This window comes from Synchiropus splendidus, chromosome 11 (assembly GCF_027744825.2).
Source record: "Synchiropus splendidus isolate RoL2022-P1 chromosome 11, RoL_Sspl_1.0, whole genome shotgun sequence".
NCBI classification, from domain to species: Eukaryota; Metazoa; Chordata; class Actinopteri; order Syngnathiformes; family Callionymidae; genus Synchiropus; species Synchiropus splendidus.
Window position 1 is genome coordinate 21,811,766 of NC_071344.1, and position 72,089 is coordinate 21,883,854.

A 72,089-nucleotide genomic window follows, 5' to 3' on the forward strand; every position below is an offset into this window, starting at 1 on the left:
AACATCAGTAGTCAGTTTACCATCAATCAGGACAAAGTCAATTCTTCTATAGGTTTGGTGGACAGAGGAAGAAAAATGAGTTGTCTCTTTCATCTGGGTGGTGTATCCTCCAAGTATCAAGTAAGTTGCATGCTTTCATTAAGTTACTTTGCACAATAGTGGAATCTGACGGTTTGCTCTGACGAGTGGAGGACCTGTCCATACTATGTCAGTAGTACACAATTGAAAAAATCAAATTTAGTTGATGATATATCTGAAATATTATTGAACACACCTCAGAAAAATCCTGGATTGTCAAAGTTTGGAGCATATATGTTGAGTAAAATGACATGTAATGGAATAATTTTTCCAATTACAATGATGGCGCAGCCTTTTGGGTCACTTTGTGTCGATATATGATTTTCCAGTTAGCATGGCTACACCACCTCAGGCTTTACCTGAGAATGTTGATTGGAAAACATGACCTTTCCATTTATGTTGTAACTTCAAAAGGTCCTTATGTACTATTTGAGTTTCCTTTAGATAAATGATATCACTGTGTAAAAATTGTATGAATGAATGAAAACAGATTCAGTTCTTTTTGTTTGGTTGTTTAAACCTTTAACATTCCAGGAACATATATTTATTTTGTTCCTTTGTGGCTGATACAACAACTGGCCTTGTCATGTCAACACAGGTTTCCATGTCAAAGTGTTGATCTCGATCTATGGATGTATTCTATCAGTGCAATTTGAAGCACTAGTTCTTTCACTGGCTTGTGGTGTATTTTAGCAATCATGACACGGGGCTTATTGGACTGTCCATCCAATGTGCAACAAACGCTGTTGGGGAACCCCTTTTTACCTTTTCTGGAATTCCCTATATTTATATGTTCTGCCTTCTCGATCGAGTTTCTAAATCACACAGTTTGGTGTTCGAGCTCCGGTTAACAAACAACTGTTGATCACACCTCTCATGTAATGCAGATCTCACAGCATTGAGAGACGACATCAAGCTGTCAAATCTGTTATCCTCCTTTTTGTTTCCTCCTGCTTCCGTGTGTTTCCTGGTTTGGTTTGTGATTGACTATCTTTGTTCATTGTGCTCTTGTCTCTCTGTTTGGACATTCTGACTTTGCTTTGTTTCTCCCCGTTCGGTAACGCTTTCTGTTGTGATTTTCTTGTTATTAAACATTAAAATATTGTATTTTGACTCGCTCCTGCCTCCTGTGACTTTCACCACTGCACTTGGGTCCCACTCCACGTCTTGACCCGTGACACTAACGTTGGGTCGTGGTGCTCTTCCACACCACATCCGGCACAGCGAGCAACTTTTTCTTGCCTTTAAGTTGTTAGCCTTTTTAGGATGATATAATCAGTTAGAGAAATATATATATCATCTAAATATGCATGAAGTCGAGGGGCACAACCCATGCCATAGCCTGCTCACTAGCACCCCTGAATTATCCAAATTATGAAGATGGTTTGGTTTCCCCCACTGTAGAATCCACTGCACTTTTCGGCAGCAGTGAACGGAATAAACAATTCTTCTGCTTCTGTTGTCATTAGGTGTTTGATTAATGGGTGAAAGGTTATGATGATTGTTAATATTCAGATTTGTGTCTTCATGTATTTCAAAATTTGTATTTATGAAGCCAGAATATATATAATACAGAGAAAACTTATGGTGAAATCTAACTTAAAGGTAAAGCAGAACGCTGTGCACACATATTTGCATTTATTTTATTTTGTCAATGTATGTCATCACTTCAGGTGATTTTGCAAGGTTCCACTGTTTTTGACTACGCAACCACACATATAGTATTTTGTATGACGACATCAGCTATCCTGGAAAAAAGACAATACCAAACAAAAAAACCTGGAATATAATATCTACAATTTCATTGTTAAGATTTATGACTCACCACCCATGTTGTCTTTATTTTTGTCACATTTATATGATTGACTAACAGTCATAAATCTCGCAACCTCCTTCTTTCTAAATACTTAATTTCTAGTTAATCCAGCCTTAACACATGAAAAACACTGTTAGCAAGATGTTTGTAAATGTATTTTATCGTAGAATAATAAATAAATAACGTAACCAGTATTCGGTCATTGATGTCAACATGCTTCCGGTTCAATGTCGATGCCATCCATAGTTACCGCTAAAACTTTAGGATGACACACATAACCCAATGGATAATATGAAAATAATAAAAACTCCATTTGTCACAGGGAGCAAAACTAAACTAAAGCACTTGATTATTTTTAAATATCGCAGTTTCAACTGGAATTAGATGAGAGCTTCACAAACTATTTCATTGAGAGACACGGAACAATCTGGATCAAATTGAAAAACTAAGGATCATATACATAAATCAACAGATAATATGAAATATGAAAGAGTTCATTTCTCGCTAAAAGTGTGACCAAAACTAAACAAATGATCTTAATAACTTTAAAACATCGCATTTCCCTCCGGAATCAGACCTCACATTCGATTTCACTGAGAGAGGCGGAACAATCTGGGTCAAATTGAAAAAACCAAGGATCATATGCATAAACATAAATCTCTCACACACAATGTCACTGGATGCAGACCCTATATCTGCTGTTTGGGACAATGAAGGCGTTAGACAAAATGTGGCTACAGTTATGGAGTTGCAAGATGCCTTCGGCGTCACGCATAGGACACAACAGTAAATTTTCCCAACATCAATATATTACACCATGGAAGTGAGGATGTGTTGCAAGGATTCTCAGTTTATGAGAAGACAAAATATCCTGCGTAGCTTGGTATTTAATTTATTTAAAGGTTGGCCAGTGAAGCACATGTGTTTGTGTTTGGTGAGATTTGGTGAAAAAAAAGAATAAAGGTGACGTCTCCGGCCCAGGGATAGATCAGGTTGCTGAACCCTGGCATTGGACATTGATTTATAGTTGATATTGTTTTTGACAGCTTTTGGGGGTTAGTTATTTTTTTATGAAGCCCTGAAACGATCCGTGTCACGTCAGTCCTGTTCAGTTTTGAGATTTTTCTCATCCATTACACCTCTCCCTGACAGGACTCCAGGGATGATGATAGTAATGTACTCTGGTTTTCTGAAATAATCACAGCAATGGTAAGAACATTCATTTTAATGTATTTTTTTCAGAGTGATCCACAGTCAGTAGTGAAGATGCTGTTTTATTATAGGTCTTAGGTTTGATATGATCACAGTTTAGCCTGTTTCTCCTGTACTGCCATATGATAGTGCAGAAATGTGTGCTCCTGACACAGGTAAGTGGTCAAGAATTCTGGGAAATCTCTCCTCAGGACCACTTCAAGGAACATGCTGGCTGCTGTCTGTAGCATCTGTGCGGCACTGGGGGAAAAAAAAGAGGGATATGAGAACAGATGTTTCAGTCACATCAATACAAAACATCTTTGGTGATCGGAAGCAACATATAACAATGAATTGACAGAATTCAATCTCGACCTCTCACATCCATACACTTTATTCTGACTCACACTCACATATATTTTTAATGTACGCATAATCTTCCATCCAGGTACAGTCAGTCAGTCATGACAGACAGTGAAACGTATATATTTCAGGGATATCCCAGAAACATTTAGCAAAGACGGTCCATCTAGACAACATTCCATTAATTACGTTGCTCAACAGAGCAGTCAAGCCAAGTTTAATATTTAAGACAAGCCTTTTTTTTTGTCTTTCTTTCAAACACTTTTTTTACAAAAGTAAAATGTAAACCAAAAACTGCTGGATCCATATTGTAGATCACTGTGCTTTCCTAACTTAATCATTTAAATTAATTGGACGTTGGTTATTTAGTCCAGCTACAAGTTCCTCTGTTGTGTTGAAGCAAATGTCTCCAATGACGTTGGCTTTCAACTGCTGAATCAATTTGGATACAAAAATTTTGTGATTGAAGATGCTCTTGCAACTTGCACATAAATTGTTTATTCGTATGTCTAATGAGTGCCTTTGGATTTTTTGGGACCATAGTGATGAGGATATAATACAGTACTTATTATTAATCAATAATGCTTTAATTGGTTATGTTACTAACAGTATCTTACAGACAGAGGAGTGAAAGGAAGTGTGCGTGAGGTTAGTATTGTGAAAGAATGGTTGCAAGAAGACGGAGATCCATCCAGTAAACAGGATGCAACAAAGGAAACAAATAAGAGCATCAGCTAGAAACGCCTGTTTGATCTAAATAAACGACAGTGTTTCTGCATCCGAGGGTTTGAGGCCCCGGCTGAGAGTCACCAGAAGTTGACTCCAGAATTGGAGTGTGTGAACAAGGTGTCTCCTGAGGTAGACAATATATCTCCTGAAGTAGACGTTGGTAATTTACCATCGTAGACAATGCGGCTGTGAGGGAGGGCAAGCCAGTTTCTTCTTACGCTGGTGCCAGGCCCTGATAAATGCATAGGGTTGTGTCAGGAACGGCATCTGATGTAAAAACTTGCCAAGCTACAAGATGCAGATCAGACAAATGTATCTCATACCGGATCGGTCAAGGCCCGGGTTAACAACAATCACCATCAGTGCTGTTTACCAGCACGGTGCTGATGGAAGTTTGACTACTGTAGGTCAAAGACAGAAAATGAGATGGGGGAAGCGTGCTAATAGACAGAGGGAGAAAAGGAAAGACAAGAGACTAGGATTAAGTGTAGGGACCCTGAAAGTGGAAATTATGACAGGAAAAGTTAGAGAGTTGGCTGGCATGATGCAGAGGACGAAGGTGGATATTCTATGTGTTCACGAGACCAAGTGGAAAGGTAGCAAGGCTAGAGGCTTAGGAGCAGGGTTTAAACTGTTTTATCATTGTGTAGATGGGAAGAGGAATGCCCTAGAAGTGAAACGAGTGAAGCGAGTATCGGACAGAGTGATCAGTCTCAAGAAATTGAAGGAGTCATCTTCAATGTAGTTATTGCTTATACCCCACAGGTGGGGAGTGACCTTGAGGAGAAGGAGACCTTCAGGAGTTAATTAGAACTGCAGGAGGGTATGCCTATTGGCTGTCGTCAACACTTTGTTGCGGAAGAGAGAGGAGCATTGGACAGGTTGGACAGTAAGAAGGGTGAAAGACATTTGTACAGGTTCACAAGGCAGAGAAATTCAGATGGGAAGGACTTGCAGCAAGTTAGAGTGATCAAGGATAGAGAGGGAAACGTTTTGACAGAAGTCTGTTGGGAAGATGGAAAGATTACTCTGAAGAGTTGATAAATGAGAAAAATGAGAGAGAACAAAGAGTAGGAGTATCCATCGTTGATCAGGACGTGGCAGAGATTATTAAGGCTAATGTGGGAAGGGCATTGAAGAGGATGAAGGGTGCAAAGGCAGTGGGTCCTGATGATATACCTGTGAAGGTGTGAAGTGTTTAGGAAATGTGGCAGTAGACTTTTTGGCTAAAACATTTAACAAGATTCCTGAGGAACGGAGGAGAAGCATGCTGGTGCCAGGGATAATGGGATAAAGTTGTTGAGCCATACAATGAAGTTGTGGGAAAGAGTAGTGAAAATTATACTAAGGGCATAAGTTAGCAAATGTGCGCAACAGTTTGGCTGCATGCCAAAAATGAGCACCACAGATGCAGTGTTTGCTTTGAGGATGTTCATTGAGAAGAATAGAGAAGGTCAGAAGGAGCTTCATTGTGTCTTTGTTGATCTGCAGAAGGCGTATGACAGAGTACCAAGAGAAGAGTTGTGGTATTGTATAAGGAGGTCCGGAGTGCCAGAGAAGTAAGTTCGAGTTGTGCAGGACATGTATACCAGGTGTAAGACAGTGGTGAGGTGTGCTGCAGGTGTAACAGAGAAGTTCAAGGTGGAGGTGGGACTGCACCAAGGCTTTCTTGCTTGGCTAAAAGGTCTAAGAGCAGACCATACCAATCTCCCAGGACAAGGCGCCGTTACCATCACAATAGCAGACATCCAAGAGAAAGTCTCATTTATGAAGAACTGGACAGCACCAGGTCTGGACATGATCCACGCCTACTGGCTAAAGAGGCTGACCTCACTTCATGAGCGCTTAACAGTACAAATGAACCACCTGCTGAGAGATGGGACCACCCCCCAGGATGGCTGACCAAGGGCCGTACAGTCCTGATTCAGAAAGATCCTCAGAAGGGAACAATCTCATCCAACTGTCGGCCAATCACCTGCCTCTCCACAACATGGAAACTCCTGTCAGGCATCATTGCGGCTAAGATAAGTGGGCACATGGATCAATACATGACAGTGACACAGAAGGGCATTGCTAAGGACACCAAGGGAGCAAAACACCAGCTACTGGTCGACAGGTCAGTCGCTCAAGACTGTAGTACCAGACAGACCAACCTGTGCACTTCCTGGATTGATTACAAGAAAACCTATGACTCAATGCCACACTAATGGATCCTGGAATGTCTGAGACTGTACAAGATTAACTAGACTCTGAGGGCCTTCATTGCAAACTCGATGAGGCAATGGAATACCACCCTTGAGGCCAACTTCGAGCCAATTGCACAAGTGTCCATCAAATGTGGCATACACCAAGGAGATGCTCTCTCTCTCCCCACTGCTGTTCTGTATAGGCCTGAACCCCCTCAGCCAAATCATCAACAAGACTGGCTACGGATACTGACTCCGAAATGAGATCACCATTAGTCACCTCCTCAACATGGATGACATCAAGCTGTACGCTAAGAGTGAGCGAGACATCCACTCACTGATCTACACTACCAGGATCTACAGCAGTGACATCGGAATGTCATTCGGGTTGGAGAAGTGCGGTCGAATGGTGATGAAAAGACGGAAGGCCATCCATACGGAAGGAATTACACTCCCAGAAGGCAAAATTGCAGATGTGGAGGAGAGCTACAAATACCTTGGCAGACCACAGGCAAATGGTAACCACGAAGAGGCTACCAGGAAAGCAGCGGCAGCCAAATAGACGAAACATTCAAGTTCCATGACTATGTCAGGAAGATGGCCACCAGAGATGGAGCACTTAGTGAGTGTCTCAGACAATGGAAACTGACAGAGAGGGAGGAACTGGAGGAACCATCATGGGAGGAAAAAACCCTGCATGGGATGTACCATCGACAGATAACCGAAGTGGCTGACATGAACAAATCCTACCAATGGCTAGAGAGGGCTGGACTGAAGGACAGCACAGAGGCACTCATCATGGCGACACAGGAACAGGCCTGGAGCATAGGCCTGGAGCAATAGAGGCTCAGATCTACCACACCAGGCAAGATCCCAGGTGCAGGCTGTGCAAAAAGGGCCCTGAAACGGTCCAGCACCTCACAGCAGGGTGTAAGACGCTGGCAGGAAAAGCATACTTGGAACGCCATAACCAAGTAGGCGGTATAGTTTACAGAAACATCTGTGCAGAGTACAAACTGGAGACCCCCAGGTCAAGATGGGAAACACCTCCCAAGGTGATGGAGAACCGAGACAAGATCCTGTGGGACTTCCAGATACAGACCGATAAGATGGTAATGGCCAACCAACCGGACATTGTGATCATAGATAAGCAGCAGAGGAAAGCCGTTGTGATAGATGTAGCCATCCCGAGCGATGGCAACATTAGGAAAAAGGAGCACGAGAAACCAGAGAAATACCAGGGGCTCAAAGAAGAGCGAGAGAAATCCTGGAAGGTGAAGACAACAGTAGTGCCTGTGGTGATCGGAGCACTCGGGGCAGTGACCCCCACACTGGAGAAGTGGCTCCAACAGATCCCTGGAGAAACATCAGACTTCTAACTCCAGAAGAGTGCAGTCCTAGGACAGTCTGTGGTGCAACTTGGCGTTGGTGGTTGGAGTGAGACATGATGTCCCAGGATTCAGGTCTGGGGAACAGGCGGGATAGACCATAACATTAATGCCTTCATGTTGCAGTCACTGCTGACACACTCCAGCCACATGAGGTCTAGCACTGTCTTGCATTAGGAGGAACCCAGTGCCAACCACACCAGCAAATGGTCACACAAGGGGTCTGAGGATCTCATCTCGGTACCAAATGGGGGTCAGGCTACCTCTGGCGAGCACATGGAGGACTGGGCAGCCCTCCAAAGAAATGCCACCCCACACCATTACTGACCCACTGGCAAACCGGTCATGCTGGAGGCAGCATTGAAAAGTGACCAAACCATCAGAAATGACAAGTGGTCTGTGGTCACCACCTGCAGAATCACTCCTTTAATGTGTGTGTCTTGCCAATTGCCTATAATCTCCACCTGTTGTCTATACCATTAGCACAACAGAATGTGAAATTGATTGTCAATGAGTGTTGCTTCCTAAGTGGACAGTTCGATTTCACAGAAGTGCGGTTGACTTGGAGTTACATTGTGTTGTTTAAGTGTTCACTTTAATCTTTTGAGCAGCGTATATTCTCTCTCATCCAGAGCATTTTGTTAATGCATGTGTGGGAGGGTAGTTCAGTATATATACATTTTAAAAAGGGAAAATTCATTCCTAACCTGTCTGATCCATGCAGTGGGAGGAGTTCCATCATCACTTGCTGGGCAAGCTCTGTAACCAGCTGCCTGCTCACAATCTTGCTCTCACCCTCCAGCTGAGTTCGGTGACGAATCCACTGCCAAACCTGACATGGACAACATGAAGATGCCGCTCATTACAATCATTTCTACATGAGTTTAATTTGCAGTCCACACCTGCAGAATATTTCGGTTAATGCCATCCAAAATACATACAAAAAATATACCGCAGCGTTCAGTGATTAGATACGATTAGATTAGATATCCTTTATCTGTCCTAGAAATTCAATGTGTGACGGCAGCAACAAGCACTAGACACTAAGGAGCTTTTCACACTGCAGATTTTGTCTCGGGTGGCCTGAGTCCAATTCACCCCCTGCTGTGCAGCCTCGCACCTCAAGTGAAGTCCTTTTTTTTTCCAGCTGACGGCGCAACGCACAAAATAGCTGGTTGGTGACCCACAACGAAGCAGATCTCAAGGATGTGGTGATTAGCCTGACAACACTGGGCATTGTAAGCCTCAACCTGTTTACCACCATCGGCTTGACCACTTTATTTCATTGCAACTCAGATATTAACTGATTTCGGATCTCCACCATGGCTGTAACATGTGTAACATGTGAATATGAATGTTATCATGTTTGTTTTACATGAAGATAGAGGAAACAAACGACGCCATACGAACCATCTTGATTTAATCACGCTGTTAGTCATGCTGTACACACAGTTTCTGGCATCTAGTGCCAAGTCGCCTGTGGTGAGAAGATCAGGTGGGATCAAGTTTGCGAACAAAACCCGGTTTGCTTGTGTTTTCATGTCAGACTTTTGAGTCAAACTCACTTTGTCTTGAGACAAAGCCTCTAAGACATCAAATACAACAAAAATACAAAGCTGTCTCATACTGCATATTTGAACAAAGAATGTAAATTAATAGATAACAAATACATAAATGATTGACAATTAACAATGGACATCAGTCAGTCCCATCACATTTTACTGTTGTGCAACCTGTGTCCTGGAGGGGTTGAGACAGGTTGGCCATCATGAATGACAGCTTGGCCACAGTTGTCCTGTCTCCAACCTCCTTCACCAAGTCCAGAGAGCAGCCTTGAACTGAGCTGCCCCTCGTCTGTCCAGCCCCTCTCAGTCTCTGTCCGTAATGCTGCTCGCCCAGAAGACAACTCCATAGAAAATGGCTGAGGCCACCACAGAGTCATAGAATGTCCTCAGGAGCGTTCCCTGCACCCCAAACGACCTCAACCTGTTGATCAGGAACAGCCTTCTTTGCGCTTTTTTTTTTTTTAAAGATCAGCCGTGTTTTTTGTTCAGTCCAGTTTGTTTTTCAGGTGAACATCCTGATACTTGTATGATGTCACCCTCTTGATATCAGTGCCCAGGACGTTCAACAGTGGACAGTGTTGGCACCTGCACGGGTCAACCACCAGCTCCTTGGTTTTATCTGTATTGATCTGCAGGTGGTTTCTCAGGCACCAGTCCACAAAGTCCTGCGTTAGCTCCCTGTACACTTTGTCATCACTGTCTTTAATGAGACCAACAATCGCAGAGTCATCAAAGAACTTCTGCAGGTGGCAGGATGGGGTGTTGTGGGCAAAGTCAGCTGTCTAGAGGGTGAGGAGGAAAGGAGCCAGGACCGTGCTCTACAGTGCCCCCATGTCATAAAGCAACATGTCTGACACACAATCTCTTCTCCAGATTGTGAGATGGTGGTCCGCACTGGCATGTCTAAGCTTGTCCCCAAGCAAAGAGGGCCGGATGGTGTTAGAAGTAACTCAAGGAACACGATCCTCACAGTGCTCCCAGCTGGTGAGAGAGGGCCGTGTGAAGGAGCTACATAATGGCGTCACTCACACTGATGCCAGTCTGGTAGGTGAACTGCGGCGGGTCCATCAAGGAGCCCCCTGGTGGCCGCAGGTGGGTGAGGATGAGTCTCTTCAGAGTCTTCATCAAATGAGATGCCAGCGCAGCTGGCCTGTAGCGGTTTAGCACCTTCGGGTGGGGGCTCTTTTTGGCACTGGAATTAGGCAGGATGTCATCCACAGCTATGTGGGTAATTCCACTCAGAAGGTGGAAGACTGGAACTGATGCATTCGTTACCTTTATCCTCCTCAGCTGGTTCATGAAAGTCTGAGATTGTCATGTCTGCACTTTAATCTGTTTTTGCTTTGTTTGTATTCTCTCCCTCCCCCTGGAACTGCAACCTTATCGTGGTGGGGGAGTTTGTGTACCTTAAATGATCCTAGGAGCTATGTTGTCGGGGGCGTTATGCCCCTGGTAGGGTCTCCCATGGCAAACAGGTCCTAAGTGACGGGTCAGACTGAGAGCAGTTCCAAATCCCCAACAACAACAAGGACTGTGACGTCGCCCGGCATGGCGCAGCCGGGTCCCCACCCTGGAGCCAGGCCTGGGGTTGGGGCTCAAATGCCCATGGGGCCCTGCCGGGCCCAGGCCAAATGAACGACATGGGCCGTCCCTCCTGCGGACCCACCTCCCACTGACGGAGTCATAGGGGTCGGGTGCAAAGAGAACTAGGTGGCAGTCGAGGGCGGGGGACGACCTGGTTCGTGTGGACATTATCTGTGCTCTTGGAACATGGAATGTCACTTCGCTCGGGGGGAAAAGCCTGAGCTTGCTCAGGAGGTTGAGAGGTACCGGCTAGATATAGTCGGGCTCTCCTCCACGCACAGCCTGGGCTCTGGAACCCAACTTCTCGAGAAAGGCTGGACCCTCTACTTTTCTGGAGTTGTCCGTGGGGAGAGGCAGCGGGCTGGCGTAGGCTTGCTCATAGCCCCGCAGCTCTGCAGCTTTGTGTTGGGGTTTACCCCGGTGAACGAGAGGGTCGCGTCCCTATGCCTACGGGTTGGGGACAGGTGTCTCACGGCGTCGCGGCTTACGGGCCATGCTATCCGGCTTTCTTGGAGTCACTGGGAGGGGTACTTGACAGTGCCCCAACCGGGGACTGCATTGTTCTACTGGGAGACTTCAACGCCCATGTAGGCAATGACAGCAAGACTTGGAGGGGCGTGATTGGGAAGAACGGCCTACCTGATCTGAACCTGAGCGGTGTTCTACAACTGGATTTCTGTGCCACCCACAGTTTGTCCATAACGAACACCATGTTTGAGCACAAGGGTGTCCATAAGTGTTCATGGCACCAGGACACCCTTGGCCGGAGGTCTATGATAGACTTTGTGATCGTGTCATCTGACCTTCGGCCACGTGTCTCGGACACTCCGGTGAAAAGAGGGGCAGAGCTGTCAACCGATCACCACCTGGTGGTGAGTGTGATCCGCTGGCAGGGGAGGAAGCCGGTCAGACCGGGCAGGCCCAAACGTATTGTGAGGGTCTGCTGGGAACGCCTGGCGGAACCCGCTGTCAGTGGCGTCTTTAACTCCCACCTCCGGGAGAGTTTCTCCCTGATCCTGAGGTAGGTGACATGGAGTCTGAGTGGTCCATGTTCTCCTCCTCCATTGTCAGTGCAGCTGCACGTAGTTGCGGTCGCAAGGTCTCCGGTGCCTGTCGTGGCGGCAATCCACGAACCCGGTGGTGGACGCCGAAAGTAAGGGATGCCGTCAGGCTGAAGAAGGAGTCCTATCGGGTCTTGATGGCCTGTGGGACTCCTGAGGCAGCAGATGTGTACCGGCAGGCCAAACGCGCCGCTTCCCGTGCAGTCTTGGAGGCAAAAACTCGGGTCTGGGAGGAGTTCGGACAGGCCATGGACGAGGACTATTGGTCAGCCTCGAAGAAATTCTGGCAAACCGTTGGTCGCCTCAGAGGGGGGAAGCAGTGCTTCACCAGTACCGTTTACAGTGCGAGGGGGAGACTGCTGACCTTGACTGGTGATGTTGTCGGGCAGTGGAAAGAATATTTCGAGGGTCTCCTCAATCCCGCCGTCACGTCTTCCATTCAGGAAGCGGGGACAGAGGGCTCAGACGACTCTCTCACCACCCGGGCCAAAGTCACAGAGGTTGTTCGTAAGCTCCTCTGTGGTAGGGCCCCAGGGGTGGATGAGATCCGTCCTGAGTATCTGAAATCCCTGGATGTTGTAGGGCTGTCATGGCTGACACGTCTCTGCAACATTGCGTGGCAGTCAAGGACAGTGCCTCTGGATTGGCAGACCAGGGTGGTGGTCCCCCTGTTTAAGAAGGGGGACCGGAGGGTGTGTTCCAACTACAGGGGGATCACACTCCTCAGCCTCCCTGGAAAGGTCTATTCCAGGGTACTAGAGAGGAGACTTCGGCCAATAGTCGAACCTCAGATCCAGGAGGAACAGTGTGGTTTTCGTCCCGGTCGTGGAACACTGGACCAGCTCTATACCCTCCATCGGGTGCTCGAGGGTTCATGGGAGTTTGCCCAGCCAGTCCACATATTTGTGGATTTGGAGAAGGCGTGTTCCTCGCGATGTCCTGTGGGGGGTGCTACGGGGCCCTCTGCTCGGGGCTGTCTGGTCCCTGTATGACCGGAGCAGGAGCATGGTTCACATTGCCTGCAGTAAATCAGACCTGTTCCCGGTGCGTGTTGGTCTCCGCCAGGGCTGCTCTTTGTCACCGGTTCTGTTCATTACTTTTATGGACAGAATTTCTAGGCGTAGCCAGGGGTCGGAGGGGATCCGGTTCGGGAACCACAGAATTTCATCTCTGCTATTTGCGGATGATGTTGTTCTGCTGGCCTCATGGGACCGGGACCTTCAGCATGCACTGGGGCGGTTTGCAGCTGAGTGTGAAGCGGCCGGGATGGGGATCAGCGCCTCCAAGTCTGAGGCCATGGTTCTCGACCGGAATAAGGTGGTTTGCTCTCTCCAGTCGGTGGAGAGTTCTTGCCCCAAGTGGTGGAGCTTAAGTATCTCGGGGTCTTGTTCTCGAGTGAGGGAAAAGGAGAGCGTGAGATTGATAGACGAGTTGGTGCAGCGGCAGCAGTGATGCGGTCGCTGTATCGGACCGTCGTGGTGAAGAGGGAGCTGAGTCACAAGACGAAGCTCTTGATTTATCGATTGATCTACGCTCCCGCCCTCACCTATGGTCACGAGCTTTGGGTAATGACCGAAAGGATGAGGTAGCGGATAAAAGCGGCTGAGATGAGTTTCCTCCGCAGGGTGGCTGGGCGCACCCTTAGAGATAGGGTGAGGAGTTCGGTCATCTGGGAGGAGCTCGGGGTGGAGCCGCTGCTCCTCCACATCGAGAGGAACCAGCTGACGTGGCTCGAGCATCTGATCCGGATGCCCCCTGGACGCCTCCCTCGGGAGGTGTTCCGGGCATGTCCTACCGGGAGGAGACCCCGGGTAAGACCCAGGACTCGCTGGAGAGATTATGTCTCCCATCTGGCCTGGGAACGCCTCGGGATCCCCCGGGAGGAGCTGGAGGAGGTTTGTGCGGACCGGGAAGTTTGGGCTTCCCTGCTCCGAATGCTGCCTCCATGACCCGACCCCGGATAAGTGGTAGAAGAAGGTGAAGGTGTATTCTCTCTGCGTGCTCGTGCTTTTATTTTGTTACTCTCTCGTTTCCGTTTCCCTTCCACTATCCCACCTTACAGGCAAAACGCAGCTGGCATTCATTCATCTCATCAGTCCTCCCGTGGATATATTCCTCCCATCGCCAGCTACGTTTTGCCAGTTGGTAGATTTTCGACTCTCCACACAGGTAATCCTCTCAAGACTTCCGTGATTGTACTTTTGAACCCTTGACTTTTCAAAATTCCCTCCGCGTTGAATCCATATTCAGTCGCCGCCTTTTTTCTCCGGTTAATCCTCGCTACTTCGTTTACCCGTTACTGTCCAATCCAGCCCACATTGTGAGCCGCTTAAGTCTCACTTTTCAGTTATAAATAGATCAGTTTAAGTTTACTCCTCGCGTGGTGCGAGTGTGAATAGCCACCGCCACCGAGCGCTTTCTGTTTCATTGCCACCTCATCGAGCTTAACTCTGAGTGTCTCTTCTGTTCTCCCAGTTTGTAGGCTTGTGATTTCTAATCAGCCTCTTCTTGTGTTACAGATTCTTCCCCATTCCCTACGTGTTCCTTCCCGGTCCACAGGTAAGCTGTCCATGCGGAATACAATACATTGCAGGACGAGCCGGGGTCGATTTGATTTTGTTGTTGTTATGGTGTTAATAACTTGTGTTGTTTGATTTCTTGTGTCTTCACTTTTTTTGTTTTTGCTGATGCTTTGTGGATGTCTTTGATGTTTATGTGTACCTTTAATGTCTTGCAGTGTCTTTGTTGTCATTGGTTGCTGTGACATGTTGAATTTCCACCCTGTGGGACCAATAATGGAGGTCGAATCAAATCTAATCTCATGTTAGAGCAATCTTCACTTTCAGTATATGAAATAAACTCACACCAGGGATTCCACCAGAATATTTTGAAACTGTGGCAGAGCCAATCAAGAAGTGATAGTGAAACAGAGGGGTTAATGTTACCAATCCAAGTCGTACTCACATAGTCTGCCTCTTCATATGTCCAGCGGGATAGCGAACTTCAGTCATTATGATGTTTCTTTCTGGATTTTTCCGCAAATAACGGCGGAAACTGCCATGTTCAAGTCCACCCCCATGATGCGTCATGTGTTACCTGGTTGTTTTGATGTTTCCACTTCATTTTAATACATTTGATCAGGTGAGCTCTCATCTTTAAAAATATTGTTTTTTTCTGATGGCATGGCTCTCATTTAAACTGTGACATTGCGCCATGCCAGTTTATTATGGCAAAAACCCATGACACTGCTCCAGCTCAATAATGAAAATATGTGAAAGTGAAAATATACATTTGAAGGTGTTGTGCATGAAAGAACTTGAAGCTACTATATTCATCCTTACTCAGACTGACCGACAAAGTTAATGTATCCATCATAATATGGAACTTCATTATGTCCATTATAGGCCGCACATCGCTAAAAAATGGTCTTCAATCAGCGATGTGTGCTGTCCGCTTTGCTGATCGATCCGAAATAAATGAGGACTGTGAAGACCTTAAGTTAAACTTAATTTGAGGTTGGCCCTATTTCGTCAGTTTGGATGAGAGCTCAGCAAGTGATGCACTACTAGCATGTGGGACTGATTTTTCCAAGATGATTGATGTAACACTAACCTGAGATCTTGAAATCTCTGCAGTAGCTGAGTCTTCCACTTTTCCTTGATATATAAAATGCCCTTTACCTGAAAGGGAATGGACATTGAAGTCATCTTGATTTGTGGAACCTGCTCTGTCTGTCGGTGCTTACCAGACAGCCAGGCCTGAATAAAGAGAACTCCAACTGCAATGTTGTATTTCAATCCATCCAGCGTGACTCCTCCCTGCAAGAGACTGACTGTCACTTTGCTGCACAATGGAGATTTCATTTTGGTAGATAATTAAAAACGGGGTCATGTCTCTGGGCAGGTTTACAAGTGGTGCAAACCGAGGAATAAATTAGTACCCATTTTAACATTCCCAGCTTTCCATGGTGGCTCCATGACAGGTCTGCGACTGGTTCTTGACTGCTCCTTTCATGGACCCCTGCAGGCCCCCAGCAGTTATTTAGTCCCCTGGGGTGACATAGTCAGTGGGGAACGCCTCTCAGCAGCCTTAGCTGCAATGCCTTATTTATCCACTGGGAGGCGGCGAGGATTCATTTGGCCCTCCGCGATTTCAATAGTGTAACTGTTCTCCCTCTATACCTGAGACCCAACAACACAACTTTCACTCAACATTTTACAATTGCCATTTGTCAGCCCACTTTGCGTTTTTTTCCTCGGCCATTAAAAATAAATGAATAAACTGCAAATGAATTTTTGTTTATTATTATTATATTTATTAGACAAAATTTAAAGCACAAAAATAGCACTTGTTTAGGCAGCGGGATATGAAGGTCAGTAACAGAGCAACCAGTATTATTCAGCAGTCATCCTACAGCGCCACCTAGCGACTCATCTGTGGCAGCGATGCATTTCTTTCTTGGCTGGCATCGACTGGCCAAACAAAATTTTAAGGTTCTTTTGAAACCACCGACTGTTATTTTATACATTTGGCAATGATTATTACATGATGTTCCCACTGTGTTTTAATACGTTTAATCAGGCGAGCTTTCATCTTTAAAATTTTATTTATTTATTTATTTTTCTGATATAAGCCGTCCCGTTGCGCCACACTAGTTTAACTCAGGACACTGCTCCAGCTGTGCAAATACACATTTGAATGTGATGTGTATTAAAGAACTTGAATCTACAATATTCATCCTTGACCAATAAAGCTCATGTACCTATCATAATATGAAACTTTCTTATGTCCATTAGAGGCCACTGTACTCTGAGATTGCTGATTAAAAAACATTTTTAGCTATGTGTGCTGTCCGCTTTGCTGATCTATCTGTAATAAATGAGGACTGTGTTTCTTTCACACACTACACTGTTGCCTTTTCTCAATGTTTTCATCTGAACAGTGTTAAGTCTTCTCCGATCAGCAGTGCAGCAGTCCATTTCATCCTCCTGAGTGTCATGATCGAAATAATGAAATGAGAAAGTTATGTTTCAGTTGCATCATATTGAACAAAAAACAATGCACAAACGAAAATGTCAGAGACAACAACGTCGGTTTCACGACTATAAGGCGCATATTAACGTCTTAGATTTTTTTCAAAATGTGTGGTGCGCCCTTTCGTCCAGTGCGCCAAATCTGTGTGCGGACGTGTTAGAGACCACCATGAGGCGGACGTGTTTGAGAACAGGGAGCGTTAAAGGGGGACTTGTGGGCGTGAACTGGGCGTGTATTGTTTATAAAACAACAGGTATGTGCTTAATGCAGAACATTGCTGTCTTAACAACCGTGAAAATGGCAAAGAGACACGCATATGAAGCTCAGTTTAAGCTGAAGGCTATCAACTACGCCGAGGAACATGGGAATCGAGCCGCCGCGAGAGAATTTAAAATTAATGAGTCGATGGTTCGCAAGTGGACTGGAATTTTGTTCAATCGTATTAAAAAACAGCAAAAACAATGTATTAATTCATATATTTTTATTGAGGAACAGGAGTTTTTGAAGCATTTTATCTCTAAGGTGATTTCTCCTCTTGGAAACCAGCTCCCCTGCCTTAGAAAACACTCATTCACAGGGAACAGATGAGGATTGTGCGCAAGTATTTAAGTGCCAGTTGATAAAGGTGTGGATATGTTTTCTGATCATTTTTCCACTACTATAACGGGTCTTGTGTTGTGGTTGTGTTCCTTTCAGACCGGTAGCATTGGACTTTAACGATGGAATCCTGTTCTCCTCAACCTCTATATCTTGAGGTTTCCACACACACATATATATATATATATATATATATATATATATATATATATATATATATATATATATATATATATATATATATATATATATATGTATATATATATATATATATATATATATATACACACACACACACACACACACTGTTGTTCTGGTTCTGATTCTGGTTTTCTCTCTGGTTTTGATTGGCTGATGCAAAATCTGTCTAATTCGGTCATCCGACGTTGATACACAGCCCGTCTTACTCATACACAGCTGTCTAATTCATACAAAGTCCGTCTAACTCATACACAGGCCAGACATGAGAATCCCTCACCTTTAGACGAAATTCGCCATTTTGTAACCAAAACAGGTGACCTATGTGAGTCCTGTAGATATGATGTTTGGGGGTGTGTGGGGGGCAGAGGGGTTTCAGACATGGCCATCCCAACATGCTATATTGCGAGTTAATATTTTAATTAGCTGCCACTGAACAACTCTGGTCACGCACACACAAAACACTCCCCACCTTTACCTCTCAGACTCCATTCATCCCGATGTCTGTCATTCTCTGCCATTGTGAGCTATTCCTCTACCACCAATGTAGCTTGTAATGCTTCACGCTGCTGCGCGAGTGACTTATCTGGCGGTGCTATGAGAGGTCTGATAAACTTGACATGGTCAACGTAGCATTTTTTATTCTACACCTGCTCCCGTAGCTGGTGACACTCTGTTATTCGCCTGTATAGTTGCCTTCAACTCAATGAACACAATGAAAAAATACAAGCAGCGTTCACAGTAAAGGAGGAGAGGATGGAGGGGAAGGAGGAAGATGAGAAAAGATGGGTGGAAGAGGAGAGAGGGAGTGAAAGAAAGTAACAGCAGCACTGGCCTTGGTTTTGACATGAGAAGGAGCAGCATTGTCCTAGTGTATCATTCTAACTTCTCCCACACTTCAACTCCCGTCTCCTGATTGTTGTACACTTTCCATTGTCCTTGACACAAAGTTGTTGATATATGTATATAAACACAAGATAGTGGGGTCAATGGCCAAACAGAGGGCCTACGAGGACCTGGATGTGAGGTTAGACTGTAAGGAGGGTGAGACGGATTTGTACAGGATTGCAAGGCAGAGAGATAGAGATGGGAAGGACGTGCAGCAGGTTAGGATGATCAAGGATAGAGACGTGTTTTGTGTGTTGCTGAGATGGAAAGAGTACTTTGAAGTGCTGATGAATGAGGAAAATGAGAGAGGACAAAACGTAGAAGGAGTGATCATCGTAGATCAGGACATGGCAAAGAGTAGTAAGGCTGAAGTAAGAAGGGCATTGAAGAGGATAAAGAGTGGAAAGGCAGTGGGTCCTGATATAACTGTGGAGGTGTGCAAGTGTTCGGGAGAGGTGGCAGTAGACTTTTTGACTAGAACATTTAACAAGGTCTTTGAGACTGGGGGGATTCTTAAGGAATGGGGGAGGAGTGCGCTGATGCCCATCTTCAAAAACAAGAGAAATGTCCAGTGTTGTGGCGACGATAGAGGGATAAAGTTGATGAGCCATACGATGAAGTTGTGAAGTTGTGAAGAGTAGTGGAAAGTAGATTAAGGGCAGAAGTTATCATATGTGAGCAACAGTTTGGCTTCATGACAAAAAAAAGAGCACCAACGATGCAGTGTTTGCTTTGAGGATGTTCATGGAGAAGTAGAGAGAAGGTCAGAAGGAACTCCATTGTGTCTTTGTGGACCTGGAGAAAGTGTATGACAGAGTGCCAAGAGAAGAGTTGTGGTATTCTATGAGGAAGTCTGGAGTGGAAGAGCAGTACGTTCGAGTGGTGCAGGACATGTATACCAGGTGTAAGACAGTGGTGAGGTGTGCTGCGGGTGTAACAGATGAGTTCAAGGTGGATGTGGGCCTGCACCAAGGCTCAGCTCTGAGCCCCTTCATTTTTGCCATGGTGATTGACAGGTTGACAGATGAGGTTAGACAAGACGCTTCTTGGACCATGATGTTTGAAGATGACATTGCGATCAGTGGTGAGAGCAGGGAGCAAGTGGAAGATAAGCTACAGAGGTGGAGGTATGTCTTAGAAAGGATAGGAATGAAGGCGAGCCTCAGTAAGACTGAATACATGTGTGTGAATGAGGGAGACCCAAGTGGACAGGTGAAGTTACAGGATGCAGAGAAAAAGAAGGTGGGGGATTTGAAGTACTGAGGCTCAATTGCCCAGAGCGATGGAGCGTGTGAGAAAGAAGTGTAGAAGTTGGTGCAGGCAGGATGGAATCATTGGAGAAAAGTGCCAGGTTTTATGTGTGACAAAAAGGTGTTGGCAAGGCTGAAAGGGAAAGTGTCCAAAAGGGTGGTGAGGCCAGCAATGTTGTATGGTTTGGAAACAGTGGTACTGAGGAAAATACAGGACTCAGAGCTGTAGGTAGCAGAGATGAGGTTCTCTCTGGGAGTGAGCAGGATGGATAGGATCATGAAACAGTACATCAGAGGGACAGCACATGTCAGGTGTTCAAGAGACAAAGTCAGAGAGGCTAGATTAAAATGGTTTGGACATGTACAGAGGAGTGATAGCCAGTACATTGGCAGGAAGATAACAACAAGTAACAACAAGTTACTCGTAGAAACAGCTGCAAAATTGAACACTTTGCTAGTGTTTTCAGGTCCAGAACACCTGCAGTTACAGTAGGAGAAGTTGTTCTTGAAATCAACTGCTGATGTTACAAAATGGACAGACAGATCACAGATTGCATGTGCAGTGACACCAAAGGCCAAGTCAACTTCCTTCCTAGTGATCTATTTGTAGTAGCCGCAGGTTGTGATGTTTTCAATCACTCCTGAACATCTCTACAGAAAGTTTTTCAGTCGTGCTGTTGACTACGAGTGTGAAGGTCTAGGGGTGAAAATCGTCCACTGAGAAATGGGTCACCCATTGACACTTGCTAGGTCATTAATTGTTCCTGCTGACTGAATGCTATGGTGGCAGAAGCAACAGTGAAGAATGATCAAATTCTAATAAATGTAACACAGTAATTTGAATTGTTTATTATTCACACAACATAAAGATGTGTATTAATACATAACATAACACTGCAACTAGTAGAAAACTTTTTAAAAAAGGTTAAAATTACAATTTAACATGTATAAAGATCAGTGCAGTAACACATAAACAAGTCACACAAGTAACTATCAAAACACAACTGTAGACAAAAGCACACAAAAATTGTAAACAAAACTGATTTTCAAAAATAAATACATAAGTAGCGTAATTATATTTTCTCTGTCATCTTTTCAAACAATTGTTAAAATATTTGCATCTTTGACTTTGTCTCCTCATGGTGCATTTGTTCTCTTTTCAATTAATCCATGAGGAAATCCTAAACAGGATTTTTTTTCTCTTTTTCATGCTGGGGAAGAAGCTATGAGGGTGTTGATGTTACGGCTCATGATGCATACCCGACACAAAGGCAGGTTCAAGTTCCAAATGAACAGATACACAAGAACATTATTAACTGTTTATGTGATGATGCATTCAAGAGGACAACAGCGGAACAGTCAAGCGTTGAAAGCGTGAAGGTGCGCATTGTAAACAGCACAGCACTGGCAGTTTTTGACCCCCGGCCTCCTGTTTCACCAGATGCTTCACCAGCTGAATGGAAATACTCAGTAGTGGAAAATGGAAATACTCAGTAGTGGAAAAAGAAGCTGTTGAAAAGTGGAGGACCTTTCTATGGGGAACATGTTTCACCCTATGTACAGACCACTCGGCCCTGACCACTTGTAAACTGCAATAGGAGTGGGTGCGCAGGAATGCATATTGAATGATGATCTGCCCAAATCCTGTGTTTCACATATGATGTGATGTAACGTGCGGGTACAAAAAAGCAAGCTGCTGACTGCCTATTCAGATTGCCCGTCCCTTCTGAAGAAAATGAAAACCCAGTAATGGAGTCTGAATTAGGAGCTCTGCTTGGGATAGAACTAAAATGTCACTCAGTGTGCATGCCCAGAACATACAGCTCTAAGAGAACAAATAGAAAAAGTATGGCCCAGAACAGCAAAGTCAGAGCTTACACAACTTCAACTGTACTTTCCTGTCAGGAACAAACTCTTGGTCCAAGACTTGACGGAGTACAGAGGCCCCCACGACGAGTGGTCCATGTGGCTCTAAGAAGACAGCTGGTGAATCTGGCACATGAGACCCACAAAAGCATTGTCCAAACGCTGTGTCCAAAAATAGTGTCTAAGGGACTTACTACTGGTGGCCGGGTAGTGTAGAGAAGATTAGCAAGGGTGACATGCCAGAAGAATGATAAAAATGATAAAATATTTGCTTCTCCACTTCACCCAGTTCCCTCGTGTTCCGTGAAAGAACATGGGAATCGACATTGTGGGTTCAGTTGTGGTTCGAGTGTGCAACATAGTCATTGCTGTTACACAGTAACACTGATTGACAACTACACAGAATGTCCGGAAGTAGCTTTTACACATTCCATTAACAGCACAGCGATCACCACATTCCTGTCTACAGTGTTTTCTGGGTTTGGGAATTATATGGGGCTTGTTCATGATAATAAGACACAATTCACATCAAGCAAGTTTACAGAATTCCTGGTAGTGAGAGACATCAGACATTGGAAAGTATCCCTGTACTATCCTCAATTAATTGGTACTGCGTTCTTATAGAAACACTCCTCTCAGCATAAATGGAGCAGAAGGCATCTAATAGCATCAAAAGTTACTGCTCACATATCACGAAATGCCACACAACACCACAGGATTGTCACCATATGAACTCATGATCAACAGAAAGATGTGCATAAAGGTGAATATTGCCCCAGCAAGTAAATCCACCCCACTGTCTAAAAGAGAATCTGTGCAACTGCCGCCTTCTACAAAATGCATCAAGACCTTACATGGATGTGAGGAAGGCTTTCCATGTTAACAGGGCAATCTCAAAATTAAATTGTACACTCCTATAAGCAATAAGGAAGAAAGTGAATGAAAGATCCTATGGGCTGGAAGACGGCCATACGTGGAATGGTTCTTTGGTTCCAGAAGCAGCAAGTGACACTCCAAACTTACATGGGCATAACTTATGTGGGGTGAAGCGCATTCGCCATGCCTTCACCAACCTTAGGATAGGTTATGACAAGCATCGCCAAGAAATAAACAGATAAATGAGTGCACAGTGAGAGAAAAATATATATTTACAATATATTTACCAACACCAAAGGTTTTTTGTGTTCATTGCTTTGAATGTGGTTTCCCAGTATGTATTCTAAAAGTGTCTGTGATTGTGGAATATGTTGCAATTATGGGTCCAGTCGAGTTTTCCTCCTTGCGCCATTGCTCCATTAAGCTGGTTGAGGTTCCCTCCCAGATTCCATGAGATCCTCACATTACACTCCGGAACGGGTGAGATTGTTCCTTTTGCGTGTAAATTTTTATTGTGATTCTCATGTGCTTATATGAACGAAGACTCCATAACTAAAGACACTATTTTTTGTTTACGCGAATCCGTATTTGCTGACTTTTATAATAAGTGATGACATTTAAAAGAGAATCTCGTACAGTAAAGGACAAACCAAGGTCGATATTTATGAACATAAATCGGTGGAGGACGAGCATATGCACACTTTTATCAAGCTGGATTTAATTGTGCATATAGGCACACGATAGTGTGCTTACCTACATAATGTTTGTAACTGAGGCCTCAGATCTGTCTGGCCACTGACTTTTACCACAATAGCCCTGCATCTGCAACAGTCAGCACCAGCGTCCAGCTTCTAGTCATGTCTGCTTCAGAATAAAAGACCATTAGCTGCCCTGGTGAATGTCTAGTTTGAGTTGTTGTGGCCAAAAAGAGATTAGCTAAGGTTGATGAAGATGCAGATTATAATTGTGTATATGGACCAAGTGTGGTTCCTGTGGTCTACTGTGTCTTCACTGACCGATGGAATGGAAAGCAGGTCATCAGCAGTGACCCTGACGTCTGGACGAAGCTGATGAAGCTGGTTGTCACCAAGGGTGTGAAGCTTGAAGAGCTGATGAGGAAGCACATATATATATAAATCACTGTCATTCATTAGTTTAGTGTCCCAGAGTGATGCTGAAGATAGCCTTCCACATTGCAGCTTGACGCTGTAGGCAACATGCCACATACAACATAAAGCATGGTAGTGTGCAGTTGACTCGAAGCAACAGAACCTTCACTTGGTACGTATATAACCTCAAATGATTACTTTGAAGCACAGAGACAAATAAGGTGCCATATTATGAATCGTCATGTTTTAGGAAGTAATTTTGTGTTCCATTAAATATTTTTTTCTCCCATCTATTATGGAGTTTCTGATCGTGAAAGACAGGGGAATCTCAGACGCTTTGGGTAATTTATACATGATGTAGATCTTTAAATGAGGCCTTAGAAAAGAAGAGGTCAGGTATGCAAATATCTCTGCTCATTTTTGAGATGTCAATGTGAGTGGATTCTTGAGTGTGCTTTCATATATCCAGATTTTCTGAATCATCCGCCTAGTTTCAGTACGATACCTATGGAGGTATTGATACACGAGGGCCTTGGTGTGGCTTCATTCAACATGGAAACTATTTCAAATAGTACATAAAACCATGTTGGACCAATCTAAAGATGATGTCAAGGACTCTTTAGCCTGTCAAGATTTTTGCTGTCAAAAATGAGTGCAATCCTCCACTGACACAACTCCAAATGCAGTGAAACATCATTCACTAAGGTTACATATTTTTTGTATTATATGTAAGCATTTTCTGCCAACACAGTCTGAATTAAAATAAATTTAAATAAAAGAATAAGTGATGTGTCTTAAGTCTTTTCTCTAGACACACCTGCAGATAATTACTGCCGCTTACCTTCTGCATGGGTTCGATCAGATTCAAGTCGTACACAATGAAACCGTCCACACCGGCCTGGATCTCTTGCATCTTCTGTCTATACACACACAGCAGCAGGAAATAGAAATGGGATTAATGGGATCATGCCGCGATATCCATACTCATCCAATTTTGTGGTTTATAACACGGTAGACAGGGTGGTGAAGGTAAGCAATCAGGTAAGCTAGGTGACAGATACCTGCCTCACCAACAGCCTTTAAAAATTAGCAGGACAAAGTTGAATTTTAATTATTTTCATCATCAAAGAGTTGTCAGCTATGATAAGTGTGTGTTGTGATTAATGCTACATTTTCAACTATGTTGTTCAGTTCCATAGGACCTACCTGGTGACCATGTCTATTACTGTCTTGTAGGCCTCACTGTAAGGGTCCTGGGGCAGCAATTGGGCAACCATGCCTCCTGTGGCCAGTGCCCCCCTGCGGTGACTAGTCTGCACCAACAGGTCCATGTAGCTACGCAGGAAATGCTTCTGCATATTGACATATTTACTTCTGTCTGGCAGCAGGAAAGCTGGATTGTTACCTGGACAACAGTTTCTCACATCAGAAAAGCAGAATTTTCATATGCTGTTTTCAGCACCTGGACAGGCCCCGGGAATAATGCAACCATCCAGCATTTAAAAAAACAACAACACAAAAAAGAACAGAGGAATCATTTTCGGAAGTCAAAAGATGAGGGTCTTCACAGACTGTAAATTGCCAAACCACATTTTCACCTCAAAGTAGGTAAGGTAATATAAGGAATAACACAGATCCACCAATGGTATATTTGAAGGGCAAGAGATTCAGGCTTTAGTACGATTAAGAATTCCCTTCTGTACAATACAGTGGGCTGGACATGGCAGATTCTTAGGAACAAAGTAAAACTACAAAAAGATATCCATTTTCTGTTTTTATTTTGGAAAAATCAACCGATATGTCAGAGTTTTTGTATTTGAATGATGCCTTCGTGTCAAAGTATGGTGATGGGATGAGGCAACCCATCCTCACTCACATGACATATTACATAGACAGAGTGGACTTTTGTGTACTACACTAACGAAAAAGGCAGCCTTCAGCGTAAAATGTTACACAGAGGATTCAGTGCATCAAAAGAATGGTTTCCTTCTCTAGTTTTCAAGGCGGGGTGGCATGGGCAGTCTATTACATGGGGCATGGAGCATCATGCACAAAAAACAAACACATTTTGCTTCAATAGAACTGTCAATCTATCCTGGCGCGGGTGTGGACCGCAGAGTGCAAGAAGTACCACGCTGGGGTTGAGGGAATGTGCAAGGTGAGCACACACAGAGTAGTGGGAGTGCATGGGCATTGTGGGGAGACACTGAAATAGGCTGGGTATCATTTTAAACCCTGTACATGGCTTTCCTCCACAGAGACGATATTGAAAACATCGATGACAAAAATCCTGGAGGCGCTCTCCATATTAGGAAGGTGGATTCAAAGAGAGACACAGGTGGGGCACCATCGTTTGTGGCTGTCTCATTCCTCCATGCTAGATAAGGGCAAAAAGGCCTTGTTGAAGGCTCCCTGACGAACCTTCTCTTTGGTCCAGATAGAGGAGTTTGCCGAGTGTCAGAGATTAGTAGCTAAAGCTGCAAGGGGACTCAAGCGTCACATACAGCCCAGGACGACCTCGACCTAGAAACCCCGATGGCCATGATTATTGCTGGATCACATCGGCCGCATGGCAAGAGTGCGGGGAAACCAAGACTGGCTGGATGAACGACAGAGGTCTTGCTGGAGTTCATGGCTTTCCTAAGAAAAAAATGTTTTTTTTCTGACTCCACTAATTGTTCACTTGTGTCTGCTGAGAGTAGCGAGTCAGTTGCTGAACTGTCAATTGGTCAACTTGAGCACACAGTTGCCCCAAGGTCCATGGAGTGAGCAACCTACACTACGTGAGTCTGTTAAGGGGTCTGCATCTCAGACAAAGGTTGTTGTGACTTTGTCGGTGCCAGGAGCGGCTTCACGCCCTCACCAGATCACTATGCCACCTTGAGGTTTGACCCGCGGAAGACGGTGGCGGCAATCAGCTTGGTCTGCCCTCCACAGGGTAAGAGCTGCTACACATCAGAGAGGGACAGTTGTAGTTCAACCCCGAAGTGTTAAACCTCAGCTTTGGGACCAGCTTCAGGCCAGCAAGCCAAATACGCTGTATGATTGCATCAGCCTGGATGACTGATTCCGCTCCTTCTGATTCTCTCGCTGATTACATCAGAAATGAAGGAAGAAATGTCAGATCAACTTCAAAGTAAACAAATGTTGTAAGGACATTGTAAAGAATACTCTATTGACAGCCCTTGAAAAAAAATATGTATGCCAGACTCACCAAACTTGTTGACAATGGATGCAGAGTAGTCCCAGATTCCACAGTTGAGACCTGCTGAGTGATCCCGGAGCTCATAGAGGATTTCCTCCATTTCAAATGAAGCCAAGATGTTTTCAATCAGGACTGTGGCTTTGATGCTACCCAAAGGAATCACCAGCTATACAAATACATGTTGCCACACAAACACACAATCCCATACACAATACACACATGCCAACACACAAAAAATACTAATTCAGATGCTGCTTTGAATTTGAATTTTTATAAAGTAGAATGTTGTGTTCGTGTTACACCCATATTTCTAAAAGAACACGCACATATAATGTGAAATACTGTGCATGTTTTGTCTTTTTTTGCTATTAAGTGTTGATTGTTAATTTCACTCTGACATGCAAAGTAGTTGTGTGTATGCTAGAAATTTTTGACAACAAGCATAATGGTTAAAGCTAATTCAAGTGTGACGTACGAGATACGCACCTGTAAATACTGAGATTGTTTTGTTAGTCATGACAATTAATTATTTTGTACCTGTCAATAATAATTACATTTATTTTGCTTCAACATCCAGCAATTTTGAACTATACATGCCCTGAATCCAGTCGAGAAGTATCTGACATCTTCTTCTTCTGAGGTGTCTGAAGAAGAAGATGTCAAGATGCCCTTAAACCCGAATATTTAACAGTTTTCCCAATTAATAAAATGGTTTTGGTATCATTTAGCTTGGTTCTACCAGTGGCCAATTATTCACTGCAAGATTGTCTATTGAGTGAGGTCCCTGACTGGCAAAGTATACGGACCGGTAGATGTTTGGCCACAAGGGCTGGTGTTTTTGAGACCATGTCTGTTTCCCAATAAACTAATCACTGAAACATTTAAGCAGCTTAAACCAAATGTAAGTTACTTTACTGTCAAAGTCACACAACCCCCGAGCAGACATTTAAATTTAAGAGCACTGTGACTGTTTATGAGTGAGATTTTCTGTCCCTCTCTGAATTAACTGTTGTCCTCATTTTGATTCTGGAGAGCATCAAGTCAGGAGCTAAATTCTCCACAACCACAGACACTCTGCTGTGATTGGTCAGGATGACCCCTTCCGCCTGCCTCCGTTCATAGCTCAGAATGTCTGGCAAAAGCAATATGTGTGTTGTAACTCAACACAGGCCGACTGGTTTGTAGCCTATATGGCTGCTGTCTTACCGGATGTGGCTAGTCAGGCCAGCACACTACTCTGGAGACCATTGCAATCTACATAAGGTAGTTAAGGGCATACTGGTTACTCTACATCACTAGGTGGTATTCTGTCCAGGTTGTCCTGTGGTATGTTGCGTTGCGTTGTGGCAGCATATCCTCTTCCACTAGCTGGTGGTGCTCCTATAGTCGAAAAGGCTATGCAAGAGGATTCAGTTGCACATGCTCCAGCAGCTTCCCGGTGCTGGATTGGAGACGCCACTGGTGAATTGTGCTGTTAACGTATTCTGAGTCGTTTTCGGATTTACGTTGGTCCCCCTCATACCTTTGTGAAGTTGATGTCCTTCCTGTGGAACCTCCAGAACCATCATGACTGGTGGCTTCTCGAGAGGTAATTAGTCATGCAGTAAGGTCCTCTGGCTCTCTCTTGTATGACGTCAAGTGTTCTCTCTGTCCCCAGGTGAACCATATGTTGGTGCAGTTCTTTGTAAACAAGGGACTGGTAGACTTTGGGAAGGACTAGCTCTTGGTTGACTTCTCTATTGCTGTGACTCCGGTATTCCTCAATGTGCAGAGCCATCCACGATAACCCACCAGCATCAGGGTTGTTTCTTCCAGAATGACATCCAATGGCAAAGTTTGAATTGACCAAACCGACTAGTGTTGTGCAGCATTGTTTGTTGCTGTAGTGAACAAGTCAACATGCTGTGGTCTGTATATACAACAAATGATGGTACATGAAACAAGCAGTCCTGAAACCTTCACACATGGCTTGCTTTAATGCCAAAAGCTCTAATTACCTGGGGTGAAGAAGTTAACTCCCTCCACAGGAGTGAAAGTGCGTGAAATGGTAGCGTTTACTCTCATTTCCCCTTGTTGACGCTGATATAGTACCAAGGCCAATGCGAGAAGTATGCACACCCACAGAGAAAGCACCCATGGGATGATGAAAGCTGTCAACGGGCGACTCTCCTCCTGGGATCCCAGGAATACAAAAATATCTGTCAGGTTGTAGCGTGTCAGGTTGTAGCGTGTAGAGTGTCATCCTTCTTTGTTCCACAAACCATGGTGGTGAAAACGAGCAGGTGTATCAACTGTAACTGTTCCAAATAGGGCCGACGCGAGTGCAGGTATTTGTTCCAACCAGTCAAGAGGACACCTTCTCACCAATCGGCTGTCTTTGGAGACTAATCAGTTGAAACACAACATAAATATGTGTACGATCCATGCCTGGTATACTACGACCACTGTCACGTTCTGCGCTCTGTGCTTTTATTCTTTGTGCTTTTATTTTGTTAACCCCCTGTAGTTTCCTTTTCCTTTGTCCCATCTAGCTTAATGGCAGCGCAGCTGGAGCTCATCCCGTCATCAACTCCTCTGTGGATATCACCTGGCGAGCTCCAGACTGCTGGCTGCTAGATGTTCACTTCGTGTCATTCGGTAAATCTCCCAAGACTTAACCTTCCTTGCTGTTACTCCTGAGCTTTCTAGATTTTTGTGCGTTTTTCACTTCAGCCGCTTTCTTAGTTCTGTTTTCTCCTCCTTGCATCGCTTCTGTTTTCATCTCAATTCTTTAGCCAGACTGCGTGTGAGTGTTCTCACTATTCATTTATCGATTGTGTAGATTTTTCCCTTCGTGTGAGTTTGAGTGTTTCTCCTCCACGTAGCGCTTTTAGTTGATTGGACCTCGTGAGTTTGTATCCGAGCGTGTTTGAGTTCTCCCTGTTTTTGAAGTTTGAATCTAATTCAACTCTCTTTTGTTACAGATTTTTCTCTGTCCAGTACTTACACATACAAAGCGACACTGTCAAAAACATAACATGCGGAGTAAATAATCATGTCTGGCAGAAACTGAACGTTAGGGAATCAAACTGTGTCACTGTGACAATTGGTGATTTCATACTGCAGACTCTGTCCCTGCCTCTGGAAATTCTCCACCGGAGGTTAGCTTCTCACCTCAGGCACTCAGCGTTAGATGCCAGAAACTTTGTGTAAACCGCGACTCCACACAAACATGATAAATGCAGCGCAGTAAAGGGTCTGATCGCTGTCTGGAAGGACAACAACAAAACATCATAAACTACTTCACAAACTTCCTGAACACTGAGGTGTGCAGCTGGGAGCTGCAGGAGACTGGTGTTGTGGAGGACCGTAGTGGACCGGGACACGCCGTGTGTGGGTGTTTGATAACTTGCGTGTTCTTTCTTCATTAGGCTGATAAACACCTGATTTTATTGATGGACATAATTGCTTAAAGAATAATGCTGCACTATACAGTAACTGTTTCACTGCTGTGATCTCGCAGCTGTTTGCATGAGGACAGCGAAGAGGAAAGACGCTGATTTTTTCCAAGTTACTGAAGATAACCAGACTATTCATTGATCATTTATGACCTGTACCTCACTGACTATAATCTTGTCAATTGTCAGTATCTCGCTTACTTTGTTCAACGGGTTGTGAGAGCGGTGTGGATCAATCCGTAATACTCCGTATTACGCAGCTTGTTTCCGCTATTTCGATGTAAATTAAACATGACAAGACTCTTTCATGAGAGAGATGAAGGGGACACCAAAATGTCAAACCTGAATTGATTTATGGATCTATGGCCCCCCGGAGGTAATAAAACCCCCTCCCCCTTTTTTATATCAACAGGAAATTTAAATAATGAACCCTCCCCCTTACTTTATAACAGGAAGAAAAACAACGAAGGGAGGGGGTCGGACAGCTGTATAAACATCACCCTGTGTGTGTATATATATATATATATATATATATATATATATGTGTACCCTTCAGACCGTTGCAAGGAACAAGGAACCGTTGAACACAACCAACTCGCAATATCTGTCCCTACATCGGAGCGTGGATCACCAGTGATCAGCGAGACAGCTGTGACTGTTATTGAGGACCCATGGATGGGTGCTGGGGCTCCCCGTAAATCTGTAATTTACCTACGGCGTACGCAGGCACCGCCGGGGGAATCTTTGCAGGATGAGTGGTCTCTAGAGCCTTATGGACGCGGAGGGAGATGGGGGTACATGTTTAAGTATGAAACAGCTGACATTTATCAGCTGGATGATGACGAAACCTTAAGTACCTATACGGAGATGGCTGTGTTATCGTCTCACGACTGGGGTGTGCTGAGAGAGGTGAAGCCGGAAAATCTTCCAAGTGCTGAAGAAGAAGAACAACAACGTCAGAAGATTGGAGCTGTGTGTAACAAACCTGATCGAATGGAGAGGAAGCCTTCATAGCTATATGGCTGGCTAAAATCTCAGGATCAGGACGATGGTCCTTCAGGGCCATCCATAAAGTATCAACAGGAGTCACGGGTGAAGAAGAAGAAGATTTCGTCCTGGAGTATTTTAATTCTGATTGCGCTGTATTTCGTACTCTGTTAACCATACCGATGGATGCTTAGAGCGAGATGGATGCCCAGTGCTGAAAAAAGGACTGACCTTTTAAACCTGCCCCCTTTGGACCGCCTACTCGCTGATGGCTGCTATAAAGAGGATTTTTTTCCAGAGCGACACCCTGCAGACGTACCCGTTGGAACAAGCGCATCCAAGACAATGATGAGGACCAAAGGTGTTCCGAGACGTATTGCCACTACCTACCTCGGAGCTGCTACAGGCGGCACTGGGTACGGAATGAACAACTCCTTGACGACCCCTCTACTTCCTGTGGTCGAACACGTTGCGGGTGATGGTCATGAGTACGACGGTTCTAACAACGACACGCCGGACGGAGCCTGTCCTTCATTGACCATCAAAGACGACACAGACAACTCTGATGCAACTGAAATGGAAGATGTGGATGATGAAGAGGAACCTGTAGGGAGAGCAACAACCTCCTACCCCAAGAATGAAACTGTCGGCGTGCATCCGCCTGCTTCATCCTCAGCTTCTCAAGACCAAGAACCAGCAGCTAATGATGAAACGGATGGATGGATAAGCGGTTTCTTCCTGATAGCTGCAAAGACAGTTGTATTTCATCTACTAGGTAAAACCATGCGCAGATATTTTACCCAGCCAACTGCAACACAGCTGCCTTGAAGAGATGGAGGATGATTTCTACAGTCTTAACTTCCACCCATTGATGAAGAGACTCTGTAACAAGAACTTTCTTCCTGCTATACAACACTACCCGACCCTGAATGACGTCAAACCGGAGAAAATGAGAATCAAGGCTACGGCTGAGACAGTCTTGCTCCAAATGAGGTCTCCAAAATCAACTGTCTGGAATGCATACATCAAATATGAGCCAGAGGATCCTCTAATTGAACGTCTGGAACCAGCAAGTAGAATCTGGAATAGAACGCCGGTCCTGGTCGATGTCGCAAACACGAGATTCCCTCGTATGTGATACTTTTTTAATTTACGTTTGGATCCTGACATAACCTGTTTAATAAAAAAACATTAAGAAGCATATTCGGATCTCAGCTCATTCATTTCTTGTTTAACATGTTGGTGAAACACATCATTAAAAGAATTTATTACAATCCTCTTCACCCCGGCAGCTATGGAGGTGTGGATCACCTTCGTCGAGTGGTGCAGGTTGAGACTGGAAAACCAGTCAGTTCTAAATCTTTTAAAGAGTTTCTATCAAAACAGGATGCTTACACCTCTCATAAACCAGCCAGAGTAAACTTTCCGAGTATTTGTTCACAGGCCTCTTCAACAATTCCAGGCCGACCTATGCGGCATGCAGGCATTGGCTAGATATAACGACGATCAAAAGTACTTGTTGACCGTTATAGATGTATTTTCAAAGAAGGCCTATGTACGCGTTTTAAAAAGAAAGACTGCGATTGAGACAGTGAAGGCGTTCGAATCAGAGCTGGAGGAGAGCGGGATGCCTGCAAAGCTACAGACGGATGACGGGAAATAATTTTTTAACAAGAGTTTCTGGGCTTTGATGGAAAGGAAGGGTATTAATCATTTTTCAACAGCGAGTGACGTTAAGGCCCCTGTGGTTGAGAGATTTTACCGCACTCTTAAAAATTGGATGTAGAGATATTTTATAGCTAAAAACACACTACGTTACATCAAGGTTTTACAGGATCTAGTCAAGAGTTATAATCACAGCTATCACAGTAGTATGAAAATGACACCGATGGAAGTGACTAAAGAAAATACCATGCAAGTGTTTGACAATCTTTACATTAGACTGTCGAAAGGTCGACAGAACCCAAAACTTAAAGAGGGCGATCATGTTCGGATATCAAAACTGCGAGGTGTATTTGACAAAAAGTATGAGAAGATTTTTACAGACGAGATATTTACGATAACTGAATGTATTCATCACAACCCACCTGTGTATAAATTGAAAGATTTCGATGACAAACCCATCCAGGGGTCATTTTATGATCAAGAATGATAAAAAGTACAACTCGTAAAGGACAAAGTATTTCACGTTGAAAAGATTCTCAAGGAACGTGTCGTTAAAGGAGAGAGACAGGTCTTTGTCCAGTGGAAGAACTGGCCTGAAAAATTCAACAGCTGGGTAAAAGCTTCAGATATAAAAAATATATGACGATCCTTCTTTACACTAGGCGTCATATCACCATGTACGGCTCAAAGAACGCTGGCTTCTATGTGACTTTACCATCAAATGCCAGTGCAAAAGTAGTAAACACCCTCTGTAACAGATGACTTGGGTAAGGATATTCTAAATAGCCTTCCGTCAAAAGCTTGTAGAAATGCTGAATACATTATCCAGAGGATAATGGAGGAGTGATGGTTGGAATATGAATGGCAAATTTATGTATGAAGGAAATGCTGTAAAAGGCTCTCATGTGATTGATATATTCAAGTACCTTTCCCTACCGTATAAGAATAACAAGTTCTTCGTTACCTGAGGGATGGTCCGAGTTTCTCGTCACATTATTAAAGCTAAACATCCCTCTCACCCTGCTGTCCAATCCTGAAGCGAGGGCTCAATATCAGAGACTTAAATCGAATTCTACCTCGTGAAAGAAAAGTATAGCTGAGAGCTGGTCTCCTGACGCAAAGGACCCTAAAGTGACACCTCAACGACGCTTGATGCGTGTAGTGACCAAAGGGAAGAAATTGTCTCTAACACCTCGATGGGTTTCATGAATAATTGCCTTGTACACAATTATTGTCTTTTCATCAATAAAATGTTTTATTGAATTACTCTGAGATTACAGGTTGTTTTTTTTTTAAACACACGCACAAACAAAATAAGATTAGTCACACGTTACAATAGTCTTTAAAACACAGAAGACAACAGTTTTGTTTCCACGGACAGTGTGCACATCTTTTCAGACATTGTTGATGCCCTTTCACAAAGTTGTATACAATGAGGTCATTTTTTAAGGTGTCGTCACTGTATAGACTTAATACTTCTCCCATAGACAACCCTCTAGCACGATGACAGAGGTAGAAGACGCGATGATGACCACATACAAACGATAGAGGTGCTGTAGTTGACTATTGTTGGACTTGATGTCGCCTGAATGTTTCTTGAGAAATACTTTCAGGGTAATGTGCAATGTAGGGCCCCATTCCAAATGAATCAAATAAAGTTGTTCTACCGTCTTCTTCAAGAGTTAAAGCCTGCCAGTGCTCTCCTGGTTTATGTGCCAGATGTGTGTTGACACAATATGCAGGCAGTCTGAGGGGTTGTGGCCATACACCGTAAAATGTGTCGCCCAAGAGACCTCTCAGCAGCCTCTGTAACTGGAGACCATCCATAACTTTTAATAACAGTCCACCAGCACTCTTTTTGCATCAATCTCCAGAATCATAACAAGCATACACAATCAGTGTTACGGTGTTTGGTAAGGGTACTCTGAATCTCATCTCCAGTTTTAAATTCCCATTTGAGACAGGGGAGAGAGCGTTGTTGTCGTCGGCTGGATTGAGATTAAATGCAAACAGTGAATAACCACTGTCAAAACCTTTTTTGGTCAATGCTTAGAGGTAGATCCTTCAAATGTCTTCCTGTAGCTAGAATCATGTTATAAAACTCTCTGACCGCCATACCGTTATTAAACTGAGGTTGAAAAGCTTTAGCGGGGATCTGTCGACCGTCCTGACAGAGGGCTAGATATTCAGTGTTGTAATGATGAAAATTGAACGGGGAGAGATCTCTCCTACCGCTAAATGCCTCATGAAGCACCATCCCTAAAACCACGTATTTAGGTATTGAACCCAGAAATAAATTCTCCTGGGTACATGTTAATGAGTTTTCTGGAATGGAGTATGTTTTTACATTGACTCGTGAGAGTGGGTAGATTTCCTTTTAAGAAACCCGCTGCATGACCTATTCTCACAGCTGGCGAAACAGTGACTTTCTTCACAAACAGAAAGGCGCAGAGGATTTTCAGACCAATGGTGGAGTCGCGGGGTTCGGTCAGGCAGAAGGCATCATTCGCCCTGCTGAGTTTAATTCTTAAATCGACCAAGTTTAATAGCAGTCTCTCACAGAAAAATATGTCGCTGTGGAAAGGACCGAGAAGATGTACTTCTCTGGATCTGCTCGTGAACTCTGCCCGTTTATTAAGGTCTGCGTTGGGACCGTTTACAGTGATGATCGAGTCAACTGACCCAGGTGTGTCTTGGTAAAAAAAACCAGCGGTAAACTGTGTTTTAAGCGTGTCGCCTGAAAAGTTGAGAAGTGTTTCAATCATAGCTCTGTACGGGTGAGTGGAGCTGGATTGTGAAATCATCCGATCTTCCAGAACCACATCGCACTGATCAAAGATTGTGTTTAGAGGGTAATTGATGAGACCGACTGCTGCATCGTTAGCCAGCGGGGTGCCATCGGCGTTAGTAATTCTTGCACGCACGTGTAGAAGGGTGTCGTTTTGGTCTAGATACTTTTCGCCGTCTCCCGGTATAAAAAACTCAATCGGGCCTCCTTCGCTGATAGCGGCTACTGGATCAATTTCAGTGTAAATTTTGTCCTCGATGGAAAGCTGCGTCATCGGCGGCGTGAATAAATCCAGTTCTGCCAATGTGCATTCAGCAGATTTCTGGTGTAGGAGCGCCATGTTACTGTATATAAAGTTTTTTTAAAATATATCAAAGCTCCCTCTGGACTTCCTCTTGGCCCGTTTGCTTCTGTCAACTGACTTCTTTCTTTTTTTGTTTGTACGTTTATTTGAGCTCTGTGTTACACGTCGTCCTGGAGGGCGTCTCTTTGTCCTTCCTGATAAGACGGCTATACCTCCTGACCCTTCCTGTCTCTGTTGATCGCTCATTCCTCTCACGGTACGGGTGAACATATCCGAGGCTATGTTACCCACCGCTGATTTTAGATGGGGTTTCGCTATGGCAATACCTCTTTTCAACAGAGGTGACACAAACCGAAACATTTTTGAGAAGAGGGAACCGATGCCCCGTCCGTACATAACCGGGGCTCCGTAGAAACCAGGTAGATCTCCACCCACCTGTTTTTCATAATATTGTGCAAATCTGTGCGGGTCGTCTCTTAAGCCTGCATGAACCATTGTGTTTGTTTATGACTTGGTCTGTAAAGGCAGGTTATCTCTCTGGTGTTCTGATGATGAATGAATTTCCAGACGATGATGCAAGGGTTATATAATATCCTCTCAAGTAACAGGTCTAAAGTGTAGAGTCACCACCACCTTTCCAAAGGTAAAATTGACTGGTTTGTTAAGATCTGATTTAATTTGTATCTGAATATTTTCAATATGGTTCTTGGCAACCGGTAAATAGTAAGCAGGGTTAAAATGTTGTGTGATTATATCTGAGTAACTACCCTTGATTTCCACCGTTCTTAAAAGCGGTGCATATGCATCCCCTCTAAGCTGAGGTCTTACAACGTTGCTCTAACATCAGAGATGGTAAAACCCCGCTTTTAAATCAACTGGATGGGGCGCTCTGAACTCGCAAAAATTGATCCAATGACCAAGCTCTACACCTAGCATGTAAGCCAAAGGCGAGTTAAAAAGCATTAGGTTCTGCCCGTCTCCTTGAAGATCAATTTTTTGCCGTGCACTGTCAAACAGGAAGCGTATGTCGTTATTGGTTTTTTTAAAGGTTTGCTCCAACTCGGTTGTAATCTGATTAATAGAGCTGTAATATCCACCCTTGAACTTCAGTTTGGAAATATCTGTTCCCGCAGTTTTAAAATGTCGATCAACCCCTCGCGATTCGTCTTTTTTCCTCTGAGCTGAGGCGCTGGCGTCAGGATCCAGAGCCCTAAGTCTCACCATGGCTCTATGAAATTCATCTTTATGCCGCCGCGACGTGTTAGCATCTGAATCTGATCCTCTCAGGGGAACTGTGTTTGTGTTGGAATCAGGTTCTCTAGGGTTCGGTTTCCAGTAAAATGTCGCATCCTCCGGAATATTATGCCATGTGTGAGGGTATGTAATCTCCGTCAAAGCCACCTCCCATTTTCCATTTAAATCGAGATGTTGTGCTAAATCAACGCACATCACATCTCCACATCCGATATTTAAGAGTGCGGTTAAATCTCTCAACCACAGGGGCCTTAACGTCACTCGCTGTTGAAAAATGATTAATACCCTTCCTTTCCATCAGAGCCCGGAAACTCTTGTTAAAAAATTCTTTCCCGTCATCCGTCTGTAGCTTTGCAGGCGTCCCGCTCTCCTCTAGCAATGATTCGAACGCCTTCACTGTCTCAATCGCAGTCTTTCTTTTTAAAACACGTACATAGGCCTTCTTTGAAAATACGTCTATAACGGTCAACAAGTAATTTTGATCGTCGTTATATCTAGCCAATGCCTGCATGTCGCATAGGTCGGCCTGGAATTGTTGAAGAGGGCTGTGAACAGATACTCTGTTTCTCGGAAAGTTTACTCTGGCCGGTTTGTGCGAGGTGTAAGCATCCTGTTTTGATAAAAAAAATCTTTAATAGATTTAGAATTGACTGGTTTTCCAGTCTCAACCTGTACCCCTCGACGAAGGCGATCCACACCTCCATAGCTCCCGGGGTGAAGAGGATTGTAAATAAAGTCTTTTAATGATGTGTTTCACCGACATGTTAAACGAGAAATGAATGAGCTGAGATCCGAATATGCTTCTTAATGTTTTTTTATTAAACAGGTAAAGTCAGGATTCAAATGTAATGTTACACAAAGAGAGTAATAGAGTAAAAAAAAAAAAAAATCACATACGAGGTAATCTTGTGTTTGTGACATCGACCAGGACCGGCGTTCCATTCCAGATTCTATTTGCTGGCTCCTGTTTGATGTATTCATTCCAGACACTTGACTCTGGAGACCTCATTTCGAGCAAGACTGTCTCAGGCGTAGTCTTGATTCTCATTTTCTCCGGTTGTACGTCATTCAGTGTCAAGTAGTGTTGTAGTGTATAACAGGCAGAAAGTTCTTGTTACAGAGTCTCTTCATCAACGGCTGGAAGTTAAGGCTGTAGAAATCATCCTCCATCTCTTCAAGGCTGCTGTGTTGTAGTTTGCTGGGATGGTCTACTTGGCAACCGTAGCAGATTTCCCTCCAATACCTATGCATGGTTTTACCTAGTAGATGAAATACAGCTGTCTTTACAGCTTTCAGGAAGAAACCGCTTATCCATCCATCCGTTTCATCATGAGCTGCTGGTTCTAGGTCTTGAGAAGCTGATGATGAAGCAGCCGGATGCATGCCGACAATTGTGTTCTACCACAGGAAGTAGCGGGGTTGTTGATTCCGTACCCAGTGCCGCCTGTAGCAGCTCCGAGGAAGATAGTGGCAATACGTCTCGGAACACCTTCGGTCCTCATCGTTGTCTTGGACGTGCTTGTTCCAACAGGAACTTTTGCAGGGTGTCGCTCTGGAAAAAAATCCTCTTCATCGCAGCCATCAGCAAGTAGGCGGTCCAAAGGGGGCAGTTCTAAAAGGTCAGTGCTTTTTTTCAGCACTGGGGCATCATTCCATAAGCGGCTATGGTAGAAGAGGCCGTTGATTTTTGGAGAAATCTTCTGAATTTTCTCACTCCAAGCATCCATCGGTATGGTTAACAAAATATGAAATACAGCGCAATCAGAATTAAAATACTCCAGGACGAAATCTTCTTCTTCTTCAACCGTGACTCCTGAAGGACCATCGTCCTGATCCTGACATTTTAGCCAGCCATATAGCTATGAAGGACGACTTCTTCTCCATTCGATCAGGTTTGTTAGACACGGCTCCAACCTTCTGACGTTGTTGTTCTTCTTCCTCTTCAGCGCTGGGAAGATTTTCTGGCTTCACCTCTCTCAGCACACCCCAGTCGTTAGACGATAACACAGCCATCTCCGTGTAGGCGCTCAAGGTTTCGTCATCTTCCAGCTGATAAATGCACAATTCAGCTTCATACTTAAACGTGTACCCCCATCTCCCTCGGCGTCCATAAGGCTCTAGAGACCACTCATCCGGCAAAGATTCCCCCGGCGGTGCCTGCGTACGCTGTCGGTACATTACAGATTTACGGGGAGCCCCAGCACCCATCCATGGGTCCTCAATAACAGTCACAGCTGTCTCGCTGATCACTGGTGATCCACGCTCCAATGTAGAGACAGACATTGTTGAGTTGAGTTGGTTGTGTTTGACGGTTCCTTGTTCCTTGCAACGGTTTGAAGGGTACACATATATATATATCTGTATATCTATCTATATATAGATATATAGATAGATATACACACAGGGTGATGTTTATACAGCTGTCCGACCCCCTCCCTTCGTTATTTTCCTTCCTGTTATAAAACAAGGGGGAGGGGTCATTATTTTAATTTCTAGTTGATATAAAAATGGTGGAGGGGGTTTTATTACTTCCGGAAGGGGGAGGCCTCCGGGAGGCCATAAATCCATAAATCAATTCAGGTTTGACATTTTGGTGTCCCCTTCATCTCTCTTTCATGTATAGTTTTGGCTTTGAAACACCACATTCTGTCTGTCATCAGTTAATATCTGAGGTGATGATGACTCGTAGAGGTAAGAACTGACTAAGAAATAAGGTGGTCGGCAAGCCGATGGTGCTAAATAAGTTGTTGTGCGACTGATGACGACTTCCTTGAAACGTGCTTCATCGTGGGTCACAAACCAGCTATTTTGCGCAGAGCGCCGGCAGCTAAGGAAAAGGACATCGCCTGAGGCACTGTGGTGCGAGGCTGCACAGCAGGGGGCGAATCGAACTCGGGCCACCCGAGACAGCATCCCTAGGGTGAAAATGTCTTAAAACGCAGAACCGTTAGACGACTATAGATAACAACTGTCTCACGTAGAATCAATGGAGCACCATCCCATGAGTTATTGTATAGGCAACACATTCTGACACCCAAGCCATTAATAGAGTGTCTCTTCAAATGACTTTTACATCCCACATTGATGCAGATAGCAGCGTTCAGAATTGCATGTTGACACATTTTGCTTTCAATTGAAGCACCTGCAAACACAGGGACACCTGCTGTCAAATAATCACATAAAAATGCAGAAACTAACGTTGTGCCAAGATGATACACAAGTCATTTTTCTTTTAACAAACATGTTCATTTAAGCTGCTTTAAATGCTTCAGTGATCAACATTTGTGATCTGTGGAAACCGTAAGGGTATAAAAGGCGTGGTTCATCCACCATGGCGGAGTTATTAGTCGTCCTTTTGTAGACGCAAACAGTGTGTTTTGAGTGAGATGAAGACTAACTTATTATAATTTGAATTTGCAAAACACTTTCACGTGATGCAAAGCTACTCTTTTTGACATTTGATTACCGAACATGGCCACTTATAAACTTTTAATAAGCATTGTATCATTCTGATATGATGATATTATGGCTGTGTCCTATTTCTCACCATAACACTTTGTGTTGACACTCGGTTTTGCACCTTCACGTCTAAGTGCAGTGTGTCCAATACTCCTAAGACCAAGGGCACTCGCCGTTCACCACTTGAAATGATCCCTTCAAACCGAGGGGACTCCAGAGCTGACTTAAAACAAAGTGGGAATATGAAGGGTGGATAGATTTCCAGGTTACCAAAGTACTTTATTTAAAAGCAATGTTGAATAGGACAACAGGGACATTTTAACAGACAGTACGTTTTTCTTTCTTCTGAACGAACAACAGTCGGCAAGCATCCAGGCCTATACCTCTAACAGAACTATTTCCGCAACATAGCGGCAAAGCAGGCTTCGACTGCCCATTTCTTCTCTGTTGGTTCACTAAACCAAGTGCGGATGCAATATGTTGCAAAAACATTGGAGCTGGCAAAAACAAAACATGTCCAACACTCGATATGCAGGAAACAAAAAACAGCACGGCAGCCAATGACAAGTTGTCTTTACGCGTGATGTCATGAAGTGTTAATTAATCACTTCAGTTTGTCGGAGGGAACTTCATAGTGCAGGGCATGCGAAACCAAGTGCTTATGTGAAGTGCTAGCGTTAGGGTGAGAAATGGGACACAGCTTGTGACTTCACATTTTGTTTTCTCGCAGTGGTTCACAGAATTCTCAAAAAGATTACGCACATATGCTTAAAAATTTGAGGGAACATTGGTTTCGTATTTGGATGTTGGGTTACATTTTCAGGAGAAGAAACTGGAATTTGCTCACCTTCTGTTCAGCCCATGTAAATATATCATTCCATAATCTGGCTTCCATGTAGCTCTCCACCTTGTGATTACATTTTATCATTAACATTGGTAATGGTTTTGTGTGTTTGGCATGCATGAGGGACACCATACTTTTGACAAGTAGAAAAAAGGGCCACTCTTGTTGTCCAACAGCGTTTTCCCACAATGAAACATGAGCAGTCCAAAATCGAAGAGTGGGCCTGGAGCCTGCTTCCCCTCCACCTTACACACAATATAGCTCCATGAAACATTCTATATGAATTACTAAAGGAACCATAAAGTTGACTAAATCTGAGGATAATATTCAAAAGTCTTAGAGGCATTAAAATATATTTTCCTACCATCATGTTGCTCTCTATCATATTCCAGGCCCGAGGACGAAGCATCAACACTGGGGCTTGAGATATGGGTGGTACATCTGTAAACAAGGCAGCAGCAGTTAGAAGACATGCTTGTCTGTGATGTGTTTCCAGATTGTACTACCAACATTACCTGAAAACATATTGTGAACAGCCTTGTACACATTATGAATGCCCTTTATCTGGTTGTAGAATGTAGGACAGTTCCCGTCATCAAAGTCTACCTGAACAAACAAGAATATATATATATATATATATATATATCTCACATGAAATTTGTTTTTACTGAAGGTAAAAAATGCTTTACCTGGATGCCTTGAGCTGGTGACTTTAGAGCTCTCAGCAAGCGTTCAGTGTCACATGGAGCCAGATCACCAATGTCAACATGCCTTCTCTGCAGCCTTTCTGGGACTGGTAGAACTCTCCAGGTGGTGTCACTTCTAACACTGCTAGGGTCTTTAGAGAAGCTTGGCAGCACCCCTGTGAGGTCTAGATTAACTTTTCGGAATACTCGCATTTGCAGAATCTATGATACGCACACACACACACACACACACACACACACACACACACACACACACACACACACACACACACACACACACACACGCATGCACACAGGTTAATCTTTTTGGAGTGTGCTTATTGAGATGCTTCCCTAGATCCTCATGAGTCATAAGAACTATATATATATATATATATATATATATATATATATATATATATATATATATATATATATATATATTACATAATAATTTTACAGTTTGTTCTCCAGTTCAGGAGTTCCTGGTCCACTGATCAGACTGATGCACAAGACACGTCGCAGCTAGAATGAACAAAAGCAAACCAAAGCAATCTGTTTTCTTTTGTTCAGTGATGTTTTTTTTGCCACACAATGTCCAGGGTTTCCACTACTTTGAATGTAATGTGAAATTGAAAATTCTGATACAAATATTGTCAAGACATTAAAAGAAAAGAGCTTTAGTTTAAATAAGGTGATATAAAAACGTGAATATAGCCACCATCGTGTTTTACAGTGCCATTAACAAACTGATGCAAAATAAACAGTATTTTGGTGTTTAGATGTATGTATGGGTCCATCATTTGATTCAGTAATATACCAAATTCATTCAAATTGAAAAATGTGGCTTCTTGTGGCAAATATTGTTATTATACTGAGATTCAGATTAATTCATGACAAATTCTCCAATTAATTTGATTTTTCTTTAAATCAAATCCCACTCCGAATAGAAGTTTCACAATCTACTTACAATTGCCATTTACAACTACTTAATCATTTTGAGTCTACATACATATTCCAAATAACATATTAATTCAAGTGAGTCAAATTATTATCAGGTTCCTCACAACTCAAAAGCATCGAGTTGTGTTAACTTGATCAGAAGTCTGATATCTAAGTAACATCCGACTTACGACTGGGATCGGTTCCGACCAACCGTTCGTCAGTCAGATTGGACGTAAGTGGAATGCCATTCAAAATAGCCGACGCGAGGGTTATAGGTACTACTGTAGTGGTAGATCATTGTGTGAGAGTGAGATGCTGGGATACTGTGCCGCCTTAACTGCCGGACGTGTTGTCGGGCTGCTAGACATGCCAGACATTGAATAAAAAATACATTAAAAAAAACTTCAAAACAACTTCAAAATCCATTCCATTGATAAAATGAGGGTCTAGTTATGCACAACACAATGGAAATCATAAAAGTGACAGTTCGAAGTTACATTTTATGATTTCAAATTGGTATGGAACATTGTCTTTTTCACCTTGTAAATCAATAACAGATTCAGATTATATTTGTGTTAAACATGTGACATAATAACACTATTTAACAAATGTAAACATTGCATGCAACGCCACATCCTACAGAACTAAGGATTGGTCTTTCTTTAAACTGAAAGACTACGCAACAGCAACAGGACCGATGTTTAAATTTCATTTGTCAACATGTGTTAAAACAAGACACACTTGCTTAGAAGGAGATTTTATTTAGGCTCTGAAGCTTGGGCGCCAGCTTGTTTTGTCCCAAGCCAAGAAGAACTTGCTGCAGGAAGTTTACTGGACATGACAGGCCAAACAACAGAAGAAGGGCATGAGGTAGATTTAGCACAATAAATCCTTCCACAATGAAAGCAGTTGCTACAGACTCAAGGTGGAGTTGAGTGGTTGACCTTGGCATATCATTGTTGGTCAATATCCTAACCGGCACATCTCTCCGAACCTCATCACCATTGGAAACCTGAATAAAAGACAAAACAAGTATTATCGAGTATTAAGTATTAACAGGTATTATCAGTTGCACCATGTAATCATTTACCCTGCAATGCATTCAAAAATGTTGTGACATTAATGTCAGCTTGAGCCCAACTTAGTACTAAACATACAATGGATATAATCATCATTCATCTTTTTTTCTTAATCTCATTAAGATGTCGTAAACAGCAAACTCACTCAATGCTATGTGCACTCATTAGCATTGTAAGTTCAAATACTTACAAATCAGGTGATGAAGAATCTGCTGGAGTCATCCACAAGCAAATGAGGGAGGCCTCGAAGAACCAGTGTCTGTAATGCTGTCACATCGGATTTCTGCAAGTGGTTAATCAAGAACAATATTATGCAACATTCAGAAGATACAAAAAATGTTTAAAATTATTACTCACACGAACTGAGTGGACCTTTTAAGGTTGGAATCAATGGCAGAAAGAGGAATCTAAAAATAATTTTATGATTTCAGTGAAAACTGCCACTATGCTCAACAGGACATAAAGTTGTAATATAAAATATATCTGCAATAACTGCAGTATACTTACACTGGTGTTAATTTGCTGTAGAAAATTGGGCAGCATCTCTCCCGTATTTCTCTTGCTCTTTCACACAGTGAGGACATGAGGAGAAACAAGAGTAAGAATTCATAAGGACATGCTACAGTCTTAAATGGTTGTGTAAGTGAATGAAAAACTATAGGCTCTCAGTAATCACACTGGCAGTGAAACACAACTTTAGGTTAACTTGCTTGCCCAATGACTGATAAATGAACTTCGAGGGCATGAAAAGATTTGAACGTGCACATACAGTCCCTATGCAGACATGGTATTGGCAGTTGCCGAGTGAAGCCTCCATGTATTAGACGACAGTCTTTAAATAACTGTCCTCTCCTGTCTGCCGAAAAAATGCAGTGGTTACAGGTTCAGGCTTCACAAACAGACGTGTGTATATAATAGAAAATAAATAACAATGAATGAATGGAGTGTAAACACAATACATTAAGTGATATATGCACAGCTGTGCTCGGTCTATTTCCCATTGTGAATCAGCTCTTTTTTCACAAGAGTATATTCCATATTGTTGAATTATACAAACAAGTAAATCCTGTCATTGCCCCCTGAGAGACCAGAAATTAACGTCGACTAATTCAGTAGATCATAATAATGTACAGAATGTTGCAAATAGAGGTGGTAGCCGTTTAATGTGAGTTGTAGGAGACCCGTAAACTAACAACTGAATAACAAACGTGCATGTGTTTAAAGAGGAGCCTGGTCTCTGCATCGCATCTATCTGGGCAGGGAAAAAAACAAACAAACAAACTGACCCAAATACATTCTCTTCCAATGATGGAAATTCATAATATGCTAAAGCACTTTGATCGAAAACTTCCACGTTTGTACTGGTAGTGTAACGATTCATTTACCAACGTACCAGGAGGAGGACTGCTATTTTTCCAACATATTAACGTGCCCGATTGCAAAGTGTTTGTGGGATAACATTTAGACAATGTTAGCAAACAGAACCTACCCAACAACAGTTGAGACAGAAACAGTTTGCAGGTAGCCCTTGTTTTATACATACCTTGAGATCCTTGAAACAAACTGTCCATCAATGAAGTTGGGTAACTTTCAGGCTATCGCTGTCTTCCCACTTCACAGTGTCCGGTGTGCCATATGGCCATGAACTCCAAATGCATGCAGACTACCTGCTGCTCATGCCTACATTCTGGCTTCTTCGACTTTGCGAGAGAGTAGGCAAGGACTAGGATATTACTGCACCTTCAGGTGAACCAACATTATTGTGTAGTGTATTTTCCACCACAACATTACACATAACTTGTTTTGAACAAGTAAGGAGTTCAACCAAGTAAACTGAACCCATTTGTTTGAGTAAAGAATGATATTTGCATTTACAATGTAATAAGACTCCATATCAATGGCTTTGTGTGTGATATGTGCCGTGAATTCTGAGTTGAATGAGTACAGCTATAAAAAACAGATGTGCTGCATTGCTCTGGTCTCCCATCATCTGTATAGATCATGGACAAATTCCAATTCTTTCCTTAATCCTCAACCTCCGTCCTCATTTCTTAATTATAACCCTCTACCTTTTTTGTTCCATATAAAAGGGACACCCCTCAGCTGCAGAAATGTTCCCAGACTGTGGGAGGCAGCATTGCGCAAAAGCAGCATACAGTCACACTATATGCACTGAACCATGACGGTCTGAGCGGGCTGCGCTTCATACTTTACACCATTAAAAAGTGTTTTCTATTGCATAGCACCGTCAATTTGAAGTTATCGCGTGACATGCTACTATTTGTCTTCAGTGAATCCTCTGCACTGTAGGAGAATGCGAGTTATGCACCCACTTGTTGGCCACAACGTATGGACTAATGTCAGTTGTGACAGTAGACTACAATAAACAAAAAGAGATTATCCGACAGTACATCGTTGTTGATGGAAAAAGGATGTAACCTTAACATCTGTGGGGACAGAATCAGAATCAGAATAGAATTTATTGCCATGGTCAGTGGGGGTTCCACCAACTAGGAAAGTGCTTCGAAATAAAGTGCTTTTAATGAATGAAATAAAATAAAATAAAATAACAAAGGCTGATCAAAAATTTAACAGTCTGCATCTGCAGAATACGGAGGCAGCAGTGATACGACTTGAAGACTATGGGTTGTCAGTTTTCGCAACCTTTCTGTCCAGTACTTGTTTATGTGATTGACAGCACAGGTCTGCAAACATCACCAAAAAATCGGTCAATTGTGGTATGTTCCAACAAATGTGAGTCACTTGAGATCCTTCCTTGGTTTGCTGACTTACAATACTAAGGCTGTGTCCCATTTGTCATCCTAACTCTTGTTTGTGAGCCTAACACTCAATTTTGAGTGTTACGAGTAAGTGTAGTGTGCCTCAATACTCCCAATGTCGAGGGCATTCGCCGTTCAGGATACCAAAGTACAGTGGTATCTCGGTTCTCAACCACAATCCGTTCCAGATGGCCGTTCGAGAAGCGATTTGTTCAAAATCTGAATGGATTTTTCCCATTACAATTAATGGAAAAAGAAATAATCCGTTCCAAGCCTTAAAATAGGCTTTTGTAGGAGTGAATGTAGAGTGTCTGCTGCAGGTGCGCTGTTCGTATATGCGTGTGGCCACTGCATGTGGGAGGGGTTGCCGAGTGAGTGACGTCTCTCCAGAAGTGAAGAGGCGTCCGGTGCATGTCCAGCTCTGAATGTCCGGTTCTGTGCAGTTAGGCTGTGACAAAGTAATAAACCAACGTTCTGTCCGAGACTCGCCTCAACCCTGTCTGAGCTCAAGCCGACAACAGGACATAAAACCCTGGAGTGCGCGCTCCAGCCTCGGAGGTGTCGAGGACCACCTGCCCTGTGACACTCTACCGCGGTCCAGTGCGGAGACAGGAAAGGTTTTACACCTCAATATGAAGAAAAAACAGTCAGTAAATGTAGCTAGCGGGACACGTCTGCATACAGAGGCTGTGTTATACACAATGACAAAGCGTGTCCTGGGTCAGCTGATTGGTCATTATGTTTTTTCTGGCTTTTTTTCGGGAGCGTTCGAGTTTTGGATTTTTGTCACGAAATTTTTGTTCGAACTCCGATTTGTTCAAATTCCGTGACGTTCGAAAACCGAGGTACCACTGTATTTTTTTATTTAACAATGTTGGATAGGAGAAGAAGGACATTTTAGTAAGGAGGACTACTCTTCCCTTTTTTGTATCATGCGTTGACACGTGACTCAAATGACCTACAGCGTCTTACAACATGAACAATACAACATGTATGCACGACAGTATGTTTTTATTTCTTCTTAACAAACAACATCCACACTAACAATGTCCTCATACCTGTAACAGATCTATCACCGCAACGTAGCAGTAAAGCCGGCAAAAACGTTGGAGTTGGCATTTACAAAACGTCTCCAACACTCGATATGCAGGAAACAAACCACTGCATCCGGCGCATTGCATTGCACTTAGTGATGTATGGCTTGGATGCAGCTGCTTGGCCATGGAAACCTATTCCATGAAGCTCTCTGCGTACTGTACTTTGGCTAATCTGAAGGCCACATGAAGTTTGGAGCTCAGTAGCAATAGACTGTGCAGAAAGTAGGTGACCTCTTTGCACTATATGCCTCAGCATCCGCTGACCCCTCTCCGTTAGTTTACATGACCCACTAATTTGTGGCTGAGTTGCTGTTGTTCCAAAACTCTTCCATTTTCTTGTAATAAAGCTGACAGTTGACTGTGGAAAATTTAGGTGCAAGAAAATTTCACAACAGATTTGTTGCATGGGTGGGATCCTATGACAGGTGCACACTGGAATTCACTGAGCTCCTGAGAGTGGCCCATTCTTTGACAAATGCTTGTCTAGTCTGCATGCCTAGGTGCTTGATTTTTTTTTTAACATTTGTGACCAGATCATGTGATTAGCGCACCTGATTCAGGGATGCCTCAGTTGGAGCTGGTGGATGTTGTCCAGGAGAAGGACGTTTGGCACGACCTTTTGAAGCTGTAGCCCCTGCCACCCAGCAATGGATAAGCGAATAAGGATGGATGGAACACTGAAAGTCTACTTTTTAGGCCATTTTTTTCTGATGGCGTGGCAGCAATGATAGCCATGACTCAGTGCGCTAGAAACTACGTTTAAAAAAAGACCTCTTTTTAAAGATGAAATTTCACATGCTCAAATGTGTTAAAATGAAGTTGAAACATCGAAACAAATGGATAATACATTAGACATCACAGCGCTGGACTTGAACTTGTTGATTACAGAGAACATGTCTTAAATTTTATCTGAAATACTCCTTCGGAGTACAGCAAGAGGGTTGAGTTCAACTGCCATTGTAAACGGCAAGCCCAAGCAGCACAGAGCTACACCACATTAAGATGAGTCTATGCTCAGAAAAAAGATATTTGAAAGGTTTGAGCAGCAAAATGGAACAGACGCATGGACCGAGGTAGACATTTGTCAGTGTTGTTTTTGGCAGCCATTACAGTTTTAATCTTAGTTCTAGTCATTTCAACAAAAACAGTTAGTTTTAACAAAGCAATTACAATTAGTTTTAGTCACACTTCAGTCGTGTCTACTTGTAATAGTCTGTCTTTTAGGCAACAACAACTCATTACCATTTTAGTCAATTATAGTCCTGTGGACTCGCTTTCTCTGGACTGAGTGCTCAGCGCTCATGGACGCTCACTAATTTACTGGCTCTTCTGAAGACTCTGTCGCGCTCAAGGTCGCTTGCCGTATTTATTCTGTCGTTTTTTTGTGTTTGTTAGTTTAGATTCTGTCGCCATCTCTTGTAGCTTTTCCGGGGTGCATTTGTTTTGTCCGGCTCCCTTAGTTGTTAATTGTTAGAGTATTCTTGTTTATTTTTCTGTACCTTTTGATCCTCCTTCTTGAGTAAAAGTTGAGTAGGTTTTTACCTGTCTGTATACTTCTTCTAGTGAGATACATAAAACTGCTGAACTCAATCTCCACTCTCAGTCTGCTGCATGTGGGTCTCCCATTTAAGTTCCTCACAATGTCTCTCTTTGTTAACACTTTTGCATTAGCTGAGATGTCACAACGCACTTTTCTGTTGTTTTTGACCACTCTTCTTCAGTCTTTTATTCACACAGAAAGCTCAGTAATTATTACAATACCGGCACCACCTATTGTTCACTCTCTGCATAGCATCAATCAGTGCCCTACATAAATATCTTTCAAAAATACACACATGCACAGAGCACTATGCACCTCTTTTGGCCATCAAGTGGCACCGCTGCCATGGTCCATGAGTCACTGTAAGTACAGCAGCCATGTGGGTAGTGGGCATGAACAAACAGGGGCGCTTCGTCAGATATCATGGATTACAAGACAGGAATGTCACATCTTTTGAATGTCACACAGGCCATCAACATACATTTTTGTCACGTCTCATCTCGTCAACAAAAACTCAGACATAACGGTTGCATTGCCAGCAATATTGTTGTCATAAAAAAAGAAAAATAGGTTGTTCACAAAACATTTTCACCATCAATGAGGAAAAAGCCTACGGTAAAGCTGAACTCGCCTAAGTTGAACAAGATGCCAATATGATGAGCCATAAAGCAGAATTAGGCGCAAGTACAGGCAGATATAGATACCAGCCACCATGTTTTAAGGTATGAAAAGGAAGTAGCAGCAGTGGGTACTGAAGCTGCAGCCTACAAGGAACAAGAACAACAACCATTATCAACCAAAGGTGGCTGAAGAGTTTCCAAATTTGCAAAGAACTGGTTAGCACTGGTTTACTGCAATTTGACAACAAACCAGACAAGTATTTGGCATGGAAGGCCTCATTCATTAATGCAACTTCAGATTTAAACCTGTCGCCGTAAACCTGAGACAATAAACATTTCATCATAAACCTTTTTTATACAGAAAGTATTTGATCAATGTTACTTTTACATTTGTATTTTGTTAGGCCTGCATCTTTAGGTTACTATTTGTAACTTATGCATTTGTAACTTGCAAAGTGTTGAGTATTGTTTATTGTGTGTGCCTTGTCTGTTTCACCCTGTTGGTAAAGGCTACATAGCAATCGATGTCACACATGTCAATCGATCACTGTCTGTCTGCATTAGTGAATTTGTGTTCATCACTGAGGACAGAACAGGACTCGGTAGTGGCAGATACTCAAAATTGAATGACTTAGACCCCGATCAATACAAATATGATCTGGAGAATAGTGCTAATGAAGCTTCATGAACAAGTGTCCTCATTTAACAGGGCACTCGATAGAGTTATTTGCTTTACAATATTAGGATATGAACAACCATTTCACAATGACATATTTAAACTGAGATTTTTGAAAATCAGTACACTCTTTGATGAAATCTTATCAGCCCATCAATAGTGACTCTACAAAAATACGTGGGGAAAAAATATCCATAATTTATTTCTTGTTGGGAACTTGAAACAAGACACCCTGATTGTTGTACGCATACTTTCACTTGCGGCACAAACAGAAACAAAGGGACTCTTTTATAGGCAACGAGCTTGCCATTGCAGCTTTAACATATAGATATCATCTATAGCTGTTTGTTTTCCATTGAACTCATGGCTATGGCTGAGCTGAAGAGTGTCATTGTGACATCAATGCGATACATTTCCTGATCTAGCTTTGGACAATACTGTATGAACATTGCATTCTCTTAGAAATTGTGTTTATCTCTTGAATTTACAGAGGTAAGATACGCACGCATTTTCGTATTTCATACTGACACAAAGGTCTAGAGTCTAGATCCTTTACACTATTTTAAAGGCCCACTCATACATACGATGACAAAAGGAATGAGTATTTTGATTTGTTGTTCCAAATAAGTACTTATCCCTTACTTATCCCTCTTGTGATTTGCTGGCTTTATTTTGTAAAATATTTGACTGAAGAAAATACACTTGTCAGCACATTCTATGTATGCATCTTCATACTGAACACCTGCGCCTTAGCCATTAAAGCACACATGTATACATGCATATATCCACATTAACTGACCGCAGTCTGGAATGTAAAATCAAAACCTACCTGATCCACCCTCTGGTCAAATGTAGTGATGAGATCATGCAGGAACTGGAGGCAGTCATCCGTGAAGAGGGTCTTGTACCCTTTCTCCAGACTTGGAGGAGAACACTGTACTTCTATGCAGACTGGACTCTGAGGGTAAAGTATAATGGACAAGATTAAAGATTAAGATTAATTCATCTTTTTTTATTGTATAATAATTGTCGACAGTGTTAGCAAGATGAAATGATCCATTTTGGAATAAATTTCTTATAAAAAAAAAAGAAAAAGAAATAAAATGTGCCTACAAAAAAAATGACACTCAGTTTCAGTAAATCCGTTACCCCAATGTCCTGCTCACGAGCTGAGACTTAAGCAGCTTGGTAGAACCATGCTTTAACCAACAAATTCCATTACATAATTTCTCCTCCCATTAAGAAAGCTTCCACACGGAATTATAGGATTGATGAAGAAAGACATGGGGTGAAGCCATGTGGTGGCACTCCATTTACTTTGAATCCTCATTTGTGATACTTGTTGTACATATAGCACCTTAGATGAATATGGTGCCTCAGTGGTGAGCTGTGGCATGAAGGTCGCCGTTGCTTCAAGGCACGGTAACCAGACATGACCATGGTCTTGATGGACACTAGACGTCAGGGAAGTCTTTGAGACCTTGTGTCTACTGGGACTGCTGAAGCAGTCGCAAGTTACTGGTTGGCCCGAAGTGCTGCTGCTTTGGCTGTTGCAATGGCTAAACAGTGGCTTTCAGTCGGCACCAAGGCACTTCCACAAAACAGTCTATTTAAAAAGGGTGTGTTCCAACTATAGAGGAATCACATTCCTCAGCCTCCCTGATAAGGTCTCCCCTAAAGTGCTGGAGAGGAGGGTCCAATTGATTGTTGAACCTTGAGGAACAAGAAGGAACAACGCGGGGTCCGTCCTGGCCGTACAATTATTGACCAACTCTATGCTCTCAACGGTTCTTGAGGGCACCTGGGATGCTTTGCGGACTTGCTTCCTCCTCCAGATCGAGATGCATCAGTTTGAGAGCCTTCATGCCACCTCCACATGAGGATGCATCACAGGCTCTCCTGCACACTCTGTGTCCAGTGAGGGCGCTGGATTGCTACTGAAAAAGGGTGAAATGTTTTAGACGGTCAGAGTCTCCTTATTTGCTATGGAGGCTGCCAGCAGGGGGTAGCACTCTCTACTCAGCGTGGTCAGCCATCTGCCTGGCTTACGTGTTTAGCGGGACAGCCTGCCCTGGAGGGCACTCGGACACACTCTACCTGTAGCATGGCTTCCGCCATAGCCCTGCTGCGTGGTGTGCCGATGGAAGAGATATCTTCCACAGCTTCATGTTCTTCGGTCTCCACCTTTGCGAGAGCTTATCTTGTGGATGTGTCAGCGAACTCCATGGCCCATTCCCTCCTCAGTGGAGCCCCGACCAGGCATCTCGAGGTCTGATTAGGTGCATGCTCTTCAAGTACAATCCTTCGCATTATTACGAATTCCGAGGGAGGTGGATGGTGATATCACAGATCCAATCTTACTCTAGCATCATATCCATCGTTCCCTCACTATATGGTTTGTTTTTTCCCCCCACAACTAATGTCTTACAACCCCTGGTCTGGGAAGAATAAAACAGAATTCCCCTTTTGGACATCTTCCATCATATTAAGCCGCTTAAACCTCTGTTACAGTGTTGACACCTCGCTCACCTTTCTCACAGGTGAACTAGGCTCGCTTCCCGTCCGCCACCTTCATTTGTGGGACTCATGATGGGCAGGACATGGTAAAATAATTCTCCTTTTTGGGGTTTGTTTCATACAGGCCAAAGACACTGTTGTAGAATCTGGTTCCGGTGTCATCTTGAGCCTGCATTTGTTTCCAAGTTTGGTTCACGATCCCTCTCCATCACAAAAGATTGACTGACACAAAAAATGACGGATAACACACAAAAACATGAAGGACCTCACACAGACACAAGTTAACACACCATGACATGCAATCACAGTTCCAAAAAATAGGGAACGTGTAAATAAGACATTACAAAAACTGTTCTTATCTCTGTTCCCTTTCAATCCCTGTATTATGGAAGATGAAATACTGACCAGCAATTTAATTGTGAAGTCATACAAAATAACAGTTTTACAATTGTCCAATAACTATGTGACTACATTAGTGCCACCAGGATAGTGAATGGTTGAATTTAACATTTAAAATATTGAAACATTGAGTTTTTAAAAATGAAATTCTAATGATTTCAGACGGGAGACCCTCATGCAGCAGGGAGGATACAAAAGTCCGGAAGAAGTTCCAACAGATTTTAATAACCAGACAGTCAAGGAGCTCAAAAAAGGACAGGAGACTCAACCACAGTAAGTAAGAGGCAGGCCGGTTAACAGATGAACAAACAAAAACGGCCAACACAAACGGGACGCAGTCATAAGTCCATAATGATACCAAAAGGAGTCTCCAACGGAGAATAAATGATGATCGAGGTCGGGAATTGTCAAAAGTCCAAACTAAAGAGTTCACAATGTAGATTGGGCACGAGCCGGAACTAGAAAATGAGGAATCAAGATCAAAAACCTTCAAAAAAAAACCCTAAAACAACAACACAAAGGGTTTTATATTCTAATTTCAATTATTTAATGTTTTTCTTACTTTTGTAGCCATTTAAATTCAATATAAAAGTGTGTGCATAAAACTGCCATCTAACCAGACAAATCCAATGAAAACTGAGCCACTTGCTCTAACTTTTAACCAATCGTGACTGAGATGTACATGTGATGCAGCTCTAACTTTTCCAACCATTCAGGCCAGATCTCTTCCTGATAATCACATGTGGCAGCAGTGTAAGTAGTACACCAATTCATCATGGCGGACATGAACACAACGGTAAGGGTTCTATAATTTTCACACATTGGTGCAGAGTTTCCACCAAGTAGTTAGGGTTGTTACGGTGTGGGTAGGACAAAAAGTGACCGGTACATCCAGTACTCTCTCACGACTCATTTTAGTGGGCTTGGTCATTAGTGGTGTGAATAATAATATGACAGAATAACTCCGGAATAAAACACAAGTCTCTTATCAGGTGAACGGATGCAAAATTGGTCACCAATGACAGGCAACGTTCACACAGGGTTTCTGCCTCGTATAAACTAGCATGGTGGTGTACCACAGCTTAAATGACAGCTGCTACGCCATCAGTAAAATAATCTCTTTTTAAAGATGATCAAACGTATCGACACAAAGAAAATCGAAACAAAGAGCTAATACATCACACATCATGGCAGGAGACATGAACGTGACAGCTTTCACCATGTTATTCACAGAAAAATCCCTAAAGAAACAACATAATGACTGAAGTTTGTTGCTTACGGAACTCAAGTTGTGCATTCAGGCCAGACATATGAAGAGACGGACCGTGAGAGGAGACAGATTTACTTCTCACTAGCATTTTCATTTTCAGCAATTCAGTAGATGACAAAATGTGTTTCTCTATCGCTTCACTTTCAAAGAATCCTGGCGGAAATCCTTGTGACACAGCAGCTCCGACAGTCCATCACTGAGAGCTCCTCCGTGCTCTCTAATTTCCCCTCCCACTCAGTGGGAGCAGGCAGACGCATACACAAACGCACACACACACATGCCTCCATAACTCGTCCAGTTAGCGATCACAAAACTTCTTTGAATGGAGAAATGGCTTCATAAAAAACAAATCCATGGAAATAGTAGGCTTTGAAACTTAAATGAAAAGACTGAAACTGTGTTTCATTGAAAAAAGGAATTTGTTGCCCTGTAATTCATCCAGGGGAGAGGAAAAGGAGTATATAAGAAAGCCATTTTGTATTGTTTGAAAAGTGTGTGTTGGTGGCAGAGAACAGAAACCTGTGAGTTGAAAAGTTAATTGTGAGCTGTTTTTTTTTTTTTTTTTTCAAAAGCTGACCTGGTTGTTCTTGTGGAACTCCGTCCAGATTTTTCATGTACCTTTTTTAAATAGCCTATTTGCTGCGTTTTTCCACTTATTGTAAATAGCCCTGAGATCACTGCACTTTTCGGAGAACACCACAATAAATTGCACCTTTTTCTGAATTTCTTTTGACTACGGCATCTTTTTTTTTTTGAGTGTGGACAAGAACCCTGTGACATTACTGTCACATGTATTTGTGGAAAGATCTGTGGACGCTCTATGTTCATGTATTTTGGGTTCCCACATACTTGCATGACGTTGGGAGTTCGTAGCTATAAAAAGCTCGGTGGAAACATGGCACAAATAGTTGCTGGGCGAACCATTCATTTGACTGTCAATTCTTTTAGGATCAGCTTCAATTTATTTTTCAAAGATTCCGGTCACGATTGGAGCATTGCTTGGAATTGTCCAGCTGGATTTGGATTTCTTGTACACAGGAGTTAGTTGTTGTCATCTCAATTCAACAAAGATCCTGACATTCTGGATGCATTATCAGAGCTGCACCAACTTGTGGGAGGGCCCTGACAAAAGGGGTGAGACAGGGGAACATCTGTGCTGTCACCCACAAGCTGTAAGCAACCCTCCTGTACACTTCCAGATGTGGAAGAGATAAGATGGCTGCCAATGGGTTCCCTGATAATGGAAGTTGCACAAAATGATGCCAGTAGTGGACAGTTTGTGTAGCTTAGCCACGTTAGCAGCCGGGCCTTTCAAGATTCCTGCCTGGAGCCGACATCTCTCCTTGGTAGAGAGAGTACCAGAACTCTGAGCTGTCTGAGATGTTGAAGTGGAACCTGAGGTGCACTCAAAGTGGCACAGTAAGAAGCACCAGACGCACTTTCTAAACTGTCAATTGAATCAACATCAACCTTCAACTCAGGAAAGCAGCCATGGTGACTAGGGCCTCATGAATTTCTTCTGTGGACAGGGAATCTTTATCACAAAGCATCCTGTCAACAAGGTGAGACTATTTGCTCGAGCTCTCGTATGGGTGCAGCAGCTAAAAGCCTAGTCGAGGATGGAGTATGTAAACTGGCAATGTTCAACCGGTAGCATGTGCTTCCCCATCGCCCACAAGGAGGTGGTCGGTGTGAGGCACAGCGCCGGAGAGTCACCCAATGGAGGAATATCCTTCTTCCATTCGACCCCCCTCTCGTCCATCTTCCATGTGTTCTCATCTACTTTTTTCTGTTCATGAGCAAGGGGCTCTCAGGTAACCCAAAATAAAAGTGTCCTTGACTTGGTGTGACCTTATGATTCTTATGCTCATATTTGTCAGAGGGAGACCATGCATGGATAATCATTTATTTACACTGCACAAAGATGGCCATTTGCCAGTTGAGCATGCTGACATGGGTGTTTCAGATTCACGGTCAACATGATTTCCAATACTTGGTTCCACGTTTAACTTTGTCTTTCCCTGACCTAAACGTATGGCATGTGTTTAATTTCATTTATATAAGTAAAATAAATGCCGCACACATTTCTATCTACGCTGCTTGATATTTCGAGGAGAATCACATGAATTTGAAAAATACATGCACAATAGACATACACCAGACGCGAACCAGCAACCTTGTAACACTCAGGGATGTGCTTTAACTGCTATACTGCCGCTAAGACACGTGACCAGCTGTGTGAGGTGAGCCTTACAGCCTTATATATTTGTACAATGTGGCTCTTTTCAGCAACACAGTAAAACAATGCAGCTTCTAGCCTCTGACTGGTTGGCCACCCCTGGCTTAGATTGTGACGATGATAATGTGAAACTTTTGCACCCTTTTTGGTAGTGAGTAACATGCATAACAAAGCTATGTCTCTCAACTGCTGATCACTTATCCATGCGGAATTATCATTACCAATAATCTCCATGAACAAATGCAGTTACCCATCTGTGCATGCTATGTACAAGTAGAAATAAATTATCATGTGGAACTTCACCAGCCATTCTATATTGGACCTCACAATAGTGTAAAGGCATTTCCACTTACATTTAAGTATGAAATTGTTCTTCCTATTTGTAATGATAAAATCAAACTCTCTAGTACTCACAGACATGATAATCCCTTGTTCACTCAGCTGGACCTTGGTCAAGACAAACAACAAACATTGGCAGTTTGAGCTAATGTTTGGAAAGGTGTTCAAAGTCTAAACAGCAACTGATGACAGAATAACTACAAATAATAACAACAAATCAAATTAAGAATCACGTTAACAAATTACACAAGATAATTTTTAAAATATATTTGTTAAAGGATTTAGCATAACATAACAGTTTATTAAAAAAATATACACATTTTTTGATTCATGATTTATTGGTAAACTGTACATTCATTCAACTTATCATGTTTCAGTCTTTTATGTATGAAACACTGAAACATGAGTGAACTGTAACCGTCTAGAGCAGGCTAGCTGCACAGAATAAATAATTTTTGCAACTTAGCCATGCTCGATTTGTCTCTTTAAACACCATCATAAGCAGACTATTTATAATACTGGTCTCTTGTCAAAGGGACCAATTGCTTTTCTTCCGATACAGTTATTGCAAAGATCAGAATTGAACATTTGCATATGATACTTCATATGCGTGTGGTTGGAAGCAAATGTTTCATAAAGTTAGGCCCCGAGGTATAGATCAGCAGACAAACTTACTCAAAATACCAATTTTGTTCTAGGATTGAGAGAAACTTTTGCGCCCATTTTGGTAGTACGTAACATGCATAACAAAGCTATGTTTCTCAACCGCTGAGTCAAGAAAAAGAAGAAAAGTGTTGAGTATCACTTATCCATGCGCTGAGAAAACGTTCATGTGTTGTACATTTGCTTTTTATGATTACAATTATCCGATTACCATTACAAATAATCTCCATGATCAAATGCAGTTACCCATCAGTGCATGCAATGTACAAGTCGAAATAAATTATCATGTAGAACTTCACCACCCATTTTATGGACCTCACAATAGTGCAAAGGCATTGGCACTTAGAAAGTGGGCACATGATTTACTACATGAGGACACTTCCTGGTGACTATAACTCCAATAAAACCAATCTTACATCATATAACTTGAAAACGAATATTTAAGGACAAAATTGTTCTTCCTATTTGTAATGATAAAATCAAACTCTGTAGTACTCACAGACATGATAATCCCCTGTTCACTCAGATGGACCTTGGTCAAGACCTAACATTGGCCATTTGAGCTAATATTTGGAAAGGTGTTCAAAGTCTAAACAGCAACTGATTACAGAATAACTACAAATAATAACAACAAATCAAATTAAGAATATATTTATAGAAGCATATATATATATATATATATATGCTATATATATATATATATATGTGTATTGAGTGAGAGTGTCAACTTCACACTGTGAACTTGTATTTTCAGTCTCTTTGCAGAGATTCTTCAATAAATATTCATAAAAGACAAATCTCTTTCTTGAAGTCAAGAAATTGCACAACAAACCTATGTCAGAAGTGGGATCCCAGGAAGATTGCTGGACCAGTCGCAGACAGGGGTAGCTCCCAGGATTACAAAGACATCCTTCCTGTTACCCAAATCAATGAAGAACGGGAGGAACGACTGCTTCCGGATCAGCTGTAACCTCAGGACCAAGGAACAATGCAAAGGCTGAATTGTGGTATTTTATATGCATTGAAGCTGAGAGTTGTCTTTATTGAATTGGTAGTACAGCTGAAACTTTGGGTAGGGTATCCATCATTAACCGAGGGACACTCCACCATCTCCTCTTGTCAACATTCCACCTGACAATAGCGAGCGACAAAAGCTTCAAGGAGAGACACCCGCACACACCCACTCTCCCAATGAATAACATTGTTAGAAGCAGCTGCCATCGTTCCAACATGGACGACGGAACACACCGGCCTTGTCCATGGCACCCTTTCAACCTGGATTATGTGGTTCCAGAATGACTATGATGTGCTAAACCGTGGTGGCATGAACGACAACATTAATGATTACAATGTCCACTCTGCTGATCTGTCAAATAACATGTGGTGGCGCACAGTTAGATCCTGGACCAATTTAGCCAATTTGTCTGGTTGTTATGCTTGAACACTTTTTTCGACACACTACAGGTGGCTCTCTGCCAATCAAACCTCACCCTCTGGTATTGTTCTTTATTCTCTCTGACAAATTCCACTGAAACTTGAAATGGTCTGTTTCACGGCCACTTCCTCCAACTTGCACAGAATATTCAAGTACCTATCTCAGAGCCAATTCCTCCAGCGCCTTTAGAACCAAAAGTGGAATTTTCTATAAACCTGGTGCGCTCATTCACCTGACACACAGTCTGCGTTCACAGACTCTGGCTTTTCTGCTTACCTCATGGAAGGTGATGTCAAATGGGTTACAGCAAAGTTTTTGTTTTTGGCCAAGTCATCAGTGTATGAAGGGACTGCTATGGCCAGGTGATGCTGGATTTGTCTCACCCCCTGATGTTCTTTGGATCTGGGGGAGTAGCTTATAAATGGAGTGGCATCTGTTCATTTGTATGTTTAGGTCCGTCTTTAACCATCTTTTTACTGTCACCATCCTCAGACAAATGTTGACCAGATTGGTGTGCTAATTGGCATAGCACTTTTGATACTACTAATCCTTGCCTGCTGTGTGGTTCTTCTGGTACGGTGATTGATTTCTCAGATGACAAGTTCAACTCTGGCCAAATATGTTTCTCAACCTCTAGATGACAACATTCCCCAGGTTGATAATGTCATTCTGCCAGTTGAGGTTGAACTCATCTGTTTTTGTGCCTATTTTGGCTTAATAGGTTTGCAGTTGTCATTTAAATGGTCATTTACTTCTCTTGGATGATGATTTAACTTAAACCCTAATGGGCTTGGTTTTTCGGATCTTATTCTGAGGAATTTTATTTTTACTCACATTTATCCATATTTTCATTTCATTTACTTTTGTATTTTATTTACATGTATTCTTACATTTAATTTCATTTAATCTCATAATCAGTAGTGTTTATCATTTAACCATAGCTTTATTTTATTAATTTAGAATAAAAAGGGGGCAATTGTGATGAAAAGAAATTGCACAACACTGATGCTAAAGGAGAAGTTTTCTGCAGGTCCTTTACTTGAAATCCCACTTGGGAAAAACAGGTCTTTTCCTTTTTCCAGGTCCTCACTTGCTGGTAATTATTATTACTTAAATGAAGCCAACTAGTCTCTATTTTTTGCGCAGTATTCTTGCATCCCCTTTCCATTGCTGGACCTCAGACAAAACTTCATGAAGTAGGGTGTGCCGTACAGCGGCATCTCTTCATTGGTCTTGATTGTCACTACATGACCCAATGTACTGTTTCATCTGCTGAAGAAAATAGCGAAATCTCAGCATATACTACAAGTCTTCATTAACCCACACTATTTGACTGCACACAGATATCGTTTTAGCGCTCAGACAAGTCAAACATAACTTGTCTCCTGACAGAATCCGTGGTGTAAAAGTCTTCAGGATGCCCCAGATACTGCTTGTCACATCTTGAGTATCTCGTCGCTCCAAGCGTTTGCACGGTCATTCAGACACACGTCACTATATTATCTCACATATTACCATCACCTTTACCTTGTCGCATTGCATTTGTGATATTTCCTATTTGATATTCGCTCTGGAGCATAAGAAGTCCTGTAAATCATCTGCTGTCATCAAGTCAGTTTTCACACAATTGAAATGACAAGCAACGGAGCCTTTCATTGGACCAAAATTGAAAACATTTTTTTTTTTTTTTGTACCCTCCAGGGATCAGTCATTTATCAACTTTTTTTGTTTGTTTTGGAATGTTTCTACATTATTTGTCTGACTTGGAACAGCATTTAGTAACTTTCAAATACTAAAATCTCTGAATGTTACAGTACCAACGATCCATCCAATGCCACTAGAAATTTATTGGCTGACTCGATAATGTCTTAGAAGAGACAATGTAGCTAGTGCATAGTATGATGATATATTATGGATTGCTGATTAAGTTTTTTTTTTCTTTAGAAGCAGTGTCCATGCTGAGGAGATGAGGCACGAGTGATCCAAGAAGCAGGAAGAAGACACAGGATACACAGCATGAGTAACCCTAGAACTGATGTAAAGTGAGGTCTGATTTAGGGTCACCTAAATACCCAGGTTCTGTGGGCAGGGCTTAGGGCCATCTGCACCCCTTGCTGTGACACCTTTTTTTTATCAGTGTGCTCCAAAATGTTGTAGTTGTAGATGGAAAGTTACATTCATAAAATGGTGGATTGGAGACAATGTCTCTGTGAGAAAGACTTGAGGGGGGAATGACGAGAAGGTGTGACGCAGAGATAAAGACCCAGGAACTGAAGACACCATTGACCTGCTAGAGAATCTGTGGAAGTGTAAGTGGAATATTATTGTGACTTTGCTCATTGTCTTCAAAATGTCTTTTTTGAAGATTCACCCATCAGAAAATTACTCCATCTTTACAGCAGACATTGGTCCGACACATCATTTTTCTGTGGATGTAAGTAAGTAAAAGTAAGTAAAAATGACCTGTTTCAAACTCACACATGGTTTGAAAGAAAACACAGTGATTCACACACAATGATTCAAGAAATAATAAGATTCAGGAATAGGAGTCACTCATTTGAACTGAAAACTAAAAAGTATTTCTTTCTTCTGTTTTATCCTTTAATTGCTTGACCTTATTTCTGAAAAACAGAGTATTTCTCAAGCAAGTAGGAATTGTCAGTTTGAAACATGGTTTGGAAAAACAATGGTGTATGAGTTGGATAGCGGTGTCATTTGAACCATTATTGAAAACTGAAAGTGTTTCTTTGTCCTGTTTTTTCTCTTTTCAGAAATATTTGAAAAAAGAAAAAAAAACATGCTTCATAAGATTTTAAATAACTTCTCAATGTTTAAACCACTACACTTTTGAATACTTCGTCTAGAATACAGAAACAGCTCGATCTTTGACTAATATTGAAACAGTATGACCAAAAGGTAATACGGAAGCTACAGCTACCCGCCACACAGATGTCTTCACCTGATGCTGCGCAGAGGATGCAGCTGCCCCCCTCCTGTTGATCATAAGTTCACTTCCATCCTCAAGCATTAAGCCATAATTCACTCCGGGGGCCATTTTTCTTTATTTTTTATAAATCTTCTTCTCATGTTCGTGGGTGTAAATTTCATGAATAAGGAAACAACAAAATTAAAAGGAATAAAATACTCACGCACCATAAGAAATTTAACTGCTCCTCAATCCGACATTTCGTCAGACTTGGCAGGTTAGGGTTCAAGTGATATCAAAGTTCTCGAAATGATGTGAATATAAAAATTATATTGAGTGATAGTGAAAATGATGTGGATATAAAAAAAGAGATCAAATAGATATAAAAAGTGTATGAGGTCAGACAGGGGCGTCTGTATGTGTGAGTGTGAGCCATGACCACGAGTCAACAGCTGCATGTGTCTGTATCCACAACTGATTGTGCACAGTAGGCGTGTTTTATGTTTTGCACCAAAGAAAGAAGAGGGGAAAACCCTTACTCGGCTGTAGAAGACTTAACGCTTTCTGCGAAACGGTGGAAGATGACGGCTTCGGAAAACAAAACTCAGATTATCAACAAGACATCTTTGACGGTCATAAAGGACCCGTTAGGAGCCCCGAAAAAATCGATGCCGTATCTTCGACGAACCCAGTCACCACCGCCGACCGACGTTCTTCAGGAGGAATGGTCTTAGGAGTCCTGAGGTCATAAAGGCAAATGGGGCTACGTATTCAAGTATGAGGCGGGTGAATTGCGTTTGTACCAACTGAAGGCAGAAGAGGATCTGACACTGCTGACCGATCAAGCTGTGTTATCATCCAGCGACTGGAGTATTCTATGGCTGGCGATCACCAAGCTTGGAGCAGAAGAGCAAGAACCCGGTGAATTTGCTATCATCTGATTCTTTTTGATTTAATATTCCTTTTCAACGTTTGATTCGTTTTTGATTTTTTATTCGTGTTTGAATTTTTTATTCATTTTCTTTTTTTGATTTTTTTCAATTTTCGTTGTTAAACCAAAATTTTAATGATACAAATACAACAAAATAATGGCACGTTTTTTATAGAATAAAATAGAATAGAATAGCCTTTATTGTCCTTGTACATTCTACAACGAGATTTGAGCGCTATTCCCTTGGTGCAAACAATGTAAAAAAGAATATATCAAAACAATCAAGCATGCAGAACACAACAAATAGGAACTAATAAATAATATATACACAAGTAGCAGCAGTAAAAGAGCGTAATAACAGAAAGTGGCATTTGTCTGGATGCAAACTTGATTTGTTATTGCACATATTACTAATGTTTTAAAAACGAATTCCATCAAACAAAAAACAAGTCGTTTTTCGTGCAGCGGACCTAGATAATTTCTCCTAAACGTTTTTGTCGTTTCCAATATAGACAGGACCGTGGTATGGCAGGAAGTTCAGTTGACCAGCTATCTGTCCTCGAAAGGAGTTAATGCAGGTGAATGTCGAGTAGGATCAGTCCTAAGGCGAATACACCAACCATATCATCAACTTCGACGAGAGGTTGTCCGTCTGTCCGTCCGTCCTGTAGGATTTACATTTCTGTTTACAGGGGGCTCTAAACTTAAATCCTGTTCCATACAATGCCGAGTACATGGGCCATAAACTGCATCTAGACCAGAACGAGAAGCTTGCAATGATCGGTGTGACTCATGTGCTGGCAGTTGATGGATACAGCTGCAAAATTGTTGCCCACACCGCACTGCCAGTGAAAAACAACCTGGTCATGCAGTCCAGTGTTAGTTCAAGTTACACATTTACAATATATAGCAAGCAGATCTGGCAAGTGCAAGAAATGTACTGTCATAATTGATATTTCATAAAAATATCTGACTCTCACATTTGTAGTGAGCTGATTGACTTTTTAAATGTATGTATAGTGATGTATCTGAATTACATTGTTTTCCTTTCTTTCTGTTGTCAACAGAATCATCGTATGGAAAGGTTGTCGCCAGAGGTGAACAACAGAGTGAACTATCCACTTAAACTTGCCCTAGTCCATTTGCTAGATCAAGAATTAATTGACATGGATTTTGCACATCAAAACTCACATGCCAATTGAGTAGATTTGGATTATACCTTTGAAAACACTTGGCTATAATTGAGGGCATGGCCCTTGAGGATCCTGCAGGTGTAGCTGGTGGCCGGTGGAAGGAGAAGTGATTGTTCTGTTCTGCTGAACTTGTTAGCTCAGCAATGTCAAAGTTGCCTTGGTGGTCAGGAAATATGGCCACATTGTTGTCATCTGTGATGTACACGCTACGTGTGTCAACCTGATCAATGTAAAAAATAACCAGCGGTAGTTAACTTAAAAAAATAGCTTTTATATGAATATGAATGCCTATTCGATTATTAATACCTGAAAAATAGTCGAGATTCTCTCGGTCGTCATGTCTTCTCCACGAACTGTGACGTGCCTGCTTTCTCAGAACAACACGAACCGCTCCATCTTCACAGTTGGCGCGTACTGCTCGTTGTGCGGTTCCCTTCCGAATCCGTGTATCATTCGTTCATTCGTTTTTCAAGATAAAACCCAAACTACAGAAACAAAAAAAAACCAAAATGAAAAAACGGAAAACGAAACATTTTTCCGTTTTTCGATTTTCTGCACAATTGTAAAATGGGCAGAACGGATAACGGGGTGATTGTTAATCCGTGTATCATTCGTTCATTTGTTTTTCACAATAAAACCAAAATTACAGAAACGAAAAAACACAAAAACAGTGAACCTTTCAGAAACGCGAGTGCACAACGGCGGCAACCTCTCGGTGATCAAGCTCATAAAGATGAACGAGAACACATTTGTGCTGTTTAGGGAGGGGAAAAGGGTCACATTAAGGCCAGAAGACCTGAGTACAGAGAAAATAGGTGTCATTTTCCAGGTAAGTCGTTGTATGATATTGGGGGGCGGGGGTCCGTTACTTATTAACTTTTGTGAAGCAAGTTTACGTCGAAGTTTCGTCGGATAGCGTGATGCCAGTAATGAGTTGGCGTTATTGGGTTATTATAACCAAAGTTTCATGCGTTGTTGATTGCTATAGTAGTCACTACATCCTGCAATTGTAGATGTTAATTTTGTCCCCCGAGTGTTGCCAACACAATTATTGCCAAACCATAATGTTCACTATGAGTGTAAAAGATTCTTGTGCAACCTTAGACCTTTGATTATCCTCACGGTATGCACTCACAGATCAAACCATAAATCATGTTATATTCAGGGATTACATTACACTAATTACATTTGAATAATAACCATTCTGAAAGCGACAGGAAGTATTTGTGTGTACAAAAATGAGGGGAGAATTGAATTGTTTCTTAAAATGCGCGTTCAAATCTAAGTAAATGAATATGATCAATGTCTAATCTTCTCTATCCTAAATACTTCTAGGTCCAAAAAGAGACCATTTATTTGACAGATGACACAAATGTGGCCATATTTCCTCATGATGACGGTGACTTCATGTGCTATGACCTCACTCGGAAAGGTCATTATGAAGTCCATGGCAACAGCACCTCTCCAGAGAAGCTGCCCAGGGAACTTTCATCTTGCCAGCAGCCAGTGAGATTTTCTTTTCACCGTCCACCCAGTGCAGCTGCTGGCTCTGCGTCTTCACATTCAAGGAGCACCCTGGTCAAAACCTTTGTCAGGTGATTTGTAAGAGAAACCCTATTCACAACAACTTTCTTCTAAATATTTTTTGTCGGTGTCTTGACTGTTTGCTAGAAATTACTTACTACCCACCCCACAATTGAGCCGTGTTAATGCTTGTTTTGTCAAAAACCTGATGACCCCAGGCATATATTGAGTGGCTAATGTTGTCACTGTATATTCACTGACTGACTGAGAAGTCAATCCGAATATTATCAAAATCACTCCTTGTGAAAACTGTTTGAGATAGCACCTTGCATCATATAACATATTGGCCACTTGTAAGATACTTTCCATGTGTTCAAGAAATTCTAAGTTATTGTCATTGTTCAGGAATGTCTTCTTTGCTGATGTCGTCAATGGAAAGCTGGAGAGCAGCAAGATGGTGACAGTCCGCTTCACAGAGTTTGAGGCCTGTGTTGCAACAATCACTGACAAGGTGAAAGAAGCCCTCGGAGAACAGGAGCCTGTCATTTTGACTGATAGTCAGGGGAATAAAATAATTGATTCGGAAGGAACAAGAGGTAGGTATAATAAAGTTATTATTTTTGTTCTAATTATCGCGGTTTAAATGTAATATTTTCTGCACAAACAGTTCACATTCTTAATAACTGAAAAAAGTGCATACACCCAAGTGATATTCGCATGAAAGGACATATTTTAATAATAGCTCCGTACTTTGGATTTGTTTAGAAAAAAAAAAGAACTTACCTTTAAGATATAATTAATCCACATGGCAGAATATACATGGTTGAAACATAATAAAACATTTTTTATGACAAAGACTAATCTTATTTATTCTTGTCAGGATCAGTATACTGGAAGCAAAATTCCAGGAAAGTATTTGCAGTACCTGAAGCTCATCTGCTCCAGTTTAATAAGAGGAGGCGGCTGAGGTCAGTGAAGACTATTTTACTTTTTTCGATCGATGTTTGTGTTAACTTTCATATGATGTCCACAAAGGGTTCTGATTCTGGTTTAAAAAAACAAACAAACACCTTGTTGTGATGAAATATGGCTTAGTTGGGACCGTTTTGCTGCTCCGAACGAGGTTGAAGTCAAATTTGAGGGTTGAAACTTAAAAATAACTAGGTCATTTTAATTGGATATTAGTTTGGATAAGGTTAGCCATTTATTTTGGATGGTTATGTTTAAGGGTGAGAGGCTGGGGAAACCAAGGAAGTCAATGAAAAACCTCACAATGTCCTAACAAGGATAGAAATATAAGTTTGTGCGTGTGGCTTTTCTGAGGAATCTGAAGTGATTGTTCTTCAGTCGCAGAGAAGATACTGGCCTTCAAGAGGTTGTAGCAGACATTGAAGATGTTGTGGAGGCAGCCCAAGGATTAAAGGAAGTGTCACAGATTATCAAAGATCTCAGTGGATTTGGTCATTCCACGATGACGACAACCTTGCCTCTGTGAGAAGCCGAAGCAGCCTCTTTAAGAGAAATCTGTAGCTGTCTCGTCTGTAAAGGTTGGTACTCTTAAATTTATTAATCAACATGGACTATGATGCACTCAATACTACACTGCTCTCACTGTCCTGGTTCTTATACAGTCAAATGATATGAATTGTATGTCTAATAAAGCTGATTAAATAATGTTTTTATCTCCTTAACAAATGAAATTTTTTAAACTTTTATTTTTTTCATTTTTCTATGAACTCACAGGTCTTTTAAAACGACCAATGTTCTCCTCCTGCTGTAGAAGCCTGATTGGGTGTAAGGTGTGTGGAACAGAGTGGTGCAAAACCAGCACTTCCTGCCCCAAATGTCGTGAAGACGATTTAGAGGACAACATCCATGAAGTGGCTGGACTTGGTGAGGCCCTGGCACCACTGGAAAAGTTGCTCCTGTAGTAAATATAGTTTTTTATGTATAATTTAGCACTGTGTTTTGGAAAACCAGATAGTTCATGTTAAGCACTTTACTGTGGCAGTCAGCCCTTTGTTTACATGGTTTTATACTTATAATTTTGTCAAATAAAGAAATATGCAGTGTTCTAAACTTGACTTTTATTTATAATTGAGCTCACTTATTGTTTGGCAAGTACATACAGTATTAACAATCACTCTGCATGCCTTCCAGTCACATGAATCAGGTACAACAGTGCTTCTTGAAATATACTGTGGTCATTGTTCACAACAGAGTCAAAAAGAAGAGAAATGTCAGGAATCCGCTCTCCAAACAGCTGCTCAGCATAAAGTCGGCCTTCCTCTGATGAAAATGGATCAGAGCCAAAGGATGAGTTCCAAGTCAGGGACGACCCCAACTCCAGCTCATACATTTGTGCTGCTTCACCAGCATTGGGCAGCATCTCTGGGGGGATTCTTGCTGCACAACCACCAGCAGCAAGATCGTTCGGTATCCCCCTTCCTAAAATACATTAATAATCTTAGTTGCGACAAAATTGTTTTGAGATTCTACAGCAGCCAGTGTAGTTATTATAACTTACCAGGGATTCTGTGTGCATTCCACGACTGGACAACCCTGCCAAGTCCAATTTGACTCACTTGACATGACAGATTGGAGATACAAAATTTATTGATATTATCCTCCATATCAATCAACTCTTGATCCAGCAGGTGAACAAGAGCTTGTTTTAGGGGGTAGTTCACTCGATTATTGACCTCTGGCCAAATTCTTTCAACTCGTAGGTTCTGTTGAAAACACAAGAAGATATTTCAGATTGTAAAACATTTGTTTGAAACCCATATCAGAAGACATTGGCCATGCAAGTATAAGATGCCAGCTATGTCCTGGGGGTTTGGTCTGCTTGCAAAATGACATCATCAATGAGCACAATCATCACCTTTTCACCTAATTAGTAGTACTCCCACTGCCTCCTTTTGAATTTTGATATGACAAAAATATGACATAATTGGAGAGGGGAGACTGGCCCACATGCACCAGAGGACTAGGGATTAGATTGCAATGCTCCGCATGGCAAAACACTCATTGTAAAACTAGGCATGGTACAGGTTCTGCCTATATAAACCACCAAAGAGTACCTTGCACCAACCGTTTTTGGAAGGAATCGTTGATGACAGTAGCAGCAATGAAAGATGGATTGAAGGGCATTTACCAATGACGTCAGATTTTAAATGCATTTGATTCCTTGCAGACTCTTTCAGATTTTGGGATAGAACATGTATTTTTGATGTGAATAATTTTTTTGTTAGCCGCGAGAGTTACTTTTGATCTTTGGATGTATGGTCACTAGCAGATCAAAACTCACCCTAGAAGAAGTTGTCTGAATGTAAGGCAGGCTGTTGGTGTTGTGTCTGCGTTGAGACAACTTCTCTTGAACGTAAAGGGTTAAGAAAAACTCTCTGCCATGATCAACTCTGAGCTGGTCCCACATGCCATTGTTAGTAACTGCCGCCCTGCAACACGGAAAATATGTACATTACAGAATTTTGATGAGATAAATGAGCTTCATTTCACATTCACATGCACACAACACATATAGCACATTATGATAGTTGAGAAAATATGATTGATATATATAACGACATGAAGTGCTTATCATATGCTTTTGTTTAAAAATAAACATGACTAACCTGTAAACTTCCTCATAAATAATGAGATTGTTCTTCACTGGCATTGTGAAATTAGCAACGATTTTGCTGCTGAATCCATCGATTGCCAGTACATGAGTTACTCCAAACATTCCCATCCTCTCATTTTGGTCAATGTGGAGTTTGTGGCCCATTGACTCAGCATGGTAAGGAACAGGGTTCAGGTTACGTGCTCCCTAAACAAAGTATCATTTATCCAATTAAAAGAAATAATAATACATAGCCTACAAATATAACAATATGGAATAATATAAAATTGTAAATGTACAATGACATAAGTTGATCAATCACGTATTTGTTTTCACTGTCAGTGACTTACCTGCCGACGCATTTCATTATAGGGCTGGTGCACCTCTCTGAGAACCCTTCCCACTCGACATTCTCCTGCTCTTAAACCCAGTGATGACAAAAATCCGGTCATAAATTTTCGGCCATATGATGGACCTGTCTGTGAAGACAAAAATGTTTCTTATATAATTGAAACTGAAAATCAAGCTAATAGCTTTGAAATGTGTTTATATGGCAGATGCATCGCGTGTGCAACAAAATGGCAACTGCTTATATCAAAATGGAAAACTGGTTATTTGGCGCCCGTATCGAACCTTGTAAATGTAAAACGGTTTATTAAATAGGGCTAGATATAGTGTGATAAAGTGTGAATGCACTTTAATCTGCATTGTAACAGTGGGTTGAAAAACACCTTCAAGGGCCACAAAGCACTGTACCCTGGGCAATAAGGCAAGTAATACATTATTTGTATAGCTATATACTTTTACAATTTGTCACTAAGGGCTTTACTTGGTAACATTTCAAAACACTTAACAACACATAATATTAAATAGTGGTTGTAGGTGCAGAGGGATTGAGCTCTGGAAAATCTTTGGGAACTCAAAGTGCGAGACACTCAGGCTTCTAATTCAGTGGGAGGAGAGGGCCCAATCATCACCACCCCAGGATCACCCTGTGATATTGATTCACAGTAATGTACAGTAAATATACCCAGTACACACATCTAGGAATGGACTATGTCGAGTAAGTGAGTAAGTAAGTAAGTGTTGTTGTACTTGCCTTGTATGCACTTGCAGTGGCACTATTGTGGTATTTTGGTTTTAGAATGATTAATAGATGAATGATTCGAATTTGAGATACATACGTCACGTTTTCTTTGGACAAACAAAAACAACTGTTTAGCAGTTAAATACAAACAATAAGACTAGCGCACCGGAACTTGTCTTCTACAGATTGATATGAGGTACCTGCTAAAAATGGAAATAACATTAACACTTACTTTATCAATTGAGGAAATGATTGCTACTTCCAATTCTGCATCGGAAACATGTCCTTTTCGTCTGAGCTGGTGCCGATTGCAGAATCTTCTGACTGACATTTCGGAGCATCGTAGTATACCCATCTGTCGGAGTGTGCTGGCAATTTCGGCATGCGTTCTTCCCTCCTCAAAAAGTTGAAAAATTATGTCGGCGTTATCGTCCAGTCCAGCCATGTCGCTCTTAATGTTGATCTTGAACCACGTTGCGCTTAACAGTGAGTCGGTAGAAGTCGCGCGTAACAAAACTTCCGAACCACATGAAGCAGACTGCTGAGCACTCGCGTTTCTGAAAGGTTCACTTCCGGGTGATGCGGTCAACATCAAATCGAACTGTGAAAAAGTAACAATCACCCCGTTATCCGTTCTTTCCATTTTCCAATTGTGCAGTAAATCGGAAAACGGAAAAACGATTCGTTTTCCGTTTTTTCATTTTGGTCCTCGAAACAAACTATGAAAAAACAAGTTGTTTTTTCGTTTCTGTAATTTTGGTTTTATTATGAAAAACAAATGAACGAATGATACACGGAT

At 42.3% G+C, this 72,089-nt stretch overlaps 1 protein-coding gene across 4 annotated transcripts; it reads right to left on the reverse strand.

The window, feature by feature from the left end:
• Nucleotides 1-2,540: 2,540 nt before the first annotated feature.
• Nucleotides 2,541-59,128, reverse strand: ugl (ureidoglycolate lyase). 4 transcript variants are annotated; one of them, XM_053878568.1, is made up of 16 exons: nt 59,072-59,098; nt 57,985-58,017; nt 51,975-52,103; nt 42,412-42,630; nt 42,238-42,328; nt 42,087-42,163; nt 41,857-41,967; nt 41,726-41,785; nt 26,994-27,150; nt 24,986-25,184; nt 24,621-24,699; nt 23,687-23,779; nt 15,707-15,779; nt 15,574-15,641; nt 8,459-8,583; nt 2,553-3,346 (listed from the first exon to the last, which is right to left on the reverse strand). In XM_053878568.1, the coding sequence occupies exons 1-16, from the start codon at nt 59,075-59,077 to the stop codon at nt 3,196-3,198; spliced, it is 1,671 nt and encodes a 556-aa protein (XP_053734543.1). In that variant the 5' UTR covers nt 59,078-59,098; the 3' UTR covers nt 2,553-3,195. The 4 variants fall into 4 exon arrangements, 3 of the variants coding, with proteins under 3 accessions (XP_053734545.1, XP_053734543.1, XP_053734544.1); XM_053878569.1 differs by lacking the exon at nt 57,985-58,017 and having other exon boundaries at nt 2,563-3,346; nt 59,072-59,128; XR_008416044.1 differs by lacking the exon at nt 2,553-3,346 and having other exon boundaries at nt 14,683-15,641.
• Between the last annotated feature and the right edge of the window lie 12,961 nt (nt 59,129-72,089).

Bases quoted from the DNA above. Each gene is read 5' to 3' on its own strand.
- ugl (XM_053878568.1), bottom strand. The intron at 41,786-41,856 runs GTATGGTGTCCC...TGTAATCACAAG, and splicing joins CTTTTTTCTACTTGTCAAAA to GTGGAGAGCTACATGGAAGC. The intron at 15,780-23,686 runs GTCAGTGAAGAC...AGTCTCTTGCAG, and splicing joins ACCTGCTTTCCATTCCATCG to GGAGGAGTCACGCTGGATGG.